Raw genomic sequence first — 63,065 nt, forward strand, 5'->3', positions numbered from 1 at the left:
GCAATCCTTTTACAAATGCATGTGAAAGGGATAATGTTTGCACATTATAAAAATTGCACACATTTTATTTGCATGAAATTTACCTAATAATGTAGTTGCGGATAAACAAAATTATAAAATGTGTAGTATACTACTTTGGGCGCAAGTTAGCTTAACTTAGACTGTTGGGTTTTGAGGGGAGGGGTGATTACTCTAACATACTTGTAAACTGATAAAAAAAGCATTTGACTTCAGCGATGGCGATGCAACCAAGAGTTGCTTTTGCGAATGGTATTTTTGTGTTTTTGTAAGTGCTTAGTGATTTGTCCTTTTTGGGATCTTTGATAACCTTGAATCTTGTTTTTATTTCTTTTTTGGCATGTAATAAAAAAAACATCATTTTTATGCTAATGAAAAGTTATACCTACATAAAATAGCAACAAAGTTTTTTAATGCTTTTTAGATGTTATTACAGCATGTTATTGCAGTGCGCTATAGCGTCGCGTGATTGCACACCGTCATCATCACTGCAGACATTCATCTTGTGAGTTTTTATTTGAGCTGCATGATTAACCGATAGAAATGACAATCTTCTAAACTTTGGAGTTTTTATATTCTTTGCAGGACAATGTTCTAGCAAGGTAATGCTTGACATAAAAACTAATGTAAAACTTTAAAAAAATTAAAAAACTATAAAAAATAAAGTAAAACCTTTGATGTTTTTAACCAAAGTCTTTCAAGATTTTTAGAAAGTTTATGGGAGTTTCCGATGGTTGAGCCAATCGATTCCCAAATAAATGCTTGAACAGCCATTTTACCATTGCCCTTGCATGATTGCTTGAGCTACTTGTGCTTTCAGATACCAGCCACGGCTTCTTATACATTGAAAGAATACGCATCTTTAAACTAATGAGGTCATGGCATATGAAAAGGATGTGGCTCTAAAGATATCTCAATTTGGAAAAGTTTTCTGGATATATTGAAAGCTGATGCATCATTGTAGAGATTGAAAGGTATGTTGTAAAAAGTAAAATTGCTTCTGTAAACTATGTTGTAACAATTGCTGTAAAAAGAGAGATCTGTAAATGCTGCACACGTTTAATTTTTAGTTGGAAATATTTTACAGACATTGTTAGTTGGCGGATAGCTATGAACATCTGTTGAATATCTTTTTTAGCTAGTAGAGCTTTTCACTCCGTCCTCACAATAGAATCGTTTACCAAAGCTTTTTGGAAGATTTACTCGGTATGCGCGCTGACTTTATACACATGTTTGATGTTGGCTGCCAACAGCTGACAATCAAGTTCAACTCCTCTTCAAGTATCAAAAACATTTTCTTGGCAACCTACCCACTACCTTCTGCAAGAGTTATCCCCTTCCACAAGAGCAACCTTCAAGACTAACAGTTTTTTACAAGTTGTTATGTTTTTGACAATAACCGCCTTTTTACCTTTATTAATGGTTTCAAATCTGTGATGACTAGTGCTGCACGATATCTTTGCATGTACATTCGATTATTTGGTCTCAAAATATGTCGAATATCGAAAAATATTGAACATTGGAGTTGTCTTCTTTCAAATCTGTGATGACGTTGAAGTAACACAACAAACAGTGTGTGTAGGTCTGAGACAAAGTGATATATTAACAGTACAATATAATATTCCAAAAAATTTATCTTCTTTATTTGTTCACAGATTACAAAAGAATTGGGTAATTTATTAGTAAGTTCACCGCAAAGAAAGCAATCAACAGCTGCAATGTTTGAGTTTTCTGGCATTACCTCTATGAAAGTTTTTATGTAAATTCTGTAGCAATTAGAATTAAAATGTAGTTTTTTAAATGTTCACTCACACTAAACTACTAAATGTAAAGAAAGATGAAATATACAACGGTGTCCTCATTAAATAGCAGAAACAAACCAGTGTACTTCAGTTCTGAACATGATAGCCTGCTCATCTGAACTATATACCTACAAAATGCCTGTAGACATGGTTTATGGAAACTGAACAAGTGGAACTACTAGTTACGCATAACTAGAAGTACCAACAAAAGTAGAAAAAATTTTGACCGTTTCATGCCTATTCTCAGCTATCTACTTTCCTATTGGTTTCCACAGTAGCTTATCTAAAAGGTAACATCTGAAAGATAAAAGACTAATTGTTTGCATTAAATGCTATTCTGTAATATTATATCTGTACTGGCTTAGTTAGTATGTATCGGAAAGGTAGCTAAATTGAGTTAGCAGAGTTTTACATGCATATATATGCATTTTACTTTAGTATTTCAATGTTGTACCTAATGCATAGTAAGCTCCTATAACTTACTAATGCTGGATGTACATGTAAGTAACAAATTAATCTCACTGATTTGTGTAAAACTTAATAGATACTTAATCATCATCGGTATATTGCAATCCATTGAATTGAGACTTTGTAATACAATTCTACAGTAGCAAGTGTTTACAAAAATACTTCAACCCTGCTGAAAGTTTGACTGAATAGTGAATAATGTGAATAGTGAATGATCTGAAGCTTTGTATTCGCTCGATGTAATCAAGTTCTAGATAATGAAAAAAGTATTGCTTTAATTTTTTGTTTCTGATTTCCTTGCTTTACCAGTACAAAATTTTATGGTGAGAAATTTCGGATATTGAAACATAGGTCTTCACTATTACAGTCAAGAGCAGACGACGACAGGAGACCAGCTATTTCGCTTGCGTAGTTATCTGCTCTCTTAAAAGTAAGATAGCTCCTCTACTAAAACAGTTGCGGTCTCCGAAGATAACGAACGCTAAATAGTGCGAACGAGGAGTTATATTCTATCGGCAAACGATTAGATGAAGTTTTACTACTCCCCTCAGGGTTAGAGTATATTTTAGAGAGCTAAATTGCTTAGTAGAAGCTGTGCTGCAGGATAATGCTCTATATTGTTTTTTATTTAAAAAAAGCTTTTGGTGTAATTATATTAGTTCGTTAGTTTGTTTAAGGGTAATAAACTTTATTCGTTATTTTGTGCAATCAAAAGTGCAAGTCTTGGTGGCCAAACTTTGCCATAGGATTATTTGCGGAACTTTGCCTTGACGTTTGTAGCCTTAAATTTACAAATTTAGGTGAGTTCGTGGATTTTATTAGACTATGACTATTTGCAAACCTAACTTGGGGAGAAATTGATAAATCGAAGGTTTTACTATCGTTCAAACGACCCAACAGCGATTCTTCTCATTTTTAGTTTCATTTGATCATCCGTTTTGCTACTCGCCAATGTTCTTTATTCTCTCCTTTTGATATACCTTTTATGACGTTTGATATGTTCTATTGTCACAGATTTTGCTAGTTACTACACATTTAGTGGTTTAATTTTTAATCTTGGAACATAGTGTGGGTGGCTTATAATAGGCTAATAAAGATTATTTTGTTATAAGTTTGTCCCAGCGAAAAAATAATGGATCGCCTTTATGACATGGCTGTTTAGTAGAAAAATTTAATATTGATTTTATGGAACAATATGTTTGCTACAGCAAAAAGAGTATTTTTAATACTGGAGCAAAGCTTTAAAAATTTGCAGCAACATGACTTTTGACTGCCCACAATTACTATACCACTGGGAAACAGTCCCAACATCGACAAGTCCGAACCTAGACAAGTCCCAATCTCGACAGAGGTTGGTCCGAATCTAGACAAAGGTTGGTCCGAACATCGACAAAGGCTGATGCAGTTTTACAATAATTTAATCTTCAACAAATAATAAATGTCTCTTTGCAGTTCTATCCTCACTTCAAAAAATAAAAATCAAAGCTACTCACTGAAGTTGAGATTTCAAATACGTAAAACATTTTGCTAGCTTAACAGTCAACCATATTTATGATTGTTACTTGTTTTAGCATTTGTTCTATATCTAGGTTGGGCAAAATATTGTTAGGCCTACATAAGCTGGGGAGTGCTGCATCAAATGGATCACAAGATATTTTTGCGCAAATAAATCTTTTACATATAAATCGCTCATTTATTATGAAAATAGTAGATGGTAAAATAGTAAAACAGCTGTCGAGATTGGACCAACCGTTGTCGATATACAAACTCGTCGAGTTTCAAACCAGTCGAGGTTCGGACTATAAACCTGTACCACTCACTGAACTTATTACCTTATGCACCGTAACTATTTAAGGCAGTATTCCTAAACTGTATTAGGCGGCATAGATTATGCAATTAAACTAATCTAATGTATTAAGGTAAATTCCACCTTGTAAGAATAGTACTTACTACAGCTACACAAACTACTGCTAATCTTTTTTCTATCTCTATGGCGCCTTACAGTGCCTCGCGTTGCGTGTTCGCAACTCGAGTTGCTGTTCAAAGAACTCGGCCTGGGTTTTTGATGAACTCGAGGTGTGTTACGCAAAATCAACCCGGGTTTATAAAAATGCAAAGTGAGTAGTTGGGGTGTCTCATTTACAGAACTGCACTTGCGCATATTATATAAAATTTAATAATTGATTAATAATAATAATTTAAATATATATTTAAATTATATGTATTGGCGATATTTGCGCATATTTATTTATATAAATATAAAGAGACAAAAGCAATTGTAAAATGTAAAAAGCAAACTAAAAACAATCTATGTGGGGGCCGGGCCACTTATTTTTCAAATGAAAAAAAGGATTCTCTTTCTAGAACCTGACAAGAAACTGGATGAACACCGAAAATGAGCAAACACAGAAATTATGTCAACGACGTTTAATGATGCACCAAAAAAATTCCATATAAAAATATAGCTAGAGAAAATAAAATGATGAGTGGTTTAGTATGGCGCCTTACAGTGCTTCGCATTCCATGTTCTCAATCCGAGTTGTTGAACTCGAGTTGCTGTTGAAAGAACTCGGCCTGATTTTTGATGAACTTGAGTTGCACAACTCGAGTTGTGAACACGGAACGCGAGGCACTGTAAGGCGCCATATATCTCAGTATCTGTTTAAATTCATCATCACTTCTGCGACTGTTAAAAATTTAATGTTAGGGTCCGATGTTTTTGTTGTCTGGTGCCACCGTATAGTTGGCAATAGAGGTCTAACCTATCTAATGCTAATAATGGCAGACTTCCATTAAAGTTTGGTGGTCATACGCTTGACAGTGGAATGCTAGGCAATATTACAAATAAATGCTCAGGCTTAGACGGATTCAGTTCGCTGTGTTGCTTTTTAACTGCTAGTAACTTCAGTTAGTGCCAGTTTGTACTTTCTCAGCAGTATTGGCTTACTGATATTGCGTAACTATGTTTAGTATATCTTGAATTTGCTAAAGTTTGTTATGAAACAATCCTTATCTTTTAACACAATGCCTAACAATAAGGTTGTAAAAACAGCACTGGTGCTTTGGGTGGGAAAAAAATTAGAATGGGCAAAATACCTGAAAAAGAAGCAGATTTGAGTGGAACATACTGCAGTTTTGCTTTCTATCTCATCACCAGGGCCTTCTGTAATATAAAGACAAAGAGTAGCACAGCAAAAGCAGGTGCTCCAAAATGGCATGTTATATTTGTGCAATGTAAACAATCAATTGTTAAGTGAACTACCAATATTCCATAGATTACATTTTTCATGGAAGCATCATTCAAAGTACACACAAAATCTTTTATGCCCCAATTAACTATCTAATCCTTGTTGTCATGTTATTTCCAAACTCGCGTGCACTCAACAAGGTTGTTGTCAACAAATAGTTGCATACCTGTAAGTTCTTGACGGTAATCACAATGAAGTCTTTCACATATCTGTGTTTAATTCAAAGCGCTGGGGGCTCACTAGTTTTTAATCATAAACGCTAGGTGAGTTATCTCTGACGTTTGATTACTACATGTATTTCTGACAGTGCAATGTCTGTCTGTTAGCTGTATAGTGTAGTAGTAGTATTTACTAGCGTCTTCACTCATAGCTTGTTTTATCGGTTTAGTAGATGTTTTGTAAAATCCCTGTAAAATCGGCAGAGTTATTGGATTACAAGAGCACTTGCTATAGCGTGTCACTTTTATGCATTCTCTTGTCATCGCTTGTCATGACACTTTATCATTAACTGACACTCCGCCTAACCTGTCATTCGTTTAGCGCCACTAATTTATGACAAGCTGCACTACGTGCCTTTATCTCTGACATTTGATTACTACATGTATGTCTGACTGTGCAACGTCTGTCTGTTAGCTGTATTACATGGTAGTCATCCTGATTGGCCCCTTTCCTCACAGCTTATTTTGTCAGTTTGTTAAATGTCTTCTACTCATTTCACTCTAACGGTCATGTGGCTGTTCTCTTGTTAAGCTACTCATCCATTTGTAGCATCTCTTTACGGCTTCAATGTATACATGTCCTTTGGTCTACTTTTGGTCACAAGGTATTTAAAAATTAATAAGAAGATATCTGTTGCAAGCTTTATAGACTTTAGTGGATAATATTGTTTGCAGCGATAATTTAATAATGTTAATAATAATGTTAATAATGTCAATATTAATAGTTTTTTGCTTCCGAGTCTGACATTTTCATTGCATTTCCCCATTTCTTATCTCAATCTTGTGAATCTTTGGTCCGGTGCTGAATTCCAATACTTTTATGATCTTTGACTGCTGTTCGCTCTTTCTTCTTTTCGCTTCGTTTAATTGACTATGGCTGTTTTATTTTATTTATATGGCGTTAAGGTACTTGATGCTTGTTAAAACATAATCTAGGTTATCACCTCAGCTAACTTTCATAGCTTAAGCATTGATGTAATTGTCATGAAACATGGAATCTTTTTGGTGCTTAACAGTCACAGTTTGACAGTGTCAAAATATTGGTGTTTCACAGGATTTGACTGTGCATTGTTGTTAAGTCATCATTCAAGTCTTTATAAATGAACAGAATAATAAGCTCAGCTCATCATGTAACACTATGGGATAAGTTTAGTGGAGTGACTTTCTCATTGAATACAGCAAGTTGAACATTCATTTTTGCACACAGATGTTTTGATTTTACCTCTGTTTTTAATTGGTTTGAGTAGGTAAACCTATAGACAACTGTAGACAACAGTAGAATAGTTAAATTTGTAAAGCGTTTTAAGAAGATGAACTTGTACACAGAATCAATTAGATGTTTTAACATCTTTCCACCATTGACCATCATAGTTTACCATAGTCCATCATAGTTTACCATAGTCCATCATAGTTTACCATAGACCATCATAGTTTACCATAGTCCATCATAGTTTACCATAGTCCATCATAGTTTACCATAGTCCATCATAGTTTACCATAGTCCATCATAGTTTACCATAGTCCATCATAGTTTACCATAGTCCATCATAGTTTACCATAGTCCATCATAGTTTACCATAGTCCATCATAGTTTACCATAGACCATCATAGTTTACCATAGTCAACCATAGTCTACCATAGTTCACCATTGCCCACCATAGTTCACCAGTGACCTGGCTTACACAACTTTTTATATGTTATTATCATCATATGCTGGATCAAATGTTTTCATAGCATTATACTGTAATATACTTAATTAACTTCATAGCCCAAAAGTGTATGGGCTACGAGAAAAAAACAAAAACAGTCCATAAACCGTTAATAATTACTCACTAACAAGGTCTTTATTATAAATTTACTTACACATACATGCTGGAGTGTAAGCTCAGCAATGTATGTTTGGTGTAGAAGTGGTAGTCAGAAACTGTGATATACAGTGGCTTTCTTTATCTGAAGATACGTTGAATTCAACCGATTTATCTTTGTGATAAATTTTTTATTTTTCTGGTTTTTTACATTTTATCTTTTAGGTTGATCAGCTCATGACTCTCAGTTACAAAACTGCATTGCTTAGAGAAACTTTTCGCTGTAGAATTGGGCATTTGCTCAAATTTTACATGGTAAGAAGGACAGTCCACGCGTTGAGATGATTGTAACTGGAAGTTTGACTGTATTAATGTTTGTCTAATATCAGCTGTTGTCTCAACGCGCAAACATCTGTACCACCGGTATTAGTTACACTTGAGGATTGTTGTCTGCAGGTTATTCTCATCGATGAGTGGCTAGCAATGTCATTAGCTGATGAACTCTCTGTCAGTTTTATCAGACGGTGAGTTCTGTTACAGCAGTACTCGGAAAGTCTCTAATCTAAAAATCACTTTTTAATTAAAGGTATGTAAATATCATCTTTTATAAACCTTATAGTCTGGCAAATTCTATCACAGCTATGGTTAAAGGAAGCAAGATAGGTTTTTAGTTGGTAGCATGGATTCACCTTTCGATGTCCTTCAGGTACATGTATGAGCATTGTTAAAGGTTGACTTGCAACAAAATTCACATTACAGTTATTTGGTATCATAAGATTCCCCATGTCTTACTTTGTTGTGTTGTAGGTGCAAAATATATGGGAATGCGATTACAAGCTCTTAAAATCTAAAAAACGAACAGTTAATCGCAGCCACACGAGACCGCCGTAGTTTGGATTCGCGTTCCAAAACGTCTCAATGGAACGTAGTTGTTACAGGATGGTTTCTGTTTACACTTTCATGCAACCTCATTCGTCGTAATATTTTCACAAATATACTTCACGCATTCAATAAAACCATGTCTATTGTTCTTACGCGTCTGTTTTATTGTCATTGTAATGCTGTCACTTTTAGCACTGATATCTTATAACTTACCGTAAAAAATCGTTAAACGTTCTGACTTTAGCTCGAAGGAGTGCATATCATCGTCTGATAATCATGACGAGCCTGATGGTTACCTGTAATAATCGAAAAGTGCTGCAAAACTTATCTTCGAAGTATTGGGTCACATGATCAGATTACGACTTGACGATTAATCCAAGCCGAAACAAAACTGTAAAGTAGCGAGCCTCTATATTTGATACAGGGTCTTCGGTAAAACCCGAAGTGTTTGTCATAAACTAGTGCTACGATAAGTTTTATATTGAGCTTTTTATTGGCCTTTCAATTCACGTGAGAACATCACATGACAAGACGATAACCAAACTGTAATGAATACGTCATCGAAATAAAGAGATTCCAATCTACGGCGGCGTTTCGTTTTTGAGCTTTTAAGAGCTTGTAATCACCTTTCCACATATTTGACACCTACAAAACAACAGAGTAAGACATGGTGAATCTTTTGATACCAAATAACTGTAATGTGAATTTTGTTGCAAATCAACCTTTAATATGAATTGTTCATTATAAGTCGCAAATAATAAAAGGTGAAGGTCAAATAAAATTACATAGTTCAATTTAGCAGGGATCTTTCACCATTTCTCAAAATAGCATGTTGCTAGTTTGCTCAAATTTATTCCTGACAAACTTGCATGCTCTGCCAACCAGAGGGGTTAGTTTGCATGCTCTGCCAACCAGAGGGGTTAGTTGGTATGCTCTGCCAACCAGAGGGGTTAGTTTCCATGCTCTGCTAACTAGAGGGGTTAGTTTCCATGCTCTGCCGACCAGAGGGGTTAATTTGCATGCTCTGCCAACTAGAGGGGTTAGTTTGCATGCTCTGCCAACCAGAGGGGTTAATTTGCATGCTCTGCCAACCAGAGGGGGTAGTTTGCATGCTCGGCCAACCAGAGGGGTTAGTTTTCATGCTCTGCCGACCAGAGAGGTTAGTTTGCATGCTCGGCCAACCAGAGGGGTTAGTTTGCATACTCTGCCGACCAGAGGGGTTAGTTTGCATGCTCTGCCAACCAGAGGGGTTAGTTTGCATGCTCTGCCAACCAGAGGGGTTAGTTGGTATGCTCTGCCAACCAGAGGGGTTAGTTTCCATGCTCTGCTAACTAGAGGGGTTAGTTTCCATGCTCTGCCGACCAGAGGGGTTAATTTGCATGCTCTGCCAACTAGAGGGGCTAGTTTGCATGCTCTGCCAACCATAGGGGTTAATTTGCATGCTCTGCCGACCAGAGGGGTTAGTTTGCATGCTCGGCCGACCAGAGGGGTTAGTTTGCATGCTCTGTCGACCAGAGGGGTTAGTTTGCATGCTCGGCCAACCAGAGGGGTTAGTTTGCATGCTCTGCCAACCAGAGGGGTTAGTTTGCATACTCTGCCGACCAGAGGGGTTAGTTTGCATGCTCTGCCAACCAGAGGGGCTAGTTTGCATGCTCTGCCAACCAGAGGGGTTAATTTGCATGCTCTGCCAACCAGAGGGGTTAGTTTGCATGCTCTGTCGACCAGAGGGGTTAGTTTGCATGCTCTGCCAACCAGAGGGGTTAGTTTGCATGAATTGTGCATAATACTGTCATATCATGGCTATCACGGCTATCACGGCTTTTGATCTCAACTAAATCAAATTTTGACCAAAAGATTCGATATTTTCACACCTCAGACTGAAAAAAATGGGTTTTCGACTAAACTGAAGGAAGCCGAGGCTAGCTTTCAACGTACATTGTTTTTTTATATTACAGTTGACAACAATAGCAAACAAGAAATTTTTCTGCTGTGCTTTTCACGATCTTTGCTAGGATGTGTCGCTGTACCCTTTCATTAGGATTTTTATAGATTGTAACCCTAGCGTGAGTTCGCCTTTGACACTCTGCTGCTTATCTTAAAATTGGTGAAACTAAAATGCATAAAATTAAAATAAAACCCTGTCTTTTTCTACATTTTGTTTGTTTCTGGTATACAGTACACAAGACTGAGTGAGCTAGATTGGAGTAGGAGTTGCTACAGGTACAATAGTATTATACAGTTCATTCCCCCACCTAGTCTATTCTATTAATAGATTTTTATGAGACAATCGCTGTATTTTACATATTACCTACTCTCTTATTACATACGTACACAGTTTATAATGTGAAATAAGAACGAACTGTTTTAACAAAGTTGTTCTTTAGACTTGGAATGGACTAAAACTATTTACAATTACTTGTGTTAAAAATAGTTTCCAATTTTGAACAAATCATTTTTTTAACAGCCTTCTGGAATGGATTATGGTTGAAAATTGAGGTTTGACTTTATTTTGGTACCCGACTATTGTATACTTCACCATCCAACTTTAAAAAACAGTGGAACCTCTACTTACGAAAGACCCTCTATACGAAAATTTCAAGTTGCGAAATGTCCGTAGGTAGAAATTTTGCTTGGACTTGCAAAAGATGTTTCTAGATAAGAAAGGCAGAAAAGGCCTTTCGTATTTTGGCCCATTTGCTTGTTTCATATTTCTGCCTGTTTGCGTCCCATGGGTACGATGTAATGTACAACGTTTCTCACTTAGTTTTATTTGCTAGCGAAAGTCAGGAAACAAGTGTTCCGCGTTCGTTCGTTGTATAATTTGGAGTTATCATATATCACAAACAAAGTACGACAACTTGCTTCTAGCAATTCAAGTTCTGTGTTTTCTGCATGATGATGTATTTTTTTAGTTGTTTCATGTAAATAATTCTTCTTGTGTTTCTAAAAAACATTTATTCTGAGCAAAAGAAAATTAAGACAACAATACAAAACCCACCTCTTCTGACCGCCATCCTTCCACTCTCTGCGGTCGCCTCTTCGTCTCATCTAGACAGCCAACGCCAAAGGTAGACGTACAAACGTACCGTTCAAAGTTTCTATTCATTCATCTTATCTTTCTTTTTTCATGGGTACTTTTTCTATTTATTATGTAGTCATATAATTCTAACAGGTGTTTGTTACAGGTTTAGCCATTGCAAGCATTTATAATTTAAAAAGATAAATCAAATTCTACTTGCTGAATTTTTTACTCACGAAGCGACTTGCGGAACGAATTAATTTCAGTAATTCTTAAAAGCCTATATGCATCAGGAAACAAAAATCAGGCTGATTTTGCATGAGTTTTATTTGCAGAGCTAAAACATGGTTGTATATTGACATAGAATATTTAAGAACTTTTAGCCAAAGGTGAAACAGCCTCAAATTACTTATATACCACTAAGAAATTTTTCTCCTACTAATTAGAAGCTCCCATAATGCAAACCTACAACATAAAATTCTAATTAACGTGAAGAGTTTATGAAAGTTTTACTCTGTTTTGCGTAAGAAATTTTATATTATAACGTAAAGTATAAAGTCAATGCAAGTTCTCAAATTCCATTTTAATAACGAGAATCTCATAGTTAGTGTATAAAATTTTGAGAATCTCATCTCATAATTTGCCTTTAAACTTCTGTTTTTTTATCTTGCTGCACTTTGGAGAGAAAAGTAAGTACAAGGGTTTCTCTATTACATATACTAGTACCCGGTAGATGGTCAGGTGTGCCGATAAAGTGTGGATAATAAGTAGCAGCACAATTATTCAGAAATACCCAAAGGTGGTCGATTAGTGCAGGTGTTAGAGTTTTAGATAGTCGGTATATACCAATCGGAATGTCACATGTTGTAGTCTCGTTGAAAGTGATGCTTTATCCTAGCCTTCAACTCTGGATTCGGACGGACAGACACCGATCTTATTATAGTAAAAATATATTTTTGTTTCACTTTATTTTAGACATGGACAATAATTTTTATTTTTTATTGTTGGCGTAGACCTTGCTGACTAGAAAATTCAATTTAAATTAGCATTAAATGCGCGCGCTCCCTCAGCTTAACATAAAATTACTGTAATCGTGGTCCCCAGAAAACAGAGAAAGCTGTTGATACACACCAATAATACAGCAATTACTGTGCATTTATTAAATTGAAAAGTCAAGCTTAGTTTTTTTCTTTGAAGGCGAAAGGGGTGAGTTTGGGAAGATATTGGAACGGATTAGGCAATTTTCATGTATTTTACTGCTAGTATAACGCATAATCCCTAATAAACATTCCCATAATGAATCATTTACGTTGTAGGAGTGTCCACTGTACCTGCATCATGAACAACGGAGTACCTACATAATAAACAACAGAGTATCTACATAATGAACAACAAGGTACCAGCATTATTAACAGTTCATACAGATTAGCTATTGCTTCTAGGATGACATTGTACACAAAAATAGTCATTGCGCTACTATAAAGCAGATTTTATAGTTATGTACTCGTTTTATAGCTTTCTGTTTTTCTCAGAAGTCGCATAAACATTGGGGCGTTTGGCTTTTAGTGTATACGTGTATAATGAAATAATGTAATACTTAAAATTGTGCTATGTTATGTCATGATAAACTTTATAACAAATGCTGAACACGATTGATGATATTGTTGTTGTTGATTTAGTAAAATGTCATTTTGTTTCAACTCCACAATTAGCAACACTTCATGTTATGTGGCATCATGTTTTGCTGAAGTTGAACTAACAAACATTGTAGGTCCGTATAAATCTGCCTGTCTTTGTAGTAAATCCTTCTATCAGTTGATCTTTCACCGGTGTATCAGTACGCTCTAAAGACTTACTTTGTCGTGATCTACCCAAGCTTTGGTCTGTCTTGGCGAGGCTTGTAGATATTGTCGCACCTCTTCTGGAGTAGGGAAAGTAGTACTAGTAGTTCTAGCTGATGTCGCTGTGACCAAAACTTGACTTGATGTGCTGTCACCCAATTCAGCGGCCAACATCTGGTTGCTTCCATCATTAAGGACAGCTCTGCCTGTGACATACAATCCCAAAAAATCATCATATATGAATACATCAGAGTTAAATACCCTTGTCTCAGCAACTCTGAAGCCTGATGTCACATTTTTGCAAGTAAAGGCTTTAGGGTAGGCTTTTTTAAAGGCTGGATCACACTATATTGATGTATATCGGTGTTGATGTCACAATACTTCGGGGATCGTCAATGATAACAATGTTCACACTATCACAAACCCATCTGCATTTGCATCAGCAAATACTCCGAGGCGTAGTATTCCCTTTTTTTTTTTAATTTTTCGCAACAAAACCTCGTTGTTTTTGCCTGCTTGAATCAGATACTAGTCCTGCAGCAACGAAAATAAATAAATCACGCCACCCGCGACCGCGAATTACTATCGCCGAAATGATTCACATTGTGCAGGCAGTCGTTGAGTTTGAAAATATTGGCAAATTTGACAGCTGCAAACTTTCCTGACGTATCTGCATTGCTTCGCCGATGCCATTGGTTGGCACGGTTAAAATAATCGATGATGAACGCCGAAAGAAAATGTCGACATGCGATGATATAGTGTGAACCAGCCTTGAGTATTCTACCAATGCCATGTATGGAAATGGCTTTCCTTGGTGATTCAACATCCAGTTGTTGCATGCTGTATTAAACTGGCATTTGAGTAGACCATAAACACTTATGTCCAAGAGTGTTAGCTTGTGAGAATAGTGTGGAAGAAATGTGAGTAAAGTTATCTCATTTTCCTTGGCATCACAGGCTCTCAACTGTGATGCGGCTGACATGGTTGTCCATTGGTAGCAGCGCTGGGTATGCTGGGTTGCATAAAGTGTGCTAAACAGACAGCTTCAACCAGGCGATGAAAGCTTCACCAGTCATCAGTTGTGCAGAACCAGCTGATCATGTACATGCTCTGTTAAGCATATTGAATTGAACTTGAAGTGAACCCTTGGGAAATATCAAAAGTGGAGGTATGGCGTTCCCCAAGGCGTTAACGCATTCCACCAATGTCACAAGAGCTCCTCTCTCTGCAGAGGTAAACGGGCCTACTTGTTAAGACTTTTTTGTCTACCAACACTTTTGTAGGCTTGTGAGCTGTTGTCAACCCAGTTTCATCGACATTATAGATGTGCTGCGCTTCAAACCTTTCTTCTACCAATGGCTTCTCAAGGTTGTTTTGCTAAAGCTGCACATCCTACCAAGACTAGTGATCTTACGTGTTTGTACGCTCAGCTGGGAAAACTGCTTTCTTAATCCATATAGTCAATCCAAACCTGCACACTTCTCTGTTGACCAAATTAGTGGAAAGGTTGCATTCACTCATACAGTGGACCCTCGTCATACCATTTTAATTCGTTCCAGTGTTGACATCAAAAGGCGAAAAATTTGTATATATGGTTATAGAAACTCATAGTAAATATCTAACGCAAGCACCCCTTAGTAAAAATCATCAAAACTTTATATACCACACTTGCTGTATGTGGTAAAAATTAGTAACAAAATGATTTAACATTAGTAACTATAGTCCCCTACTAACTATAGTAGGTAACTATAGTAGTGTGTTTGGTGGTTATGATCTGCAATACAATGTGAAATTACAATGCAATATGTGCAGTATGTATTGTAGCAAATTCTTACTTTTGAGGCAGGCATTTGAAATAAACGTTGAATTTAACATCAATGAATTTTGCTTATTAAACACCTACATAAAGCTAAGTTTTAGTATGTATTTTTAACTATTTTACTCAACTTCAACTTTTTCATTGCTCAAATTTTATCACCTATCTGTTTCTGGTTTCGTTTTCACAATAGCTAATTACGAAAAACGCCGAAATGAGCGAGATTGAGCATCATATCTCTTTCATTCGTTGTTAGATGGATTTCGGCGAATAGCATATCGGCATATTTCTTATTCCGACGTAATCGGCACACCTACTGCCAAATTGGAATTTCGAAAGACTTTTTGTCGATTTCACATGTAGTAAAATATTTTGAAAAGAGAGGGTAAAAATCAGTGTGTTCTACATTTTTTAGACGTAGAAAAATTAAAAAAATTTATAAAATTTTTCTACACAATTTTTTCCAGGGCGAAAAATTTGTATAACAGGGTCATTGTAACCCGAAGGCACACTGTATAGTATATTCATGAGCAAATATTTGAGTGTTAACTGTTGTTAGTTCATGTTGATGCTTGGCAACAGTGAGAATGTAATTGCATAACGTCGATTCTTGGTCATCTGTGATCACTTTTCTGTTATTAAAGTGTGGCTGAAAAGTGCTGATGTCCTCAAACCCTTTAATTTTGGCTTCAGCAACACATCTGTGTAGGACATCATGCTAAGTGTCTGCTGCTTGGCGAATGGACGGAATCTCTTCTAGTACTGAAGTAATTGCATATCTCATTGTATCATCAAAAGCGGTGGTCCTCTAAGGTTTTTGGCTTGCTTGGGTTTTTAGGTCTTATGATATATTCAATTTAAAAACTGTTTTAATTTTTACAAAGAGTATGTTCACTATGTTGTCTGGGATACTGCGAGACAGCGTTCAAATGTTCTTGTCCCAATGTACCCCAGCGGCCTATTCTTAGCATATCGATGCTGATTGAAAATATTTTTGAAACGAAATACTTATTGGATAATTCTCTGTAGCTTTGAGTCGTTAGAACCATAGTCATAGTGCTATTGAAATGTTTGCAAGTTAACCTTGCTTCAACATATAGCTTTTTATTAGTATTTAAAATTTTACTTTTCACCAATAAAATATAGATTGACTTAGCATTCACTGGCATGTACACTACATGCCAAATCCAACATGGAGTGCTTCCTACATCACTTCCTGTTATATTGAATCTTGCTAGCATTCTGATTGAACACTTGATTTGTTAGGAAACACCTACATCAATGTACCCAGTGTCCCAATGTACCCAGTGTACCAATATACCCCACTCTCCCCTGTGGTTGAGGCAGGCAAATTATGTACATAGTACTTTAATTTGTCATTGAATTCTTTAATAACTCCTTAATAAATAGCACAGATAATCACACAGTGTTAAAACTAATTGCATTAGATAATATATATGTAATAGATTAAATTACGAAAAGAACCAATCAATTGAAAGGTTTTACTCTTATGTTATCTTAAAATACGTGAGCAATAGTTGTGTGCATGGGCCCGCAGGTAGAGTCGATGATAGCCTTTTCCTATTGCAAAATTGTGATGCTTTGAAGTATTTTAAAAGTTATACAATGGAATTGCGTGCATGTGGAATCAAATGTTTGGTAGCATTTTACATTATCAAATTTATATGTTATGACAGGTGTAAGTGAATCTTTGTCTGTATCTCTGTAACGGGTAGGTCATCAAGGTGTTTAAAATTCTAAGGCGCGCCACACGCCGTTATTGTCAGAGAGCTTTCATCCCTGTAAAATTGGCAGAGTTATTGGATTACGAGAGCACTTGCTATAGCGTGTCACTTTTATGCATTCTCTTGTCATCGCTTGTCATGACACTTTATCATTAACTGACACTCCGCCTAACCTGTCATTCCTTTAGCGCCACTAATTTATGACAAGCTGCGCTACGTGCCTTTATCTCTGACATTTGATTACTACATGTATGTCTGACTGCGCCACATCTGCTGGTTAGCTGTATAGCGTAGTAGTAGTATTTACTAGTGTCTTCACTCACAGCTTGTTTTATCGGTTTAGTAGATGTCTTCACGCAATCCAGAGCCACAAAGGACGGCTATAAAATCTTTCAGAGACCAGACATCAGTTGCCACGGATGTTGATGGGTTGGGTGGATGCTTTCCTCACGATAAAGTAAGTTGAGAATGGTTCGATAGCTACATCGGAAAGACTGGGTTAGGTTGGGTAATCAATGAGAATTGATTACCTAACCCTAGAACTTGAATCTGGGAAAGTGATGAATCTTCTTGCTTAGCAAGGCGGAAAGATAAAATATGTTAAAAATAATTTCACTTTGTTTCATTTTAGATTCGGTCGGAGCAATTTACATGATAATAAGTTCTCTTTCTCAGAGTTGCATAAAACAAACATCTAAAGTTCTAAACAAATGTTAAAAGCTAAAACATTAGAATATGCATCTAAGAAAAGTAGAAACTTACAAACGTATGTTAATTCCATAAAGTGATATGATAAATATAAACATCAAAACGAATATTAATTTCATAAAGTGATGTGAGAGAAATAAGCATGCAAATGAGTAATAGTTCCATAGAGTGATGTGAGAGAAATAAGCATGCAAATGAGTAATAGTTCCATAGAGTGATGTGATAAATATAGCTGAAAAAATGATAGATCTGAGATGGTTAGTTCTCTTCAGATAGATATTCATTTGTAGAAGGTTACCAACTGTCCGCCATCTTGCGAATGGTATTGGATGAATTTTTCATTTCTAAAAATTAAAATCATGTTTTAATATCCTATTTTTAAGAAGGTAACTTGGGTTAGCTTATTTCTTTGTATAAACATTTAAATGCTGTAAATACGTTTTCTGAAGATTTGCCAGCCAGATGACACAAACTTCCCTCAAGAACAAACTAAAACAGATGGGTTTGTGCTGCCGTTTGGTACATAAAATTGTTTGTTTTGAGAGTTTTCACTATTGTGTTTTCACTGTCTCGGAGGAGTAGCGCATTTTTGATGGAGCTTTTCAAATACCTTCTGGTTTGTCTCAAGGTCATAATTTTAATTATACACCATTGTTTTGTTAATTGTTTTTGAGGTGGTTGATTTGTATTCTGTGCTAAAAGTATGGCTGGATTCAGGAAATCCTTTCCAAGTATTCTTCCAATAATAGATGTCCTGCTCAACAGTTTGGATCCTAAATCATTCACTTGAGAACACTTTTGTTGACATCTAAAGCCCTCGGATTTGGTACGACTGGTCTAACGACGGTTGGTCTAATGCCGGTTGGTCCGAATCCAATTGGCCGAGTAGACCAATTTATTCAAAGACATTTAGTCTACGACCAATTCGGCCAAAATCATATTTAGGCTAGTTTTTAGACAAATTAGTTTTGGACCAACTGGAATTGGACCAATTGTCCGAGACTCCAAGCCCTAATAGGGCATACTAGATTCAATGCTCATTTACCAGTTGATCTGCCTATTGTTTATGGAATACATTTATGGCATATCATTCAATTTATGAATGATATGATATGAATTTGCGTTGTGTTGCGCTACAGGACAGTAAAGTGAACCCTTCCAAGCATAACTGGGTGTGGCAGGCTGTCAGCTCTCTCAACGAGCTTAGTGAATCTCCAGTGGGTGTCTCTCAGGCTAGACATTCCCAAACGACCGGAACTTGGTCTCTGGCAAGATATCAAAATTCGGGCAGCTTCAGTAACCAGTTTTCTTCAGGAGAGGCAACCAGTAAGTAACTCTCAGTGTCTGTCATTCACTCATTCTCCTTCTAAATGGAAACTGTGCAGATAAATGTAGGTATACCATTTGTCATTCATACCTAATCAAGGTACTAACTCCATATGTACTTGATTCTTACGGTGCTTTCGGATACCTTGAAGGTTGATTTGCAATAGAATTCACATTACAGTTATTTGGTGTCAAAAGATTCACCATGTCTTACTCTGCTGTGTTGTAGGTGTGAAATATATGGGTATGTGATTACAAGCTCTTAAAAGCTAAAAAACGAACAGTTAATCGCAGCCACACGAGTCCGCCGTAGTTTGGATTCTCTATCCAAAATGGCTCAAATGGGACGTAGCTGAACAAGATGGCTTCTGTTTACACTTTCATGCAACTTCATTCGTCGAAATACTTTCACAAATATACTTCACGCATTCAATAAAACCATGTCTATTGTCCTTACGCGTCTGTTTCATCATCATTGTAACGCTGTCATTTTGAACACTGATATCTCAAAACCCACTGTAAAAATTTGTTTAATTTTTTAACCTGAGCTCGAAGAAGTGCATATCATCCTCTGATAAACATGACAAGCCTGTTGGTCACCTGTGATAGTCGAAAAATGCTGCAGAGATTATTCGTGCTGTTTGGCAGAAAGTATGGGTCACATGATCAGATTACGACTAGACGATTATATCAAGCCGAAACAAAACTGTAAAGTAGCAAGCATCTATATTTGATATGGGCTCTTCGGTAAAACCCGGAGTGTTTGTCATAAACTAGTGCTATGAGAAGTTTTATATTGAGCTTTTTATTGACCTTTCAATTCACATGAGATCATCACATGTCAAAACAATAACCAAATCGTTTGACTATGTCAGAGAAATAAATTGATTCCAATCTACGGCGGTTTCGTTATGGTGGCGATTAACTGTTTGTTTTTGAGCTTTTAAGAGCTTGTAATCACATTTCCACATATTTTGCATCTACAAAACAGCAGAGTAAGACACGGTGAACCTTTTGATACCAAATAACTGTAATGTGAATTTAGTTGCAAGTCAACCTTTAAGCTGGTCTATTCACAGCAAAATATATATCTTAACACTTTTGCTACCAAATTAATTTCTTTACCAGGACATAATTGCATATTCGGTAAGACCTAATATTTCACAAGGGTGCATATAACTTGTCATAACTTTTGAACTGCTTTTGAAAACTTTTGAACTACATATAGTCTATAAAATATCATATCATACCATAAAGTCTATAAAATAAATTGAGACTAAATTAATCAGCATAAAATTTCACACCAGCTGATGCCATAAAGAATGTCACAAAAATCTGGCAGAATGAGCTCGGGCACTTTCAGTCATTTGTGTTGCGACTGTGAGCATATCCGAATCGGACAGGGTATCAATCTTATTAACGCCTATGGCATTATTATTATTACTGCACAGAATAAAATAATCACTCTTAGTAGCACTATTGTTCGATGAAAATTCTCCAAAGTCCATTGATCCACGAATAGTGAAACCTCTGTAGCTGTAATTTGTCTGACATGACTGGTCATTGCTGAGCAAACTACATTCAGATTGGGTTGTAAACATGTTTCCTATTGGCTCGACGCATGCAGATAATAGTTTTCTTGCATTTAAGGAGTGATACGGTAGAACTACGGTAACTACTCACTAATCAGAAATGGTTTATATGAAGCCTACGAAAGCCGCACCATGCCGCTCTTGGCCATACAGCTGCCCAGCTGTATCACACGCCTCGTGATAGCCAAAGAGTTGAAGCTGGATACATGACAAGCATCAGTTTGATTATACAGTCATACTTCAACTTACGAGCTTGTAAAGCCAACTGACTGAGCTCGTATGCCAATTTACTCGCATGTTGGTGCAATTTATTTATATATAGAACAATTAAATATATATAGATTGGTTTCCATATGCTGAAAAACACAAACAAAAACACTTAAAATGAGATATTGTAACAGAAAAAGCATGTTGGTAATTGTCCGAACTTACCACACGCTTACAAAAAGCAACAAATAAAAAATAATGCAAGAAAATGCAATTAATTAAAATGTAAAATTAAATACATACAATAGCAGCTAACGCTAGTATTTGCCAAAGAAGGAGAAATAGGTTATTTTTTATTACAACAGTTGGCTTGGATAAATTTGGATTCTAATGTGCAGTCTTTAAAGCAAACTTTTATTTTAAACTTTACGTAATTAAAATTTCTTTGGCGTTCATAGTTTTAAGTTTCTTCTCGTGGCTTAGCTAATTTTTCCTTTGTTTTGCTCTCACGATCAGCCGGTCGTTTAAGAGAAACCTATCTAAGAACGTTTGCTTTTGTCGCCCTTTCAACATGTTGCGAGAAGGACGAACACAGGTGTCATCAAAATGGGCGAATGCACGGCCGCTGGATAACTTGTCTGAATGTCTATTTTTATAGTCTCGATAGTCACGCATACCCATTTCTCATATTTTTTAATAATTTCACGTTTAATATCAATTGTTCTCATTCACTTTTTCTTTGCATCCTTCATTGTACCGGTTGGCTTCCGGGCTACACACAGTACTTTCAATTCACATAATTCTACAATGAACATCGCGCACACAAAATACACGATGCCAAAGTATAACCTTAGCAGTTGAAAAATACAGATTGATGCTGTTCTCATACGACATACTTTGCCACTGACTATGTTAGTGCTTAAACTTGCTTAAAAGCTGGCTCGTATCTCAAGTTTCTCGTATGTTGGGGCACTCGTATGTTGAAGTATGACTGTACGCATTGTCATACACTTGGAGTTGTCCTCTCCTGTTACAAGACAACTATTATTATTAAAAATTGATTTTGGGGCTGTGAGTTTGAATGATGAGTTTGAATTGGCTTTTTGACTGTCAATAGACCCTCCATGATTCGTTTATCGTGTGCGCCCTCATGTACCCTCATGTGACCTCATCTGCCCTCATGTGACCTCATCTGCCCTCATGTGACCTCATCTGCCCTCATGTGACCTCATCTGCCCTCTATGTGACCTCTATGTGACCTCATGCGCCCTCATGTGACCTCATGCACCCTTGTGTGCCCTCATGCGACCTTATCTGCCTTCATGTGACCTCATGTGCCCTCATGCATACAAATCAAAGCAAAAGCTCCAATAATTTTCTTTAAATTGTGAAGGATGTACCATCAAAATACAGTAGACGCTCCTACAAGGTAAATAATCTGTTTCAGAAACGTTTACGTTATAGGGAATTTATTTTATAAGAGCAGTAAAATAAATTAAATTGCCTAATCCGATGTAATTCATGTAACTTGCATAATCCGATCCAAGATCTTTCCAGACTCACTCCTTTGCCCATGCAAAAAGGAAAAACTTGACTTAACTCATCTAATTGGCGGGCTGTACCGTAACTGCAGCATTATTAGTTTGCATCAACAGTTTTCTCCTTTTTCTGATCAATCTCACAAGTTTTATAGACAATGATTGTGGTAAATTTTACACTAAGTTGATGGGGAGCACATCTTAGGCATTCATTTACACAACAATTCGCTTTTTTGTTAAACAGCAGTCTATTCTGCAAAGTAAAACTAATAACAAATACTTTATACTTCTATAATATAGCAAAACCACAAAATATTTTTAATATAAAAAAGTGGGTCTACCTGTTCGTCATCTATCTGTATTCAGGGGTCAAGGTCATCATAAAAGAGAACATTTACATTTAGAACTCATCACATTCAGATTGGTAGCCCGACGCTGTAACACCTGTACCAATTGATTGCCTTTGTATTTATGAACAATTGCACAGCAGCTGTCATCTGTTTTGTCGACACATACGATGATCTATCACGACGAACTAGAATGTCGGAAAAGTCGTATAGATGATAGACATAGCTTTATACGCGCGGCGTTTTTCTCTCGCAAGTGCGGCAAGATTGAGCAACCTTCATTTCAAATTTAAGAACTTGCCCGACGTTACAGTCATATGGAATTTTTATGTAGTAAGAAGCAAAAACTTCACATAAATTTTTTATGTTATTTGAAATTTATGTTATGGGAGGTGTATGTTATAGGAGCATCTACTGTAAAATTGTCTCACATTAAGCCAATAGCCTGTGCTCTAGGTGTACAACAATCTGAAAGTATTGTGTTTTGCTACTGATAGCTGACTGTATTTGTAGTGAGTTATAGAGAGGTGAATGCAGCCTCTATTCCAAATCCCATTCAGTATATGAGCAAGAACAGACGTAAGCAAGTGCCTAAAAAGTTGGACCATCAGGTGAGCTTCTCTTCTCTTGTGATCTATCATGTTTCTCGCATCTTCATAAAGCTTGGAAGTTGCCTTCACTTTTTCATTCAGAAAAACGTGACAGTTTATTTTAAAAGCACTAATAGCTGATTTTGAGGCACCCCGTAAAGGTAATACCAAATTCTCAATGTATCTATTGTTAAAACCTAGAATTCTTCAACTAATTCAAATGTCAACACGTTTTTTATCGTTTTTAACTTTGCATATTTCGAGTTCGTAGCTCAAAATTTCAAGTATCTTTTTCTACTAGCTCTACCTTGTTGGTCTTGAGTACAGTTGTTTAAGAAACCTTAGTTGTAGTCTCCAGCTATCTCTAACAACTATAGTGGGGCTTGTTGTGTCTAGCTATCTCTAACAACTATAGTGCTATAGTGGGGCTTGTTGTGTCCAGCTATCTCCAACAACTATAGTGGAGCTAGTTGTGTCCAGCTATCTCAAAAAGCAAAGACCTGCTTTTCATTTCTATCCTGGAATTCTTCCAGTTGTTGCCATTTAGCTCCCATGTAAACTAAATTTACAGCTAAACTAATTTGCGTTCACTCGGCATTTACAGCTTATCTGTAGCTACCAATGTACCTTATTTATCGTGAGGCACAAAGCTAGTAAGTACTTGCACGTAAATTTATGGGTCACACAAAGGTAGGATAACTCTTAATTTGTTGAACATGGTGCGATACGTGTATCAAGTGCAATAAGGTTTTCAGCCTTGCAAGGTGAACTTTGTTTATCAGTTGTTGTGGACCATGAGTCCAAATACGGTATTGCAGGTTTATATGGTAACACGGCTTATATAGAGGAATAATCGTTTCACTTTGGCCTCCTGTTCAACTGAACAGTAAGCAGTTTTGGGCCGCACGAGACTACAACATAAAGTGTATGCATATGACAGCGGAGGTCTTCTCTTATATTTCTATATATTATCAGCACTCAATCCTATGATGCCAACATAGTCAACTGTAAATCTTATAAATGTCAGTTTTCTGATAGTATGTCAGCTCCAATCGGTACATTGTGTGGAGGTATGCAAAGGCATGCAGCAGTAGGCAGCATTACTCGCAGTAAGCAGCTTTACTCACAGTAGGCAGCGTTACTCGCAGTAGGTAGCATTATCTCTTGTCTCTATTTATTGAAAGCCTCACTTTGTGAGTTTTTCACAAACTTTTACTAGAAATTGCGCCCAGTACGCTTGCTTCATGCGAATTACTAATAGCCAGCAACTATATGGTTTGTTTGCATCTAGTAAATACTCTACCAAGTTCTTTGCAACTCCTTTATGTTTGTGTATCTCTACTTACCAGGTTATTCAGCTGTCTGATGACGAGGTGCCTGATATGCCTGCTGTCAGTCAACATGAGGTAAGCATTCTTTATACATTTCAGTGTGTACAGGGCAACCCCCACATACGATTGCTCCAACAAAGCAATTTTTCAAGACACAAAGTAACGTTCCAGCTAATATTTGACTCGACACCTGAAGTAATTTTCAGCATGAAATGTTTATAGTTTTTCAACAGTTTGTTAGGGAAAATAAGGAGGTTCTTAAAAATTAACAAGAAAGAGAAAAATATAAAACTAATACAAAATATTTAAACCAGTATTATTTAAATTTTAGTTGTTTGGGTCCTATATATGTCACTGTTCTTATTGGGTATCCTATATATGTCACTGTTCTTATTGGGTATCCTATATATGTCACTGCGTCACCTTTGTCTCTGCACCCGTACATCGCTGTTCTTATTGGGTATCTTGTATATGTCACTGCGTCACCTTTGTCTCTGCACCCGTACATCGCTGTTCTTATTGGGTATCTTGTATATGTCACTGCGTCACCTTTGTCTCTGCACCCGTACATCGCTGTTCTTATTGGGTATCTTGTATATGTCACTGCGTCACCTTTGTCTCTGCACCCGTACATCGCTGTTCTTATTGGGTATCCTGTATATGTCACTGCGTCACCTTTGTCTCTGCACCCGTACATCGCTGTTCTTATAGGGTATCTTGTATATGTCACTGCGTCACCTTTGTCTCTGCACCCGTACATCGCTGTTCTTATTGGGTATCTTGTATATGTCACTGCGTCACCTTTGTCTCTGCACCCGTACATCGCTGTTCTTATAGGGTATCTTGTATATGTCACTGCGTCACCTTTGTCTCTGCACCCGTACATCGCTGTTCTTATTGGGTATCTTGTATATGTCACTGCGTCACCTTTGTCTCTGCACCCGTACATCGCTGTTCTTATTCGTCTATCACCAAGGTGACCACAATTATCATAAATAATGATTGTTATTTTAGTAATTTAATTTCTTACATTATTTTGTATCATAGGTCTACATATGTTTAAATACTATGTGTTATCCGTTGTTTATCAAGTTGTTGTAGACCTTTTGTGGTCATCATAGGTGACACAACTGTTGACCTTTAATACTTTTCCTCCCATGTATTTGAATATAAATTGTGTTGTTGTATATGTTGGGCAGAATTTATAATTCAGAATTTAGCGTTGTTTAGATTTCTGATATTTTATGTCGGCAAACGAGTAGGTGTTATTAAGGTAAGATAAGAAAATGTGTTTTAATCAAACAGGAGTTGTCTACTCTATAGCACGGTTGAGGTGTAATTTCTTCCACTGACTTTTCTCATAACTTAAAAACTGTACAATACGAAGGGGAGACAACTCTCTGTGTCAAATTTTAAACTGGCAAAATGATGGCGTAAAAATGATAAATGGGTGGCAGATATGTCTTCATCTATCTCAATCATATCACAAGAAACAGTATGCTATAAATGAAGGAATTATTACTCGACAGCGATTTCTTTCATACTTTGACAAGCTGCTAGAGCTTGTAGCAATACAAAAACAGGAAGCAGACTTGATTAATCTAAGATTATTCTAAGTCAATGAAAATATTATGCATTTAGCCAGTTTCCTTTTGCAACATCTGCTAGACTAGAGTGACCAGCGCACTGGAGCTCTATCAGAGCTTATACGTAAAATTAATCATTATTCTTGCAACTGCAGATGACCTATAATAGATCAACACCTCCTTCTACACAGAAGACACGCGAAACTCCTGCTACCACTTGCCGTTACATAACTGAATCGTGTGACTATGGCGAAACCAGCAGCTCTCTACCAGATTCGACCTGTCCTGAGGTGGGTCCAGCCATACATCGACCCATTCAATCGCTCGAACTCCAGGATGCGGCTGACAAGTTTGGTGTAAAATTTCGACACTCCAAAGACATTCTTACACCAACAGATGATGGTCCATCTTTAAGAATCGAAAATATAAAGTCGGTTAACTCCTTTTGGCTGCCAGAAATAAAGCGCAGGCCATCTGAGGAGGATGATGTCAGTGTAAAATGTGAAAGCTTCAATGTTCCTTCACCAGGTACAGCGTCTACAATAGCTTTTGATTGAGGGAGCATATCTGCTGCCTTGTTGCATCAGCTTTCTTGCAACTTTATATTTGTCAAGCTTCGTTAAGTGCTTTTTTGGAGTGCTATTATTTTACTAATAGAAGTTCACTAACCTGTGTGTCTAGGTCGACAAGAGGTGCCACTAACCTGTGTGTTTAGGTCGATAAGAGGTGCCACTAACCTGTGTGTCTAGGTCAACAAGAGGTGCCATTAACCTGTGTGTCTAGGTCAACAAGAGGTGCCACTAACCTGTGTGTCTAGGTCGACAAGAGGTGCCACTAACCTGTGTGTCTAGGTTGACAAGAGGTGCCACTAACCTGTGTGTCTATGTCAACAAGAGGTGCCACTAACCTGTGTGTCTAGGTCGACAAAAGGTGCCACTAACCTGTGTGTCTAGGTCGACAAGAGGTGCCACTAACCTGTGTGTCTAGTTCAACAAGAGGTGCCACTAACCTGTGTGTCTAGGTTGACAAGAGGTGCCACTAACCTGTGTGTCTAGGTTGACAAGAGGTGCCACTAACCTGTGTGTCTAGGTCGACGAGAGGTGCCACTAACCTGTGTAGCAAGTTGCTGGCAATTGCTACAAGTTTGTGTCGCAGGTGGGTGGCAGGCGTTATTAACCTGAGTGGTAGGTTGGTAACAGAGGCTATTAACTGGTCTGGCAGGTCGCTGGCTAGCCTGTCTTGACAAACTGTTGTTTTTTCAGAATTGTCCCCCGGCGAGCGGAGCGAGCAAAACAACAGCTTGTCACAAGACGCACTGCACCAGATGCATCAGCTGCACTGAAAGGGAGTTGTTCTTTTCCGTCTATGCGGCTTGGCTGCGATGTTGTCGGTCGCTCCATTAGTAATCATAACGGATTTCGTGCAAAAATTGATGTAAAATAAGATATAGAAAAGAAGATTAGATTAGAAAAATTAAAGATTAGAAAAAATAAGATATAAACGTTTAACCAGAGACCAGTCTCTGCGGTAAACTTTGGTAGAACCTAAGAATAAAATAAATTAAAAATAAAATCAATAAAAACAAATAAAAACTGACTGGGGGGCTGCATATCATTGCTGACACAAAAATACAAATAAAACTGACTGAGTGCACAAATAACAACATGTTTAGTTGCTGTTGTTGCCTAAGTTCTCAAGTTCTACTAAAGTTTTACCGCAGAGACTGGTCTTTGGTTAAATGTTTATCTTATTTTTTGCTACATAAATTTTTGCACGAAATCCGTTATGATTACCAATGGAGCGACCGATAACATCGCAGCCAACCCGCATAGAGGGAAGAGAACAACTCCCTTTCAGTGCAGCTGATGCATCAGGTGCAGTGCGTCTTTTGGCGAGCTGTTGTTTTGCTCGCCCCGCTCAACAGGGGAGAACTCCACAAAAACAACAGTTTGTCAAGACAGGCTAGTCGCTGGCAGGTGCTACTAGTTTGTGCGTCAGGTTCTACTAAGTAGATTATGACTCTGCTACATCAACACTCATGTTCTTTTGCACCGTTTAGACTTGTCACCGAACAGAAACTGTAGCAGAAACTAAACTTGATTTCAGCGAATGAGTCATGATCAGCAAGAGTGTAAATAAATAGAATGATAGCCTAGTATAAGGCTTCCTTGATTGCTATTTCTTTTTTAGGTTACACGACTCTGTCTCTCTTCAACGTATTCATTTAACATTTTTCACTAATGAACCTCTTAAAGATGTGGTCGCGTCAAATTTGAGTTGATCTTAAAAGAAAGCATTTTTTTTCTCTATCAGTTGATATGTTGTTTGTTGTGTTAGGCGATCTCATTGCCAAGATATTTGAAGATTAAAATCGAAAAAATCTGATCGCGGTAAAAACGCTCAGGCCAAAAAAACATGCCCAGTCTTGCCCAAAATGATGTCACACGTGATATATCTGTCAATATATCTCGTATTCACATCGGCTATTTGCGATATATGTTTAGGCCTACACGGCTCTATTGGCATATATTTTATTTTGTATTTGCTCATATTGGCTAGAATAAAATTTTAAATCCAGCTACAGATACATTATTACCAATGTCTCAAACGCCTCAAACAAGGAAAATTAATAACTTGTCATATTAGCTTCTTCTAAATGATGTGTAAACATCTTCGCACCGACTACCAATTCTACCGGTCTACGGTAGTTCTGTCGAGCAAACTATATAGAATAAGGTCTTTGTATCAGCACAGTTCCGTCGCTACCCACACTAACGATTACCAGCCTCCCAAAAGCCCCGCCCACATTATGCCCGTCGCCTATCCTGGGGGTGGGGCTGTATATCATTGCCCACACCGAAAACTAGTTTCTTACTACCGTAAGTAAAATAAGCAAGCTGCGTCTTTGAAAAGAATATACATAGGGATAGAGTTTTAAGGATGAGAAATCTGCTGAAAACTGGATTTGAACTCACATTCTCCAGTTCTGCGGACATCCATATACCGAATCCAGTTCACTACAATATTCTTCGAATCATGTTTTGCATTATCTTCAACAATATAATTTTATTATATAATTTTTACAAGCAAAAAAATTTTCATCTCGGCATAAAGCTTTTATTAAAAATATTCAAGTCGTGGCCACTCACATAGTTTTAGCTGATACAATAAGACAAATTTATTTACTGCAGCAAACTCAAACAAAACATCATGGTTTATGCAGCACACATTCAAGTCTCTCTTTCCCATTTATGGCGGTTTCCACACTGACAAAGCTGCTTCGGCGGGTGGGACGACATAAACATCCTGTAATCAGTAAAACAAATGCAATAGATATATGTCACTCATAGATATGTTATTCTAACGCGTATCTACTGAAAGCTTTCAAATTGGGAGTTAGATAGATTGCGAGTGTAATTTTAAAAACGAATAAATGTTTAACAAAGGCATAAGTACGCCAAGCCAACGATTCGAAGCTTTGGTTCTGGAAGTTAAAGATTTGCATTGATCAATCGATTTTCTTCACTTTCTGCAAGTGAGAAGTGAACATCTAAAGTCAAATCATAAATCTAATTTACTAGATAAAACTGCCACAGAAAATTTGAAGCAAATGTAGCTAGGTGAACCGATAAAAAATTATAAAACGATGATTAGTGATAGCAAAAAGTTATAATTTTATTAATTAGTACATGTATTAATGAGTACGAAAAATATTACCTTTAGTATATTCATGAATCCAAGCCATTGTATTGCTAGATGCTATGGATTAAAAAGAAGCCGTCAAGAACTCACTGTACATACGTATCTCGCACGCGCAGGAAATTACATTTTAGCCTCAAACAGGGAAATATAATCTGAATGTAAACTCATCAGTATATCTATAGGAGACTCAAAGTAAAAGATAAATTTACCTCCATTCTCCTATTTTCCTCCGTAGCACTTTAACCACCTGATGCCCAGAAAACTCAGGTCACCTTCGCAGTAACTTCACAGCAATTTTTACAATTCTATTGTTCGCCAATAAAACGTGTCGATCGAATAATTCATTAAAGTAACGATATTAATTAATTTAGTAAATATCGATGTCCTTGCGATTTAATAATAGAGTAAAATACTTAAATTTGAGATCACAGACAATGTGTTTTACGAGTGATAACATTTATTATGACCTATATAAAAACTTCGTGCTGATGATTAGCTAATGAAGCGACCTTATATTTATCGCTCGTGGATTCTTTTCAGATGTATCACTAGTTACGTCACGAACGAAGCACCCGCTGGAATGTGAGCTTTTTAATAGATGGCCTCATTCAAACGCAAATATCTCTGGACAGGATTGGTCTACAAAGACAAAAATGACATCAAATTGCAGCTGATGTTTTATCCTTTCATTGGTCTTAATTTCATTAAATCGACCTTTTTGACGCAACCTCATCTTTAAAGCAAAGAGTTTCACTCGAACTCTACATATTTCTCTGGCTTTGTCTAGTCTGATACTTTAACAGTGTCCGCATTAGGAGTTGACGATCCCAGAGATACTATTAAAAAAGAAAGAGAAGACAATCCATCACTCATGGTAAAAAATGAAAGAATGGTGGAGAGGACTTGTACAAAACGGTATGAGCAAAATCAGCATCTTTCTCTCCATTCATATTATCACCTGTCATAGTAGTCTAAAGATGGTAGGCCGAGTGCATCTAATGGCAGTGTCTAATATGTTTTATTTTATATTGTTTTATTGTAACAAAATAGCGTATACTGTTGAGATGTGTCTGGATTGTGTGGAATATTCCTTGCTCAATACTCTTTTATATTTTTATTATTAAAAAAGCACCGTTTCTTTTATGGGAAAATATTCAGGTTGAACTGTCTATTTATAACTTCTTATTGCTTCCAACATCTGTATTTGTCAATTAACTTTTTTTGTTCAAAGTTTATATTGCTGCTTCTCAAATATTGCACTCATCATATTATGGAATCCACTATATTGGAGCCTGTCATCATTTGTTCAATATATCTTAATACAACGACAACACTGTGGTAAATTTCATAGCTTTTGTAAACTTCACATTTTAGCTAGAGTGCATTTTAAAAATGACTAGTCAAGTAGTTATGCATCAAAGATATCTGTATTATTTGTTGTCTGTACTTGCAGCAAGTCTTCAGATGCAACTTATTGCAAAAAGATGGAGGCATGCGATGAAATAAGTGTAGATAATCGCCATACAATGGGAAGGCTGCAATGCCGCCTCTGTTCATTCACCAGTGTCCACAGGCTAGCGCTGAAGATGCACTCTGTCGTACATTACACGAAGCCTCCTTATCATTGCACTTATTGTGGCATCGGTCGCTTCGACACGCCTCATAACCTCAACATGCACATTGAGTGGCACATGGAAGAGAAAAAGTGTGGTTGTTCGTATGCGTTTAATCTCCCCAACAATCTTGTCTGTTCAAGTAGACGACAGCATAACAAATATTTGCCTTCAAATGGATCTGACTTGTCAGCAGTAAGCTGTCAAGCTAGCACAGGTAGATCTTTGGTTGAATGTACCACCTGTTCCTTTACTAGTGATCACCATGAAGCAATTTCTCTACATTCCGTCATACACAAGGATTTCCCACCGTATTCATGCTCTCATTGCTTGAAATCTAATATTGAAACTGGTAAGATGCTCAGCATACATGTTGCATCTCACTTTGATGATCTAAAGTATGTTTGTGGCTACAAAGACTGCTCCTTTCTCTCCAACAATCTAGCTGATATGGAGACTCACTCCGATCTCAAACATGACGTAAAAGCAGCAAACGGTTTAGGCTCTGTCGAAAGCAATATAAAATCTGTACTCATATCTAAAGGAGTTTCTCACAACATGCTACTATCTACGATGGCTGGAGATACTAGTTGTCCGTCATCTGATTGTTCTAGAATTCTACCACGCAAGAAGTGCGCTAACCCATCTTACCAGAATTTGTATGACTTCAAGAAATCTCGATTTAACATGTCATCCGCGCAAAAATACCGTTTGCACCAACTAAAACGTTTGGATCGATATGAGTGCTCCATCTGCTCACGCAAGTCGTACAGTAAGGAGATAATGAAAAGACACTACTTGATTGTACACAAGCGAGCAGCTCCTTCAACTCTGCTTTCAGTTAGGCGAGCAACTGTGTCAGCAAAGAAACAACCATGCAGTTTGTGTGGCTGGAAGGGCACTGCTGAAGAGCTTATCAAGCATAGGCAGGAGTCACACACCATTAAGCGTTGTTCGGCCTGTAGCTACGCCACTGTAGACAGAGCACTTTATGACACTCATATGCGGGTAGGTAATGACAGTCACACGCGGGTTGGCGGATATACCATGGCTTACAGTTTAACTACTGGTTTAACAGAGCGTCACCTGACTGTCAATAGATCTTGTGTAATTTTTCAAATACGTATAAACGAAAAAATCACAATGTCATAAACTCGAAGGAGTCTGTCAGTAAAATTTAAATTAGCATTATGCATGAGAATTGAGTATTTTACTAGTAAAATTTGATGGTCTACACTCTACACTGATCATGCTGGTCTCAACAATCCTTCATTTTTATGGTGAGCACATCACAGGCATAGAGACCCTGTATTTTGGTCAGTCTTAAAAGTTTGGTATTTCTCTAGCACAAATTGTTAAATGTGTGTTGACTTTCTCTCTGCCAAACCTTTCAGGCTGCGATCTGAAGCTGCAAGTGAGAATCATTCCAATTTTAGTTTTGTATGCAAATCATATTTATTATGGTTCTCACCCAAGTATATCAAAAAATTACAGCATTAGAAGCCCTCCGTCTGTCCACAGTTTTTCTAAACCCATATTTCAATAAGTGTACTTTTCACAGGGCCATGTAGCAGGATCTGTGATGCAAGAAAGTGAAGATGACGGAGAGTACAGATGTGACCGCTGTAACTTCAGGTAGGTGGCACTAGGGGGTGCTGTGGGTTACCTTTCAATAGCTGTATAGACATATATGTATATGCTGTATATACTTCACTAGCTGTATATACTGTATATACATATATACTGTATATACTTCACTAGCTGTATATACTGTATATACTTCACCAGCTGTATATACTGTATATACTTCACTAGCTGTATATACTGTATATACTTCACTGGCTGTATATACTGTATATACTTCACTAGCTGTATATACTGTATATACTTCACTGGCTGTATATACTGTATATACTTCACTAGCTGTATATACTCTATATACTTCACTAGCTGTATATACTGTATATACTTCACCAGCTGTATATACTGTATATACTTCACTAGCTGTATATACTGTATATATACTTCACTAGCTGTATATACTGTATATACTTCACTAGCTGTATATACTCTATATACTTCACTAGCTGTATATACTGTATATACATATACTGTATATACTTCACTAGCTGTATATACCGTATATACTTCACAAGCTGTATATACTGTATATACATCGCTAGCTGTATATACCGTATATACTTCACCAACTGTATATACTGTATATACTTCACTAGCTGTATATACTGTATATACTTCACTAGCTGTATATACTTCCAGATGGCATTGAATCATTTGCATGTTTAGTTATATATATTTGCTAACTTTCCTTGTTATACAGGCCTTTATCTAATTACAGGTGCATTCTTATTGACGAGTGGAAAGAGCATAGCTGTCACGCATCTACTTCTGTCCCAATTACTGACTCCTTATTATGTCTGGAAAAACTAGTGTATAGTCCTGGTACGTACCCGAGTCTAGATCCGTCACTAACGTTCTCTTGTCGAAAGTGTCAGATCACCTTTTCTGATCCTTTCGAGTACCAAAAGCATCGTCGAACCCATGACAAGTATCTCTGTGACCAGTGTGACTTTTCATGTCAGCGACAGAGTCACCTTCTCTCACATTTAATGCTCTCACACCAGACGGAGTTCGGAGAAATGGATAAGCTAAGTCATTCCAGCTCTGCAACATCAAGAAAAAGTGAAATGTCCTTGCCTTTCAACTCACAGCAAATAGGTGACTGGCGCCACTTCTCAAGTAATAGCCTAGCCCGTAGTAGCGATGCCAAGCATCAGCACAAGAAAAATGGGTTGGTAGAGCAGGTTTCTTCAAAATCCTTTTCATCGGTACGGGAGGCTCCTTCTACCCCCTGGTTAGAACAAATGGAAGACGCAATAAATAATCTTTGTACCTCGCAGCCTAATCCTTCACGCCGTGCTGTCGTTTCAACAGCAGCAGTTTCTCAGAAAAGTCAGCCACAGATGTTTAGCTGCCGACATTGTAGTTTTTCAACACGCTTTAGAGATGAGCGCTATCACCATATCAAGTCGAACCATCCTGTCGTATTTGATAGTCGTCTTGTCGAAAAACTGAGCAAAGTGACAGCATCAGTAACAAACGCTTCCACTGCTGGTAGTTACGGAGAAAGACTAACCAACATTTTGAAGTCGAGTAGTGGTGAAACAGATTGGCTTGGATACGATAAGGATGACTCTATGTTCGCTACTCCTCCGAATGAATCTCCAGAAAATGAATCGCAGAGAAAGCTTGTGGGCAACTCTTCCTATGTATCTCAGAAAACTTCGCCTTCAATGAGATATTTTAGTGGTTACAAACGGCATCAAGTGGGCCACACGGACTTGTACAAAAAATCTAGAGACGCCGAGGTTCAAAAAGGTTTGGTAAGCAGTAGATCTGGCTATCATGGTGGTGTGACTAGTGCACCAACATCAGCAAGCTATTCCAGTTCTAGCAATAGATCTTTTGGCAACTTACCGGTGTTGACGCATTTATCTAATCTAAACTCAGTACGACAATCAGGTAATGTGGTAAACAGGTCAGCAAGCGGAAGAGACGTAGTTCAGGGTTCGCTGGGCGGCGACAAAACTCAGCGCATGAGCTCATTGACAATGGGAACGATCGACCCTTCTCTTATTGAAATAGTGTCCGACTCAGATGACTCAATGGATTATTGACATACAATTATATAAAGCAGAACTCTATTAGCAAGTTTTTTACATTATATTTCGCAGATTGTTAGGTTTGAGATGAAAAATTTTTGTTCAGTTCTGATTGGATAAAAAGCATGCAAGACAGCTTGATGACATCATAAGTGGTTAGACATTGTTTCTTTCGCGCATTCGCATAAAATTTGCGAGTGTAGAAGTTAGGCATTTGCTTGTTATTTTTACTTACTGATGTCCTTTCTAGAAGAGAGTTGTCTTCACAACATGCAGGTAGTACATAGCCTAGAGTTCAGCAATGATAGATTTTGGGAAGGTATTGGGTTATGCCCGTCATCCCATAACTCGTTGTCTCAAGAGCAGGAGGCTATCTATATACCACTTATTCGGTTTTGAATACACATTCTTCCTCAATTTTCATAGTTCAATGCAATGAGTAATTATTTTAATTAATTGATTGTTTTTTATATTTATTACTAATCATTTAACAAAATACTCAGAGTAGCATGAGACTTGAAAAAATGTTTATTATTGTGTTTGTACGCATCTATGCAACTTTTGTTTGCGTTCATTTAATACATTTCAATGCAGCAGATGCATGTAGACGTCTCCAGTAAAGCAAAAGTACTTTTAGTATTTGTTAAATATGGAAAATACCAAACCACACACACCAGTCACTAGTAAAAAAATTAATGTTTTGTCACAATTTTTTGGGTCTATTGTAGTATAAGCATTTACCAGCTCGAGCGTGTCCTGTTAGCATCTACCTGGTTTATTTTTGACAGACCAACATTTATTGTCAGCACTTAATAATCAGTTTGTCACGGCATATTGACTGCTTTGCATTACCTCTTGGTCTGTATGTCAACTCAGGCATAAAAGCTTTGGCAGGAGCAAGTATTGACACACATGCCAGAAGCCCAATATAGCCTTGCAATTATAAAAACCATTGGTATCACAAAAGTTTAAAATTGGCTTTTTGACGTAAGCCCCAACCAACATAACTATAGGAAACGAGAAATTATTATAACAGCCATCTGAGATTTTCAACTAACAAGTACTACGAAGCTTTGACACTGTTGAAATAGTCAGACACTGCGTTTAAATATACTCACAGTGGCACTAAAGAATCTTAGATTGGGGTGTTGAGAGGACAACTCCAGTTTTAGCAAAACTAACGCATTTATTCTGGTAGTACCTGTATAAGGGCGTTTTTTACAGTAGGTTAATCTTCTTTGTTATTTGTTATCAGTAATATTACAACATAGAATATTTGTAAAATTTTATGAAGTTAACTACTATATATAGAAAGAACAAAAAACTGCTTATAATCTTGGAAAAGAAAATATTTTTTATCAGAGCAGTTTTGACTGCTTAAAAAAACATTTCCATCATGGCAATGATACGCGTCAAGACCATGATAGGGGTCAAGGGTATGATAGGTGTCAAGGCCATGATAGGTGTCAAGGCCATGATAGGTGTCAAGGCCATGATAGGTGTCGAGGCTATGATAGGTGTCGAGGCCATGGTAGGTGTCGAGGCCATGATAGGTGTCGAGGCCATGATAGGTGTCGAGGCCATGATAGGTGTCGAGGCCATGATAGGTGTCGAGGCCATGATAGGTGTCGAGGCCATGATAGGTGTCGAGGCCATGATAGGTGTCGAGGCCATGATAGGTGTCGAGGCCATGATAGGTGTCGAGGCCATGATAGGTGTCAAGGCTTCAGACGGGATTAGTAATAAGCTAAAAGCAGCGATTGCTTGGTTAACAATGCTGACGAGATGAATTTAGAACTTTCCCAAGACATGACCATTTGCATTGACCAAGTTGCTCTGTTACTGAAGCTCTCTCCATTTGCCAGAGGAGAGTAACAATACATTTGAATAAAGATATCCGTGCAGAGCTTGAAGAGTCCACAATTAACTTCAGCATCTCATAGCCCTGAATGTTTTTTCAGCTCAGGATGTAATTTAAGATTTGAATTTTGTCAAAGAAATCAATATTTTCAAAGCCTCAGAAATTCAATCATTGCCAATTCAATTTTCTCAGCTTTGAAGAAAAGCTGGAACTGGTCACCAGTAGCCTCTAACTATAACCAACTTACCAGAACTCTGTTTCCAAGGCAGCTATAATATAGTTTGCTGCTGGTATACCAGTCATATTGAAGATCTTACACTTTTTCTACTTGATTGCTAGGCAGTTGTGGGAGGCTTTAGCGAGGCAATCACTCAGTAGAAATGAAATGGAGTATTAAACGTGGTAATGAACACCTGATTTAATAATCAACGCAAAATCCGAAAGAGAACTCTTAAAACAAAAAGATTTGATCTCGCGGCTAAAAACCTAAGCTCAGGTCAAATTAAAAAAAGCTAAGGTCAGTTGTTTTAGTGAGTCATTCATGCTGTTGTTTTTAGCGCCTCCGCCATGGAGTATCAACTCGTCGAGACTGGTTCTAGCATTGACAGCCATGCATTTATTGAAAAAAAGATAAATATATGTTTCAATATCTATTGACTTATTTAGGAATTTAGGTAGAGCAATAATAAAATATGAGCACAGAGTCTTAGCTTCAGAGTTCTTGGGATTTGCAAAACTAGTTTTAACTAGCCTTTCAGGCTACAATGGCAGTGTTGACATGCATGGCAGCTCACAGGCTTAGTCAACAAGTAGGTGTGTCTAGTTACTCTACTGAAATAACGAGCAAAGATGGGTATAGGCTACTTTTAGTGGCATGTGATGCAAGCACTTGACACCCTTACATTCTAAGGCTACAACTTCATCAGGTGGGAACTGCTCCATGCCTGCCGCAATGAGTAGCATACAGCCGAAATAATCATTCATTGGAAAAAGATTAAGGATCAAATTATAGCCGATTATTTCAAGTAGTTGCAGCAAAATTTTGTTTCAAACTTTTTTTTGACTAACAGTAAATTAGCTTTGTTGTTTCATTACTTTGCCACTCGAAAGATAACGAGCAGGCTTTCTAATTAATACTTTCACAAAAATTCCACTAGAATTCCAAATTCTCACTTTTTTGTAGTTGTGCAGTAATGTTAAAGCATGAACTCACACAAAGGCTCACAATCTGTCACTGCTAGTCAGGTGTAACATTGAAGCTGTCAGAATAATAATCAGAGGGATATTATACTGGTCATTGACTGACACAAATTGACCGCTGACAGTCTTTAGCCAAACAAACTTCTATGCTTTTTGCCCTTAATAAGCTTTTGCTAAAGCAAGAAATGCGGTTGCTTCATTAAAAACAGTTCAGAAGAAGATGTGGCAGTACCCTCGAGCTAGTATCTGATTGCTTGTAAGAAAAATAAAATTGGCAGCAAGTAAGAAATAATTTTTAATGTATGAGAAAAAATTACTAAAATGTTCTTTCTCTTAAATTTTAATTTGTCAATTTTTAGAGCTTTTTTGCTTTAGTGCAGGTGATATAGATATGGCACGTTGGAACCAGTTGTGGAAGTGACATGTACATGACATGTTGGAACCAGTGTTGGAAGTGACATGTACATGACATGTTAGAACCAGTGTTGGAAGTGACATGTACATGACATGTTGGAACCAGTGTTGGAAGTGACATGTACATGACATGTTAGAACCAGTGTTGGAAGTGACATGTACATGACATGTTGGAACCAGTGTTGGAAGTGACATGTACATGACATGTTAGAACCAGTGTTGGAAGTGACATGTACATGACATGTTGGAACCAGTGTTGGAAGTAGCATGTACAGTACATGACATGTTGGAACCAATTGTGGAAGTGACATGTACAGGACATGTTGGAACCTGGGATGGAAGTGACATGTACATGACATGTTAGAACCAATTGTGGAAGTGACATGTACGTGACATGATGGAACCAATTGTGCAAGTGACATGTACATGACATGTTGGAACCAATTGTGGAAGTGACATGTACATGACATCTTGGAACCAGTGGTGAAAGGGAAATTTACACAAAAGGTTGGAATAAGCAGTTGAGGTGACATGTACATGAGATGTTGGAGTCGTGGAAGGGTTCTGTACACTACATGTAGGAATCTACACCGTTGTATTTCAAGAGTTAAAGAAATAATTGAAACATATTTCTTCATCGGCACAACAATTTGATAGCAAAAATAGTGAACAGGTTTTACTTAACGGCAAAGAAATTTCTCTTCATTCGATTTAGCAGCCTTGTGAAAAGAGTTTAGCAAGGATTAAAAACAAAGTTGATTGGCCAGATAAAACATCTCATTTGTTCTTTACCATAACATGGGAAGACAATAGCTTAATTTCCAACTAGCTCATCTTACGAGCAGTAACCAAGGTGCCCTTAGGCTTCAAGATTTATGCTCATGATAAATGGAAGATTTGTCAAGTTAAAACCTAAGGTCAAGTTTATGAAGCTATTTGGTAAAAGTCATTATATGAAGGTCAGCGTGTCAAGGTTGATTGGTGAAAGCTCTATAAAGTCATATCATTAAATTTATGTTGGCAAGACAAGATTAAGTCAAAAAGTTAAGGCTAACTTATCAAGGTTAAACGGTAAATGCCACATCTCGGAAATCAAAATATAATCATTAGTTATTAGATCAAACACCCTGGTTTAAGGTTAAGATGCTCTGGTATTTCCAGATATTTAAAAAAAACCATTTCATGTCATTTAATTTATTCCCAAGCTCAACGATTTAACAAAAATATTTTAGGTTATTGCAAATTTCATTAAAATAAATAATGTGTCAAGTTAGACATTGCAGAACATGCTAACAAATTAACTTATGCAAAAAAGATTCGAAAAAGTTATAGTAAATAAATACAGGTACTTGTCACTTTATCTTTAAGTTGAAAGAAATTGAGTTGTAGGCTTAGCCAATCAAGAGATGGCTAATGTGCAGATGGACGAGTTGCTCAAGATGTACGGAGTGAATTCTATTTAGGCCAACCTGTCCACCTTAGCCTTCTTTTTTCCTTGCATCTGTCTCTTCTTGATGATAACCACTCAAAAGGTTTTTGGAAAAAAACTTAAAGATACTTTTTCAAGTTTTTAAGTATTTTTTGTTACATACTTAAGAAAAGTGTTGTCTTCTTCCTTTTACCACCACTACTATTAATTACACAGCTCTTTCTAGAATTCATGATATCGAAATAAACACAAAAAATTATGGTACAATTTTTAACATTCTAGAAGACTGCTGAATCAAATTTGTGATAAATTTGTGTACTGATTTGCATAGCTGAAAGGTTTTGAAAAACTTTGTGTGTAATTTTCTGAAATCTCTTTTGAAGCCGAGGCAAATACTTGCTAAAACTTATGTAGTAGGTCGAAAGGTCATACGCTAAAGTGATCGAACACCGAGGTTTGGCTGCCTGACCCAGAACGGAAAGTTAAACAACAATATAGTCAAACAAGTTTGTAACATTAATGTTTTCATGTTTGTAGTTGGTACAAACCGTAATTGACAAATCTTATCAGAACATTGGGTGGAACTTGTAAAGATTATAAAGTCATAGAAAGCACGAGTCAATCTAATGAGAGGTTGTTAGAAGTCATCAAAAAGCTTCCTGCAAACCAACAATGCCTAAACTCTAATTTACATCAATAGCATTCTTTGGATAAATTTTTGTAGCTAAACCATATAAACATTGGATGGAAAGCAAATAACCTACTGACCCCCACACTGTCACTGGGCAGTGGGAGTTCATAAATATTTACTCCAAGGCTGGGCACACAAAGATTAGTCACTTTATAAATGTCTTAAGATAATGGCACGGCATGGGGTGAGTGTATTCTTAGCCATTCCAGTGCGGCAGCAGATGGCCGGCTGACCAGTGTCCTTGAATGTGAATAGCCATGATTAGCTCCTTGAGGTTGCAAGCTCTGCTCTTGTAAAAGTTACTCCTCAGTTTCATAGCGAAGGATGTGACAATCTATTGCCTTGCATTTCTCTCTCAGACTAGCCATAGTGAGTGATAGGGTTAAACTCTATTAAAAGATAGGAACTGTTGCTCAAATACTGCAATGAAACAAATATACAAATGTAAAATTTTGCAGCTGCAGTCATTGTGATACGTAGATATCCTTAATAAAATTGAAGCCAAATTCAGCTAATATCAAAATTGATGACTTTCAAGCTAGCGCCACATAATATAATATTATATATATAATATTATATTATGTTTCGCATTATTACCATAGATTTTATATATAATATTGTATATTATATACAACATATATGGTAATACTATTATAATATAATATTATAAATTACATATAATAATATTGATATAATATTAAATAATATATTATATTATTTAATGTATAATATTTAAGGGTTTCAGGGTGGCTTAGTGGTAGGGCCTTTGACTATCAACCATGGGGTAGGTGGTTCGAGTCCTGCTTAATGCCGATCTGGGACAAAGCCCTCAGCAAGCTTTCAACCCTTCATTGCTGGGTCTTTCAAATCTAGACAATAACTTGGGGCCCTGTGTACCACACTGACCAAAGGAGCACGCAAAGATCCACCTCTGTCTTTTATCAAGTGAAATGGCCACCTGACTCTGTCAGACTAGATGTTTTGCAAATGCATCCCTTCAGATTAATCTAACAGCTGCGGAAGTGGTAGATACCACTAGTGGTAGATGGTATAATATTAATCATTTTGAAAAACGTTACATGCCTAAGATGCATAAGCTTCACTTTGTCAACCACCAGTGTGCCAGAAATAGCAGAATGCTAAGGTTGGCATTATGTCATAAACATATCAACATAAACAAGGATGAAATAAAGACTCTCACACGTATTGGTTCAACAATAGAGACATTCTATTTACAAAATTTTACCAAAATAGTCATATACATCTAAACTCACCAAGTATGCTGAGTTTATATGTACATGTATATGCATCATTTTTCTGAGAATGAAACAAAAGAAGTTAACCGTGGCAATCTGTGTATCTCGATAGATATTGCACATGATCTGGAAAAACTAAACTGAGAGAGACGACTCCCATTTGATAGGGTTTTGCAACTTTGTTAATGCATCTAATGCTTATCCTATCAGAGCTAAAGTAATATAATTTTAACATTTTTTAAAATGTTTGTCATAATCTTAAATAAAAAATTATATTGCTACAGATAAAAAGTAGACGCGTTTTCTGTGTTGCAATAGGAAGCAGTTTTTGGACAAAAACTTGCCATTATACAGAAATAAAGTATAAATGCTTCAACACAAAATTTGTAGAATTCTCAGGATGGAGTTTTGATTATGTGGTTATTTCCTGTATGTAATATTTTGACTCTGCCTATTAGCTCATCATTTGTAGGAAACCTTGATGAATCCAAAAACATGTCAGTAAACATTGAAACTCAAGGCTGTCAGCTTCCCAATAGTGCGCCAGACTAAAGATTACCTTTAATGAATTGAGACGCACAAAATATAGACTTAGGTCCCTAGAGTACAACTAGCCTATGCGTTGGTTACTTATAATCAAATCCAATTTAAACCGCCTTGATATGCATTTCTCCTGCGTTACTTGAGGGCTCCCTTGTGATTGACAAGTTGATGCCAATAGGGAACACATTCAATATTAGATTTCAGTTTGTTGTAAGGTTGAAACCTGCCATTGTGCTTAATTTCTAAAGAGGGACTGAGTTTGAATTTATTCACAGGTTAGTAAAGCGGTGGAACTAGGGTTAACTAGTAAACAAGAGTGAAGAAGACGAGAGGTGAGGGTGTAACAAGAATTGCCTCTGCCATTGAATGAAAATGTTACCTTTTTATTGAGCCTGGTTCAAAGAAATTAAACAGACTCAACACTTTTTAAAACAGCGTATGCTGACTCTGATCTACGTGAAGGTGTAATACATAATTTTAAAATGCAAGTACTCGCTAACACTTGTCATCAAGCTCATAAAGTAGTGAGACTAAGCCTATTGCCAATCTGTTCGCTGCCAGTATGTTTGCTGCCAATCATTGTCATGAATGTCTTAACCAATAGATAGCCAACTGCTGATTTCTAAAATGATGTAGCAAGAATTGATGCTCCAGAACTAGCGCATGGTCAAGTTTGTGACCTTGGAATGTGCCGTAAAGATTCCATTGGTAGACAGAATGAATTTACTGTCACCAATGGAACTCCGCTCAATCCTTTTGTGGTTCTTCTGTTGCTGAGCAACACCAGTTTATGGGTTTTGATTGGTGCAAATGCCTGGTAAGTATGTATATATGAAGGTGACATTAAAGTTATTTTATTTATGATCCTGTTTCCTAACTTAATTTGAAGCGAGCGTTGTTGTATATGGTAGCCTTGCTTGCAGTTAGCTATATCTTTGCACTGAAAGTGTTGTTGTATATGGCAGCCTTGCTTGCAGTTAGCTATATCTTTGCACTGAAAGTGTTGTTGTATATGGTAGCCTTGCTTGCAGTTAGCTATATCTTTGCACTGAAAGTGTTGTTGTATATGGCAGCCTTGCTTGCAGTTAGCTATATCTTTGCACTGAAAGTGTTGTTGTATATGGTAGCCTTGCTTGCAGTTAGCTATATCTTTGCACTGAAAGTGTTGTTGTATATGGCAGCCTTGCTTGCAGTTAGCTATATCTTTGCACTGAAAGTGTTGTTGTATATGGTAGCCTTGCTTGCTGTTAGCTATATCTTTGCACTGAAAGTGTTGTTGTATATGGCAGCCTTGCTTGCAGTTAGCTATATCTTTGCACTGAAAGTGTTGTTGTATATGGCAGCCTTGCTTGCAGTTAGCTATATCTTTGCACTGAAAGTGTTGTTGTATATGGTAGCCTTGCTTGCTGTTAGCTATATCTTTGCACTGAAAGTGTTGTTGTATATGGCAGCCTTGCTTGCTGTTAGCTATATCTTTGCACTGAAAGTGTTGTTGTATATGGCAGCCTTGCTTGCTGTTAGCTATATCTTTGCACTGAAAGTGTTGTTGTATATGGCAGCCTTGCTTGCTGTTAGCTATATCTTTGCACTGAAAGTGTTGTTGTATATGGCAGCCTTGCTTGCTGTTAGCTATATCTTTGCACTGAAGGTGTTGTTGTATATGGCAGCCTTGCTTGCTGTTAGCTATATCTTTGCACTGAAAGTGTTGTTGTATATGGCAGCCTTGCTTGCAGTTAGCTATATCTTTGCACTGAAAGTGTTGTTGTATATGGCAGCCTTGCTTGCAGTTAGCTATATCTTTGCACTGAAAGTGTTGTTGTATATGGCAGCCTTGCTTCCAGTTAGCTATATCTTTGCACTGAAAGTGTTGTTGTATATGGCAGCCTTGCTTGCAGATAGCTATATCTTTGCACTGAAAGTGTTGTTGTATATGGCAGCCTTGCTTGCTGTTAGCTATATCTTTGCACTGAAAGTGTTGTTGTATATGGCAGCCTTGCTTGCTGTTAGCTATATCTTTGCACTGAAAGTGTTGTTGTATATGGCAGCCTTGCTTGCTGTTAGCTATATCTTTGCACTGAAAGTGTTGTTGTATATGGCAGCCTTGCTTCCAGTTAGCTATATCTTTGCACTGAAAGTGTTGTTGTATATGGCAGCTTTGCTTGCAGATAGCTATATCTTTGCACTGAAAGTGTTGTTGTATATGGCAGCCTTGCTTGCAGTTAGCTATATCTTTGCACTGAAATATTTTTTAAAGAATACAGTGAAGTGAGTTTTCCATAGTTCAAAATATACTTTGTCACTGTAAGCCCTGTATTTGCTTCATCAACTATAATTTCTTACATAGAAGCAGCAGTTCAATGATGAAAATCATTTTAAAATTTGACCTAAATTTGTCGTTTAAGCAAATCTCACGACTACAAGCTACTAAAAAATTAAAGGCTAATTGCTAAAGCACTAACAAAACATGTTTCAATTATTGAAAACTAATTAGCCAAATAATTGAGCAGACAATTACTAACCTGCTAACCTACTTACTAACCTAGTACTGTAAGTAGACCGTCAGCATGTCTTGACAATCTAAATAATGCTGCCGTGTTTTATAGATGGCTGCTTGTGACAGGCGAAAGAGAACAATGGCTGATCCTGTGGTGAGTAAACATTTTCAAGTATAATACAGTTTGAGGGAGAACATTGTAAGAAGTTGTTTTCTCTTTCCAAATACCTGCACAAATGGAGAAGCTTTGTGAAAATATTATGGATGATTCTACATGATTTGCAGGCCTGTATTCCCTGGTTGCAAGTTGGGGCTGCAAAGGTTAGGCGACTAGTTATGAACACCTGGGGGTTTGGGGGGCGGTGTAAGGCCCCCAACGGGGTTCGGTGCAGCACCCGAATCTCTGGACCTTTTAAGCATCAACAACCTTCAAAGTTTGCATAAATGCGATCAATTGTAAGCACCAAAGTCTACATAAATATGTTGTTTATGGTTCATGGTAGGCAAACATTTTTCTTTATTTAATGAACGATATAAAACTCATGACACCACAGATTTCTGTAAAGGACGTTGACAGAACAAGAGCTATTACTTCTTTATTGCAATAGCTCTTGTTCTGTCAATGTGTCCATGGCAGAAATCTTTCACAACTGATTCTGTATCTATTTCAACATATTTATATATGGACAATATTAGAAGATTATTTAGACGAGCCTGTCCCATAGTGCTCGTCATCGATGTTTTGATTCGCTTCAATGCAGAAAAGGATCTCTCACTCACTGAAATAAATAAGTCTGGTTTCCATAATTTTTTATGACAGTGCAATGATCGTGCGCGGCCCACTGATCGTGCACAATGCATTTCTTGAGCTGCGATGCAGTGTTTCCATAGCGCGTAGGCGCCATGCTTGCATTGGACAGGGTGGATAATTTCCTTACTTTTTCGTACATAGACCGATTTCTTCGGAAAACAGCCCTCCGTTGCGACCTTGCGCTGTCATATGAAAACCAGGCTTACTCTTTCGTACGGGAGACCGATTTCTTCGGAAAACATCCCTCTGTTTGAATTGTGGGATAGGTTGAAAAGGTCGAGCGGTGTATTATGGGATACATCATCGCGCGCACCCGTCGCAAGGATTCATTCTGTTGGATTCTTGCGATCAGCGTACGCACGTCCCGCGATCGTCGTACGTTGACGTTTCCACATCACAGCCGACCTACGCTCGACGTCGTGCGCCTTGTTGCGCGCCTTGCGCTGTCATATGGAAACCAGGCTTTAGTGGCAAGCAAAACCAATACTAGTTTAGTAAGCCTCTCCATTTGAGTTGCGTTGCGCTAGAGCACTACAGCGCTAGTAATTAGTAGCGATGGAAATTTCAAGTGAATGAGCTTAGACTGCAATTATTGGTACTTAACCGCCGAAAATCACTAAAAAGTTGGGGCAGCTCAGCTGCCCAGCCGCCCCAGGAATATGGGCCTGATGATTTGGTAGAGTAATTGAGATGTTTGCTAATCTTCTCCCATCACATACAATTAAGTAATCATAAATGCCCGTGTCATTTTGAGAAAACACTTTGAACATGCAATTTGTGCATTGTCGCTTTCATTTATATAGTAGTAGCTACATACTTTATTTTTCTTCTTCTGCAGTCACGTTTTAATGGCCGTGCGCGGACGCTTTAGTTCTATTTCCTGTCTCGAGTTTGGCAATAGTTAGGTTGAGACGAGATCGATCAAGGACGAGACAGATCGATACTCGAAATGTTTTGTGTCGCGTTCCACCTCTAATACCCGGCGTTGCACAGGTTAATAAAATGTTTTGGCACAGAAAATTTGTTTTTATTTAACATACCATATTTGTCATTCTAAATTTTCAAACGAAGACGTTTATTTTTGGTTTTCTGTCATCCATGTGTTCAGTTGAAACAATTAAAATCTAGTTGGTTGAAAACTCTACTTGGTACTGGGATTGAACTTGGAACTTCCAGTTCTGCAGACAGGTATTTATCCAATACACTACACTGTCCAACTAGCTACAAAACGAAATAAATTGTGCACATACTCATAACACATTCTAATCTTTCATGGCCTCACGCTAAATGTTCAGCTAGCATTATACTAGAATTGTTGGCCAGAAGAAGATGCTTAAACTCACACGGGCAGCAAGACTATTGCAATCAGTATAGAGCTGTAGTAGGCAATGCAGCCAGTACAATAAGAATTATAAAGAAATAAACACAGTACACAAAATAATCTAACATCTTCATTAAAAGTTAGAATGTAAATGTTGTTTATGTTGATTAAAAATTAAACTTTTTGTGCAAAAGCTTTTTTTATAACTCGTGCAATGCAGGGCATTTATCTAGTTTATTTATATATTTGATTATTTTTATGTTTGTCTAGTCTGTTTGAGCTGGTTGACACCTAATTTTGTAATTTTCACACTTCCAAGAGGTAGATAAATGATGCATTACACATTTTTAGGGATGCGAGTTTACCAGTAGGCATATCATCCACTGAACCTTTACAATTTGTAATACCTAAAGAATTTGATTGTTACACACCAAGTTTATTAAATGAAAAAGAGAATAAAAAACTTCTAAAACTTCGTATCATGAGAAATGTGTTTTGTGCAGTTCAAAAAATTTACAGAAAAAATAAGACAACCGGAAAGGTGTTTAAATGTGAAATAAGTAGTAAGTAATGGCTAAACAAAGTCTGTCCAACTTGCAATGAAAATATATTTGATACTGATACAATTAATACAAACTGAGAAAACCAAATAATCATGAATATGCTGAATTAACATTAATAGTAGGTACATAGAAGTGTGTGTATGAAAAAGATTACTGTTGCTGTAGAATCTATTCGTCAATAGGTATCGTAATTAAATACATCCCTGAAGCGCGCGATGGAAAAAAATGTTGTTTGTCTGGTCGAGTGAAGAGAGAAAATTTAAATCACATATTTGTGAAATTCGAAGGAAAAAATGGCTAAGATATACAAAACATACACTGTAATGAATTTTTGTGATGAATGCGTGTAATGAACTCAAAACTCATATGTTGATGAAAGGAAATTCTGTACTATATCTAAAGGAAAATTAATGGAAACTAAAAACTAAAACAATTAACGTATTATACCCAAATAACATGCATGAAGCAAAAATATGCATACAAATTACAATGCTGTCAATGAAATCAATAAAAGATGGTTATGAATAGTTTTAATTAAAATAAATAGAGAAATAATGTAAAAACTGTAAATAAAGAAACTAGGCAAAGTTTTGTTCGTATTCATTTATTGTGGCTTGCATCCTGTTTAGCATGTAAAGCAGCTAAGAGAAGCGCAAGTTTTAATAACCTTTTTTAAATCTGGAAGCAGCTCACAGAAACACTTGCATTGCTAAAAAACTCAATTATCGCGTCGCTAAAACGTTGGGAAAAAATATTGTATTTCTCCGGAAACAAACTGGATGCATTTAGATGCACGCATGTGAAGTTACAGGCACTTTGATTGGGAGCTGCAATTAGTATGAATACTGTCCCATAGCGGGGCAAGATAGACTCGCGGAGTGGAGGGTTGAACGCGTGTTACAATTTCTGAACAGGTCTATTTTCCGAGTTCAATCCCATTACCATTTTTCATGGCTAGATTTTGATAGCTATAACTGGACACAGAGTTCAACAAAAAGGCAAAAAGACAAAGACTGTGGTTTATATATATAAATTTGTATTGAGTTAAGAACTTCATATCAATAACAGATGATTGATGGATGACTGAAACAGCTGGTTTGTTCTCTATGGAACAATCTCTCTAAAATTTTTCATTTTTTCTTTTTCTGACATACTAGCAAAGTTTTTATTCGCATCTAAATGCTGTAAATTTACAAAACATTTATTCTTGATATAAATACTTCCACAAGATGTGGCTGTACTTGAAAAAGTGCAGCAATTATCACCAATATTAGAATGTTAAATATCATTATAAAAAGCTAAAGGCTAACAGATGGTGAATACATCTGGTGAATACATTTCAGGCACCAACAGTGGCCTTTTGGCATCAAGTGCAGGTCCCTGATGGTGATAGCGATACTTCGAGCCAAGGACTGAACACAGCAGAAAAGATTGAGTACTACAGTGTTCATGCTGAAGAATATGACAGCGAGCAAGCTGAAGCTCAGTTTGGGGGCCCACTAAAGGCAGCTGAAGCTTTGCACAAGTACCTCAATGGCAAGTTAAAACAATCATATTTATTGGCAGCTCAATATCTTAGACTGATAATGCAAAAAGCTGATAATTTCTTTCGGGCCGAATAGTATTAATACAATTCCTTTTGATCAAAGGGTAGAAAACTTGTTCAAAAACAACTTTGATATGTTGAAGCTCACATTCACAATGAAACAATTGAAAAAGTTCTTATTCTAACACATTTATCTATAGTTCACTAGCTATAATATGCATTTTTAGGTAAGGTTAGAGTTTCTCATCCCATTATAAAATATTATTTTCAGGTTTTTCTTGTTGTAATAATAATACATGTATAGGTTCAGTTGATCTTTATTACAACTGACCCATTCAAACATAAACTACAGCCTACTCATGCTTCCATAAAAAATGTTCATGTAACAGGGCGACTGGATGCCAGAGTGCTGGATGTGGCAGCTGGTACAGGAGAGGTAGTGAAACTGGTAAGATAAGGTTAACTCTTTCTAGATGTGAACAAAGATGTAAGGCAGACTCTTGTTTATAAATAATATAGCTCTTTACATTGTATATACCATGAGACTCTAATGCGGCTCATCACTGCATTTGGTTATGGCCAAAAGACACATGGTGTGGCTTCCTGTTTCTGATTAGTGAGCAATTAATTAATTAGCTTATCGTACTAAAATAAAAGGAAACAAATATCTGCCTGCATTTAACCAATAGAAAATATGTTTTTTCCTTTCTTTGAGGTTAGCCTCGCTTTGCAACAAATTTTTGGTTTTTTGCAATTTTTTTTAGCAATGACCAGTTGTGTCAGATGCATTACAGCTGAGGAGGCTTTACTAATTGTAGATCAGCAGACTTCTGACGATTATTTATTGAACATTATTACTACTACTAAGAGTGACTATTTTATTTTTAGCAGTAATAATAATGCCGTAAACTATATTAGTGTTTGTTCTCTCGTCTGACTTGAAACACGCCCATGGTAGTAGTGAAAATGGCTGAAAAAGGGTTCGAGCTCATTTTGCAATACACTTGTGGCCTTTTAACTGGCAGCAGCTGATGTAAAATTTTATGCCAACTAATTTGTATCAAAATATATTTCAAAGACAGTGAGGTTCAAAAGTTACTACAACTTATATGTACCTTTGCCTTAAACCTAGTTTTATAGAATATTTAATTATGGCCCGTGAAGAAATTAATGTGATAGTCAAAGAATGAATAAAGAACTTTATGATTGTTTTATCAGCATTCTTAGAGCTTAGTTTAGATGATCCAGAAACTGATCTACAGAATGGCTTTTGGAAGGCTATCTAAAATTTTTGAATACATTGTGGTTATTTGGTGTACGTAAAGTTTTGACTTTGCGTAGTATCTCTCCTGTTGGGAAAAACTTTCACAAATACAAATATGTGTCAGTCGACTTGAAAACCTCAGGGGATCAGCTTCCCAATAGTACGATGAACAAAAAGTTAGCTTTGAGTTTTTTAATGTAGACTTAGGTTCCTTAAATAAAACTAGCTTATACACTATAAACTAGCTGATCACCTATAATAAAATATAATTTAAACTGCCTTGTTGAGTAAATTATTACTTATCCCAGTTATTATTATTGCAAACTAATAAATCATCAATTAGGAATTCTTTAAAACATCAGGAAAGATAAATGTTTGCTTAGATTTTATAACTCAAAATATAACTGAAAGAACTAACTAATGCATAATAGTAGTAAAAATGGTTTGTATATAACATGATAAAACACTATTGTGTAACATCGTCATTTGTTCTTGGTAATTTTAGCTAACGACGTTGATATGTAAAATGGCTTTGGATTTCCATCTTTAACTTGTTTAATCATTTACAAGTGCAGTGGTTATGCTGTGATCTTCTACTACTTCTTAAAGAACTAAACCACTTTAGAATATAAAGCTTTATATATTTTGATCAAATAGATAAATATAAATACAGTGAATGCGTGACTTCTCTTGGCTCATCAGGCTCCCTATATATTTTTCTTGCTAGCAGGTTCTGCCCCTTCTTAAGGTCCGGCCACACGTAACGAATTATTCGTTTAATCTGACCGAATCCACGAATTTCACAGAATTCACAGATTTATTCTGCCGAATATCATAGATTCGTCTGAGCTGTGCATGCACACCGAATTCGTTAACGAAACGTTTTTAATTGGCTAACCAATTGTTTTTAGCGAGCACGGTTCTAGTAGCTTTGACAAGTGGTATAGTCCAAGACACGTACGACGACCCACAATAAAAGTATGACCGCGATATGACTTGATACATACGATGCAACGGCCTATGTGCGCTATTGTTGGTTCTTTCTCGTTGGTTCACCATGACAGGAACTTCTCATCGTGTATCCAGAATTTTATTTTAGATGTTTTAAAAACTATGAATTATTTCTTTTTCAATAATAATAATTTATTTTATGCAACAAAAGCTCGGTCGCAAAAACAGTCGCTATCTCTAGCGCATATTGACAGTTGCATCGTATGTATCAAGTCATTTCGCGGTGGTACTTTTATTGTGTGTCGTCGTACGTGTCTTGGACTATACCACTTGTCAAAGCTACTAGAATCGTGCTCGCTAAAAACAAGTGGTTAGCCAATTAAACGCGTTTCGTTAACGAATTCGGTGTGCATGCACAGCTCAGACGAATCTATGATATTCGGCAGAATAAATCTGTGAATTCTGTGAAATTCGTGGATTCGGTCAGATTGAACGAATAATTCGTTACGTGTGGCCGGACCTTTAGGAATAGCCAGCTCGGTCGCAGGTCAATCTATTTGTTGGCGACTTGGTAGCAGGTCTTTTTATTTGGTGCCACTCTGGTAGCCAGCTAGCTTGTTTTTTACTTGCTGGCAGCTGACTAGTCGTGCTTCCAGTCGGCTCAGTCAGATCATGGACTAGCACGGTTTCCTCTGGGCTCAGTCTGGTGAGGCCAGGCCGACCCATCCTGGCCCGAGTCTCTCTCTGGCCTCGGCATGGCTGGCTGGCTGTAACGGTCTTCCTATGCTCCAGACCCGGCTGCTATTTTTTGGTCACATACGATTCAAAATACTCAGACTTGCAAATTTCCGCTTCAAACTTAATAACTAAAAAAACATTTTAGGAGCTTTTTAGGGCCATTTAAAATAATGACTGCACTCTAATGAGCCTGTTATGCCCTTTTTCAGATGACATGTAACAACAACTCCTTGCAGCAGTGCATTCAGACTTGCTACATTCGATCACTGAATATAAAACAATGCATATACATATACAACAAAGAAATGCAACATAACAGAGACATCCTCTTAACATGCCTAATTATTCACCATCTTAGTTAAGAAAATTCCTTTATTAATAAAACCTTTGACATGCTTCAATTTACATTGATATGATATGCTGCTGCAGTTCAATAATATGATTGACTATTATCTGTGGCGAGTTTTTCAATCGATCGACAATTTGAACTTCAACAAGGAATATTCTTCCTTTTTACAGGTGCGGAGGTTTGCCGATTATAACAATATTGATGGACTAGATGCCGCTAAAGGGATGCTAGAGGTGGCGCAGCAGAGTGGTCTCTACAAAGAACTATTCCACATGCTGTTCACTATTAATACAGGATTGCCACATGGTAAGTCAGTCATATATTATGAGACAAGAGGTTTACAACAAGCTGGTGTACATTCCACTAAGATGACACAGTTTTCTTTTGCAAGTCATTATTTATGTACTTCATTAAACTTCAAACTTGTAAACTAGAAACTATAGTAAAAGTAAATGTGAACAAAACTTCATTTTAAACAAATGGAAAATGTTGTAAAATAATACAGTTTACGCTGAAAAACCTTAAATTGGCTTCAAACTTTATTTAAACACTTCTTGTATAAATGATGCTCACAGGCTTTTATCAAGTACATTTAGTATTATTAAGCTAGTAAACTGACTGGATCCTTTTTATTTTATATTTTTTAGTCTTTTAACTTCCTTATTCTTATTTATACTTAGAAACCTAACCTTGTATACACCAGCATACCATCTGATCCTAGACTGTATTAACAACTTTCAGTTGACTGCAAAAACATGTAGGATAGCACAACTCCTATTGAGCTGAATAGCATTTTCAAGCTCCAAACTTGTAAAACTCAATAAAAAAACTGAAATCAAATATTGTATATGGTTTTTTTCATACTTTTTCAAAGATGTGATGTTTCAGAAGTAACTGAAGAAATATAATTGTTGATGTATACTGAGCCTGATAGAGTGTGTATATTTGTGATGAATAGAAAAGCACGTAGTTGTTGTAGAGGAGATGAGTTTTTAGCTTTGTCTATTTTTAATTCTTCCTTACTAAGAGCTTCAATCAGTATATCATTAATAACTAGTGTTCTGTCTGCAACCATTTCCATTTTCCCGTTGGCTGGAAAATCCCTTTGCATTTTGGCAATATCTCAAAAACTAATAGTCAAATCAACTTGGAACTTTGGAACTATACTGAACACAAATACCTTGCATAGTGACCAAAATTTTAAAATTTTGTAAAAATTAAAAAATATCAAAAAAGGGTTAAATTACGAAGCCGCATTTGCTGGGGCATAGGATCAAGTAGAACAATATTTTCTCAAATTATCTCAAGCCCAGATCTGAAAGGGTTAAAATTACAAATTTTTATTCATATTTCAAGCGACGTCACACTTTCTTTTATAAATCAAAAGTTTTATATTATTTAGAATCTAACAGCACTAAACAGCTAGTAATGTACTAGAAAGTCAGACACACATGGCTACGAGTATTCCTAAAAAGCCAGGAATTATTTAAAGTGGTTTGTACACTCCTGTACATACTTGTACATAATTGTTTACTCTCATTATGTACATGCATTGTTTTATATTCAGTGATAGACTATACCAGATATGAATGCACTGCTGCAAAGAGTTGTCATTACATGTCATCTGAAAAAATTCTAGAGCACAGTCATATTTTTAACTGCTCCTGAAAAGCTCCTAAAATTTTACTTTACAGGTTTTCAAGTTTTAACTAGAAATTGGCAAGTATGAGTATTTGGAATCCAGAACATGTTTAAACAATGTAAACGTGGAAATCTGAAAGCTCTTTAGCATTTTAATGTCATTAGCTTTTGTTGCATCAGAATGAATAAAAACTAGAAATTCCCCTGTCACACAGCCCATGACCAAAGTGATAATGGAAAAAGAAAGGGTACTGCTGGTTGAGAAATGAAATATTAGCAGTAAAATGGCAGTGCAGTGCAATAGGAAAACTGCAATGGTAGCTGTAATGGTAGCTGTAATTTACTGGGTGTTATTATGTACAACAAACAGCAATAATGACAGGACAAAATTATATGTTTATATCTCTCCCCTGCAATAGGAGAAATGCAATATTAGAAGTAAAATGGCAAGCTTCTGTGTAATATACACAGTTTGAAAGTTAGTTGCGTTGAATGTAGAATGGTTTTGATAGCGATCTGTAACAGAAAGCAAGCATTAGCATTCACGTGTGTCTGGAAGTTTTCTGCAAACTAGAGCAAAATAAAAAAATGTTCTTGTCATAAAGGGGCATTGTAGTTTGGTCCTAGCTTGTACATAAGGTGTAAAGAAATTTGGCTAATGTTCTAGTTAATATAATGAAACCTTCAGTAATTGAACAAAAAAACAGGCCGATAAACTGTGTATCACATTTTCACACATGTAAATCAATATTGCAATGTCATAATGTTACGATTGACTGAAGGTAAAACAAACGGTTTACGTTTATTACAGAAACCTTTGGCAATTGGACAATGCCATAGACTGGTGAAATGTGCATGTTTTTCTGCTATCTGTCGCACTGCATTATGGGTGTTTTGTTGCCTGGTCTTAAGTTTGATTAAAAAGGCTTGTCAGGTGTTAATGGCAACTTTAGGCCAAATGAATCTTTCTAGTTATGTATCATCCGATCAGATAGGTAAGTTTTAGGATATTGTCTACACTTTTCAGAGACTTGGTAACATATTTAAATAGGTGTATAGGTGTTTTGTATCATTATTATGCTTAAACCATTCCACAGAAAAATGGTTAAATTTTTTGATGGGTTTCGGTACAAGGGTTTGGGTATGGCTGTTGGTGGATACTTTTCGGGAGTTGTGTGCACATATGCATTTATCATAAAGCTCTCAAACACACTCGCTTTGCTCATGTTTGGTCGTGGAAATATTCCACAATTTTGTTCGTTTTATAAAGCTTACCTTGAAGCAGATATAATAAAAATAATTTAGCTGGTTGAAATTGTAATTTTCTTCATTGCACTTAAAGTTATTGTTGTATAATATAGATTCCTGCTATAGATTCCTATGATGTTGTTATAAGCTGCGGAGCTATTGGTCCAGGCCACATAACACTTGACGGATTTCAAGAGATGCTCAACCTCCTAAAATCAGGTCCATAGTTAAAGCCAGTAAAAGCCATGGCAGATATGATGTTCAACTAGTGCCTAAAATTGACCAGTCATCCTAGTATTTCTGTTACTGATGCATGAGTAAATGTTATTGCTTTGATTAATATTGATTATATCATATTATATTGATTATTATCATTAATTATAATATTACAATTTTTTATATTACAATATTATTTATTAATTACAATATTATTATATTAGAGTATGTTGATTATATTCCTTCATATCGGTGTTATTGCATCGTTATTGATATTTAATGAGCTTTTCCTAGCGTAATAATAAAATACGTGAATCAACTCAAAAGTGAATACCAAAGCTAAACATTAAAAAAGCAATGAAGCTTTGTGTTATAGCTGTTGGTGCAGCATGTAAAAATGAGGTTAAGGTCTTTTATGGCACAAACAAGTGTCAGCAGGATGATTAAAAAATACTACAATCTAAAAGTAATAAAAGATCTTTATTTACTAGCGATCAAGAAGCACCAATGACTGAGTATGCATCCCAACTCTGTTCCTACCGACTCATTAGAAGTATGGTCGTTCCAAGCGCTGTTCAGACTTTTGTTTAAAAAAAATTTGTTCGAAACAATTAAAATGCATGTTGCCATCCTCTTTTTTTATGATTAGAAAACTAGTTCAGTGGGTAGCGTGTTTATAAAACAGAGAACTAAGTTGATATACGATCTCGTCTCTGAATTGTTTTATTCTTGAGTTGATAAGAAACGGAGCAGCTGATATGCGACTAAAGCTTGTTCAAAGTATATCAGAAACCTGCTAACAGTAATTTTTACACAGAACTCCAATTCAAAATATAGTAATAGCTTTGTCACAAAGACTTGACAACTAAATTCAAGGAAACTGCCAAAATGCATAATTAAATTGAATGCTGTCTGGTGAGCTTGCTAATATCAAAATTATAGTTGGTTTTACACAACGTATAACCCAACAGTGTAAATCTATGACCTCTTGTAATAAAACTATGATAGATGTCATTATTCAGTTTGAGTGAGCTGTAATATTTACACATATCTCAGCCTTATCTTCTCACATTTTTTTATCAAGTCATAAAGAAAGATTACAGACAGGAAATTGGCTTTGCCAAACTTGACATGAAATACTGCTAATGATATAAACCTAGTGTATATATATATTTCAATGTTTGTCTGTTGTCTGTCGTCTGTCGTTTGTATGTCCAGTTATAGCGATAAAGTTTTAGCAATAAAAAATCACTTTTGAACTGAATTTAAACTCGTGACATTCAAATCACAAATCTGCTAACCTGTAACCACAAGGCGAAACCGTTCTTATCACAGCAGTCGTTCTTACCATATACTTTATGTCCTTTTCGGGGTGGCACACTCTAAATTAGTAATTAATACAGTGCGCCCTCGGGTTACAAGGCTCTTATTGTGAGATGTTTGTTGCCTTGCGATATAAAACACAATGTTTTTTGTCCTCGTCATACGAAAACGAAAATTGTTGGGTTTTTTCCGCTATACAGTAATCAAAACAAATTTCCCTTGAAATTAAAATTTGGCACTCAGTGACCTGATTACGACAAAATAACCAAAATGCTGTTTTGCTACTTGCCGAAATCTCCTACACAACGTCTGAAAGAGATACGATGCTCACTTGCTTTCGATCTCATTTCAGTGTTATTCGTTTTAAGTTATAGTAAAAACAAAACTAAAATCAGATAAGTGATAAATTTTTAGCCTATGGCAAAGTTGAAGTTTAGTTTAGCTTACTAAAATATACTTACTAAAACTTAGCTTTAAGAAGTACATGTATGTATTTAGTAAGCTAAATTCATTCAAGTTAAATTCAATGTATATATTATACGTCTGTCTCGAAGGTAAGAACATTCCACTGTGTGTACTGCACGCAGTACATTGTAATGTTAGATTTTCTTGCAGACCATAACCACTGAATATACGCAAATTACCGTAGGTGACTATTATAGTCACCTACGGTAACATGCAGTAACTAACCTAACTAACTTGTTAACCTTAGTAAATATAATAGTTACTAAGGTTAACATATACTATTTTATTACTAATTTTTATTATGTACTGTACATATATAAAATTTTGATGATTTTACCATGAGGTGGTTGCATTAGATAATTACTTTGGCTTTCTATACCACTATATATGACATTTGCGCCTTACGATGCCAACACTGAAACAAGTTAAAATCATCTCATTGTATACCAAATAATCTTTTATCGGTGTCCTAGCAAAACACCCTTTATTTAGTCATTACTTGCTCATTATTTCACATTCACATTGACACACTTTTACAGTTGTTTTATTTTATTTTTTCTTAATTTATTTCAACTGCACAAAACACTTCTTTCATGACATAAAATTTGAAAGCTGGAATGGTAGCTTTTGTTATACAATATGTTAAATAAAAATAAATTTTCTGTGCAAAAACTTTTTTGTTACCCGGGCAATGCCGGGCCTTCAGCTAGTCTTTACTATAATTAGAGTCGTGTCTGTCTGTCTGTCTGTACATTCATCTGTCTGTCTGTACATTCATCTGTCTGAATCACCAATTTGAGGTTGAAAAAGACTGCTTTCAGTAGGATTCGAACTCACAACTTTGAGCTTAGTAACTTGAAGATACCTCTCCCGCACCAATTAATATCTCTCTCACATCTTGGAATAATTCAGCAGTTAATTATTACACCTACCTGAGGACCTTGCATGACGCACGGAACTGTCAGTGTACTAGTATAATGAAGTGTAGCCTTTACTACCTTACTATAAGAAGAGCCCTGGCTGGCCTTATGTCCATCTGCTCAAAGCAACGGTTTATATTGGAAAAAAGATTTTGTCATCGTATATCTACATTCGTAACATTTGGCTCCGCAGCCCAGCATGCTGCCATCTGCACCAACACTTTGCAGTATTTTCTAGAATAATCTTGCAAATAATTCTACAAACAATGTTTTTATGCTTTGTTTAGACCGTTAGTTCGATGTAATTTATTCTTTAAAATCGTCTGTTTTTAGGCGGCTATGTCATCATTGTGGTGCGACGACTTTACACGCTGGAGTATCCAGGCTATAAAGAGCTCTCACCTATGTTAAACCAATGGGAGAGTGAAGGAAAAATCAAGTTACTCGAGCAAAGCATATTTGCTGACTTCTACCCAGGCTATGAGGGACTCACAATTGTATTTAAAAAGCTTTGATTTCAACGAATCCTGTTTGCACTAATTTAGGAAAACTTGAATGTTTGTAGCCAAAATCTTTCAGTCATTTGCTGCTTTTCGACTCATTTGCAAAAATATACAGACTCCTTTGATTTAATAAACTTAATAGAAATTGTGCTAATTGTGAGAATGTTAATATTGTTCCTGTAAGAGAGCTCTATTCTTTAGGGGTTTGGTAGAAAGAAAGTAAGGAGCAGTAACAAGCTTAGTCAAATGCAACTCAAATTTTCAAAGTGTATGCTGACTTGTGTTGAACTCTCATCAGATGGCAAACTAAACTCTTGATATAGAAACACTCGCCTCTAAAACAGTGACTCACCGTAACTGAAGAGGGCAATCCCCTTGTTTTGAATGAAACAAAAAAGGCTCAACACATAACGAGAAACAGACATTCAGAATATATAAAAACGATATGTTATTGGAAGGTTGTTCTACGAAGAGTCTAATGTGGTCACGCAGCAGCAACATACAAAACTCACTCATGATGTTAGAATTTTTTCTTGCCAGATCCACATCAGCAAGTTGTTGCGATGACAAATACACTTTCTTCGTCTTCACGATTGTTTCATGCACCCTGGGAACAACAGTTCGTACTCCCTAATTGAGAAACCCTGCTTTAAAATAATCAATATAACTTACAAGTTGAACATTAAACCATATTTGGTTTTTTTATGCGATGAAAAGTTGTTTTCTGCAAAACAGCTGCATATATATTACAACATCATATTCGTAATCGCAAATGGTTCAGTTCAGAGCATAGTGATCTTTTTTAGATGCTTGGTGTGCAGAGCAATCTTTTAGACTGTAACCTGGCTCTATGTGAGGGGATGCCGAACGCATAATCTTCGTACTATGTTAGTAACAGTTAGGTGTCTTTTGTTTCAGATTCCTTTCATATGCTTTCCGAAAGTTGAATACATCAGTGCAAGATGAGTATTTAGGTTTGGTAGCAGTGTGAAATTCTTACTGATTGTGACATCAATGGTCTCAAACTTGCCACATTCTTTTACAAAAGTATCATCTGCATGTTTTGTGACACGAGCTGATTCTTATGACTCAACTGGTTGCCAGACCAAAATCTTTCCAAGTTAATGAGAAACATTCAACAAAATTTTGGAGACCTTGTTTGGATCATACCATAAAGGTCGCATCGTCTGCGTACAAAAAAAAATTAAAACAATCAATTCGGAACCTATCTTGATAGAGGTAAAGAAATTTCCATCACCACAAAAATGGAAACCTTCAGACTTGTTCATAAGCAAATATGCTTGTTTCAAAGCGATGGAGAAGTACACGCCTAATAGGGTTGGTACAAGAACATGGCCTTGTTAACTCCTCGTTTGGTTGAAAAGCGATCAGGTAGCCACCCTTTATAATGAGTCAGACCTTGAGTACTCTCATAAAAAGACTCCATAACTAGATGAACAGGTAGCTTTAGAGAGACCTTCTCTATCAGCTAGGTCAGAATATTATGTCAAATCAAAAAAGTCTGACGTAGATGCTCATTTTGCTCTTTAGCATGTTTCTCTAGATCTGATCTGTGCAAAATATCAAATCTGAAACATAACTGTGATTCAAGAAGGAACGATTCAGCAATTGTTTAGAGACAAGAGAGCTATTAGAGAGCTTTAGAGAGCTATTTAACTTTAGTGCAGGTGATATGCACATGACATGCCGGGACCAGTGTTGAAAGTGGCGTGTACGTGACATTTCGGCACCAGTATTGGAATTGACATGTACATGAGATGTTGGAGCCGGTGGTGGAAGGGACATGTACATGAGATGTTGGAACCAGTGTTGGAAGTGGCGTGTACGTGACATTTCGGCACCAGTATTGGAATTGACATGTACATGAGATGTTGGAGCCGGTGGTGGAGGTCCTCTGTACACTACATGTAGGAATCTACACTATTGTCTTTATGTAGTTAAAGAAATAATTAAAACTTACTTCTTTATTGGCACAACAGTTTAGTAGCAAAAACAGTGAACACGTTTTACTTTGCTGCAGAGAAAGTTTTTTTCATTCAGATTAACAGCCTTGTGAAAAGAGTTTAGCAAGGATTACAGACAAAGTTGATTGGCCACATAAGACATCTCAATTACGCTATCATAACATGAGAAGACAACAGCTTAATTTCTGACTAGCTCATATTACGAGCAGTAACCAATGTGCCCTTTAAGATTCTGCTTTAAGATTTACACTCATGATAACTAAAAGATTTGCTCAGTTAAAAACTAAGGTCAAGTTTACGAAGCTATTTGGTAAAAGTCATCATACAAAGGTCAACGTGTCAAGGTTGATTGGTGAGCGCTCCATCATGTCATCTCAATAAGCTTATGTTGGCAAGACAAGATTAAGTCAAAAAGGTCAAGGTTAACTTATAAAGGTCAAATGTTAAATGCCACCCCTCAGAAGTCAAAATATACTCATTAGCTATTAAATCAAACACCCTGGTTTAAGATTAAGATGCTCTGGTATCTTCACATTTTAGTACAGATATTTTTTAGAAAAATATATTGCGTGTCATTTAATTTGTTTCCAAGTTCAACAATTTAACAAAAATATTTTAGGTTATTACATAGTTCATTAAAAAAAATGTGTCAAGTCGAACACTGCAGAACATGCAAACAAATTAAATCATGCAAAAAAATTCATAAAATTTATAATAAATAAAAATAGGTACTTGTCACTTTATCTGTAAGTTGAAGGAAATTGAGTCGTAGGCTTAGCCAAGCAGGATATGGTTAATGTGCAGGTAAACGAGTTGCTCTAGATGTACAGAGTGAATTCAACTTAGGCGAACCTGTCCACCTTAGCCTTCTTCTTCCCTTGCATCTGTCTCTTTCTCATGATAACCACTAAAAAAGTTTTTTAAAAAGAATTTAAAGATACTTTTTCAAGTTTTTTAGTATTTTTTGTTACACAATTAAGGAAAGTGTCATCTTCCTTTTACCACCACTACTATTGCTTACACAGCTCTTTATAGAATCTATGATTTCGAAATAAAAACAAAAAACTATGACATAATTTTTAACATTCTAAAAGACTGCAGAATCAAATTTGTGATAGATTTGTGTACTGATTTGCAAAACTGAAAGGTTTTGAAAAACTTTGTGTGTAATTTTCTGGAACCTCTTTTGAAGCCGAGGCAAATGCTTGCTAACATTTACATAGTAGGTCAAAAAAGGTCATACGCTAAAGTGATTGAACACCGAGGCTTGGCTGCCTGACCCAGAACGGCAGGTTAAACATCAACATAGTCAAACAAGTTTGTAACGATAATGTTTTCAGGTTTGTAGTTGATACAATCCCTAACTGACAAATCTTCTTATCAGAACATTGGGCGGAACTTGAAAAAATTATAAAGTCATAGAAAGCACGAGTCAATCTAAGGAGATCAACCGGCAATCTAAGGAGAGGTTGTTAGAAGTCATCAAAAAGCTTCCTGCAAACCAACAATGCCTAAACTCTAATTCACACCAATAACATTCTTTGGATAAATTTTTGTAGCTAAACCATATAAACATTGGATGGAAAGCAAATAACCTACTGACCCCCACACTGTCACTGGGCAGTGGGAGTTCATAAATATTTACTCTGATGCTGGGCACACAGAGATTAATCGCTTTAAAATTGTTTTAAGATAATGGCATGGCATGGGTGAATGTATTCTTAGCCATTTCAGTGTGGCAGCAGATGGCTGACTGCCCAGTGTCCTTGGATGTGAATAGTCATGATTAGCTCCATCAGGTTGCAAGCTCCGCTTTTGCAAAGGTTCCGCGGTTCCAATTAATAGTGTACACTAACAATCTATTGCCTTGAATTTCTCTCTTAGACTAGCCATAGTGAGTGATAGGGTTAAACTTTATTACAGGATATGAACTGTTGCTCAAATACTTCAATTTGACAAAGATAAATAGGAAAGATTTTGCAGCTGCGTTTTTTGTGATATTTAAATACGTTTTATAAAATTAAAGCAAAAATTCAGCTAATATTAAAAATTGATGACTTTCAAGCTGTTGCAATATAATATTATATAATACAGTATGCCTATATATTATATATAACATATAATAATGACATAATAGTATATGATATATTATATATAACATATACGGTAATACTAATATAACAATGATATAATGTTATAAATTACATATAACATATAATACTATATAATATATTATATATGGCATACA

At 36.5% G+C, this 63,065-nt stretch overlaps 4 protein-coding genes across 4 annotated transcripts; 3 read left to right on the forward strand and 1 right to left on the reverse strand.

Moving 5' to 3' along the window:
- Nucleotides 1–9,408: 9,408 nt before the first annotated feature.
- Nucleotides 9,409–9,762, reverse strand: LOC137406202 (sperm acrosomal protein FSA-ACR.1-like). The gene has a single exon (XM_068092738.1). It carries the CDS (start codon nt 9,760–9,762, stop codon nt 9,409–9,411), a length of 354 nt encoding a protein of 117 aa, XP_067948839.1.
- A 7,446-nt stretch (nt 9,763–17,208) lies between these two features.
- Nucleotides 17,209–35,674, forward strand: LOC137406203 (uncharacterized). Its single transcript, XM_068092739.1, has 9 exons — nt 17,209–17,319; nt 18,710–18,896; nt 23,094–23,191; nt 24,520–24,576; nt 26,243–26,615; nt 30,593–30,704; nt 31,243–32,410; nt 32,964–33,037; nt 33,762–35,674. The coding sequence occupies exons 1-9, from the start codon at nt 17,209–17,211 to the stop codon at nt 35,098–35,100; spliced, it is 3,519 nt and encodes a 1,172-aa protein (XP_067948840.1). The 3' UTR covers nt 35,101–35,674.
- Nucleotides 35,675–36,505: 831 nt separating this feature from the next.
- LOC137406204 (UDP-3-O-acylglucosamine N-acyltransferase-like) lies at nt 36,506–36,874 on the forward strand. The gene has a single exon (XM_068092741.1). It carries the CDS (start codon nt 36,506–36,508, stop codon nt 36,872–36,874), a length of 369 nt encoding a protein of 122 aa, XP_067948842.1.
- A 5,896-nt stretch (nt 36,875–42,770) lies between these two features.
- Nucleotides 42,771–58,985, forward strand: LOC137406206 (uncharacterized). Its single transcript, XM_068092742.1, has 7 exons — nt 42,771–42,811; nt 45,083–45,127; nt 49,012–49,204; nt 49,604–49,662; nt 52,687–52,822; nt 55,532–55,624; nt 58,663–58,985. The coding sequence occupies exons 2-7, from the start codon at nt 45,083–45,085 to the stop codon at nt 58,842–58,844; spliced, it is 708 nt and encodes a 235-aa protein (XP_067948843.1). The 5' UTR covers nt 42,771–42,811; the 3' UTR covers nt 58,845–58,985.
- The last annotated feature ends 4,080 nt before the right edge of the window (nt 58,986–63,065 follow it).

This window comes from Watersipora subatra, chromosome 10 (genome assembly GCF_963576615.1).
Source record: "Watersipora subatra chromosome 10, tzWatSuba1.1, whole genome shotgun sequence".
In the NCBI taxonomy this organism is placed as follows: domain Eukaryota; kingdom Metazoa; phylum Bryozoa; class Gymnolaemata; order Cheilostomatida; family Watersiporidae; genus Watersipora; species Watersipora subatra.

Excerpts from the sequence above, each read along its gene's own strand:
- LOC137406202 (XM_068092738.1), bottom strand. The coding sequence starts at position 9,762 with ATGGAAACTAACCCCTCTGGTTGGCAGAGCATACCAACTAACCCCTCT.
- LOC137406206 (XM_068092742.1), top strand. The coding sequence starts at position 45,083 with ATGGCTGCTTGTGACAGGCGAAAGAGAACAATGGCTGATCCTGTG. Across the intron at positions 49,205-49,603 it reads TTTGCACAAGTACCTCAATG|GGCGACTGGATGCCAGAGTG; the intron begins GCAAGTTAAAAC and ends TTCATGTAACAG. Across the intron at positions 52,823-55,531 it reads TAATACAGGATTGCCACATG|ATTCCTATGATGTTGTTATA; the intron begins GTAAGTCAGTCA and ends TTCCTGCTATAG.
- LOC137406204 (XM_068092741.1), top strand. The coding sequence starts at position 36,506 with ATGATAGGGGTCAAGGGTATGATAGGTGTCAAGGCCATGATAGGTGTC.
- LOC137406203 (XM_068092739.1), top strand. The coding sequence starts at position 17,209 with ATGTCTTCACGCAATCCAGAGCCACAAAGGACGGCTATAAAATCTTTC. Across the intron at positions 18,897-23,093 it reads TTCTTCAGGAGAGGCAACCA|TGAGTTATAGAGAGGTGAAT; the intron begins GTAAGTAACTCT and ends CTGTATTTGTAG. Across the intron at positions 32,411-32,963 it reads TTTATGACACTCATATGCGG|GGCCATGTAGCAGGATCTGT; the intron begins GTAGGTAATGAC and ends TACTTTTCACAG.